Source organism: Malania oleifera, chromosome 7, assembly GCF_029873635.1.
Source record: "Malania oleifera isolate guangnan ecotype guangnan chromosome 7, ASM2987363v1, whole genome shotgun sequence".
Classification (NCBI taxonomy): domain Eukaryota; kingdom Viridiplantae; phylum Streptophyta; class Magnoliopsida; order Santalales; family Ximeniaceae; genus Malania; species Malania oleifera.
Window position 1 is genome coordinate 30,639,661 of NC_080423.1, and position 72,089 is coordinate 30,711,749.

Consider the following 72,089-nt stretch of genomic DNA (forward strand, 5'->3'; position numbering starts at 1 on the left):
TCAGCATCTACGTCCACGGTCAGGTCAGGCTGTGGTGCAGCGAAGAACATGTCGCTAAAGAAGCACTTGGATAGGAAAAAACAGTGGATTTAGATCGACATTCCTCTAGGATACACCGCCCCACTGAATGATTGGTACACCGCGTGGACAAGGGAGCTCGACATTATATGCCAACAGTATGCTCCAGTCACCGCATTCAACTGGCCGCAAGTGACTTAGGAGCAGCGCATGGTTCTTTACATGCGTATTTTGGTAAGTTCCCAAACCCTATAAAGTTGTTTTTAATTTAAATATTTTTTTTATTTTTAATATACTAGCCAATTAACAACTTCTTAACATTGTAATAGTATTACCTATATATGTAGGAGGAGTTTGATATGGACATCCTCGAGGATGACCATGGGAGGAGGGCAGTCGATGTCCAATTGTGTAATAAATTTAAGAGTTATCGCTCAAAAATGCGCTCTCATTTTCAAGCAATGGGAGATGAAGCAGCAGCACGACCGTACGATAAGATATCCCAAGAGGATTGGGAGGTGGTGTGTTGCCATTTCCGCGACCCACGCTATCAGGTGATGTGTTTGTATTATAATCACTAATTTTTCACAATGATGTCACTAATAAGTCGTCATTACATCTTCCTTGTAGGCCATATGTGAAACAAATGCTGCGAACCACAGCAAACTCCCTACGACGCATTGCGATGGACCAAGGCTATTCGTAAATCATCGCCAGGTAATTACTATATATAAAATTATCTGACCATTACATGACATAATACTAATGATGTCTTATATGATAATGTAGCGTGATTCCGAAACTGGCGCAGAGGAGCCGCTGCCGGATCTGTATCAGAGAGCACACCAATGGCGATTGGGGGAGTGGTGCAAGGGTGCGCAGGACAGACATATAAGCGAAACAAAAGATTTAGTTTATTACTTTATTCAAAACATCAAAGTTTTAGTCTTACTTATTCCCTTTTATCATTTTCATGACTGAAATTAGGCATGGATGGTTGAGTTGACGTATGCACCTGTTTCAAAGGGAAGTCAGCACATAACAGATTTCGAGATCACTTCCCAAGTGCTTGGGCAACAAGTGGGGGGTTGGGTGAAAGGTCTTGGAAGTGGATACATCGCCCCAATAGCATCATCATCCATGGGTGCGGCAGCTCGTTTAAATATGGAACGACAGCATCGAGAGGCCGAGTATGATAAATTGGAGATGGCTCAACGGATGCAGATGATGGAAATGGAGAACGCGCAATTGAGAGACACGGTCTCCAGCTTTCAAGCCCAGATGCAAACCATGATGGATAGGAAAATGTAGTTAGAGGAAATGATGAGCCTATCTGGACCAGATGATGCGGGTGGCTCCTCTAATTAGAAATTATGTATGGTACTTATAACTTAACATAGTACTTGTGTAAAAGTATTTTATGATTTTGTTTGTATTATAATATAGCGAAATTTTCAATGATTAACGAATACATGTATTACTAGCTCCTTTGAAGAGTTTTATACGTTATTCTAATAGTGACACTAAAACCCATTAAGTTGAGTGTTAGGGGGTGACAGTAATGGGGTCCAATTTTTTTTTTTTTTTTTTTTTTTTTTGGAGGGGGGAGGGGAGATAGCATTACATGTCTTCTCTAGGAGAAGTACAAATTTAGGGAAGAACTAAAGTCTCATATTTGGGGCAATTTTTATATTATATAGTTATAAATAGTTTGCATGAATACTACAAAAAATTAATATTACAAACAGATATGACTTGAGAATAATACTATTTTTTAATCTTTCTTGTTTCAGAAAGTTCCATCAGTGTTGCACTTTTTGGATGCATTATCCTTGTGAAAGTTCCATCATTTTCGATGCGGCTTCCTTTTGAACGGACCGTCGTTTTGGATATGTGCTCCTAAATGCATCCTCCTTATGGATCCATCTTGCTTTTAGATGTTGTCATTTCTACTTACTTGATATGATTGCATAATGCGTACATGTTTTTATCTTTTTATTGTTATTATAGTTGTATATCTTATTCAGTTGGGAAATTTTCATATGATAGCTATTCATCTTGTACGGAAGATAGCTTTACTTGTTGGATTATATTCTGAATTTAATGGATACATATATTACTATCGTGAATTGTTGAATGCTACATGATTGCATACTAGTCTAGAATGTCTCCCGCATGGCGGATGCAGTTGATGTATATTGCATGTTGGTTGTGGATATAAGCTCTCGTGTGCCTTCAACTTCTTATAAATGATCTATTTGAACCTATCATGTGCAAGTTTTATAGGAAAACGTCCAATTTATAGACAGCATGCTGCTGAAATTTCGTTAAAATTTTCTCAAACAAAAAGAAAATATAGGCTTAGTTTAATGTTAAAATATTTTTGAAAGGATGAGTGAAACTTAGGAATTATAATAAATAAGGCAATATAGACTTAATTCATTTAGAACAGACATTCATTTATATATTTTTGGTCCAGTAAGTTTAAAGCAATCATTGCCGAGCCGAAATCATTGAAAATATTATAAACACTTGGCTAAGGATTTGAAAATTTGAAAAAGGTATAAGTTGAATATATATATAACTCAGAGGGAGCCTCATTTTCATAATAATTTAAATTAAATGCTTTTCTCATCTCATAACGTTCATGTCCAAATGCCTGAATGAATAACAATACTACACTGAACTCAATACTATCCATTGTTTTCTGCTATTTATATTCTGAATTTAATGGATACATGTATTACTGTCGTGAATTGTTGAATGCTACATGATTGAATGCTAGTCTAGACTGCCTCCTGCATGGCGGATGCAGTTGATGTGTATTGCATATTGGTAATGGATATAGGTTCTCGTGTGCCTTCAATTTCTTATAAATGATTTATTTGAACCTATCAAGTGCAGGTTTTATAGGAAAACGTCCAATTTACAAACGGCATGCTGCCAAAATTTTATTCAAATTTTTTCAAACAAAAAGAAAATATAGGCTTAGTTTAATGTTAAAATATTTTTGAAATGATGAGTGAAACTTAGGAATCATAATAAATGAGGCAATATAGACTTAGTTCATTTAGAACAGACATTCATTTATATGTTTTTGGTTTGATAAGCTTAAAGCATTCATTGCCGAGCAAAAATAATTGAAAATATTATAAACACTTGGCTAAGAATTTAAAATTTTGAAAAATGCATAAGTTGAATATATACATAACTCAGAGGGAGCATCATTTTCATAATTATTTAAATTAAATGCTCTCATCATCTCATAACGTTCATGTCCAAATGCCTGGATGAATAACAATACTACACTGAACTCAATACCATCCATTGTTCTCTGCTATTTATATTCTGAATTTAATGGATACATGTATTACTGTCATGAATTGTTGAATGCTACATGATTGCATGCTAGTCTAGAATGTCTCATGTATGGCGGATGCAGTTGATATGTATTGCATACTGGTAGTGGATATAGTTTCTTATGTGCCTTCAATTTCTTATGAATGATCTATTTGAATCTATCAAGTGCAGGTTTTATGGGAAAACGTCCAATTTACAGACGGCATGCTACCAAAATTTCGTTAAAATTTTTCCAAAAAAAAAAAGAAAATATATGTTTAGTTCAATGTTATGAAAGGATGACGAAAGTTAGGAATCATAATAAATGAGGCAATATAGACTTAGTTCATTTGAATAAGCATTCATTTATATGCTTTTGATCTGGTAAGCTTAAAGCATTCATTGCCGAGCCGAAATCATTGAAAATATTATAAACACTTGGCTAAGAATTTGAAATTTTGAAAAAGGCATAAGTTGAATATATACATAACTCAGAGGGAGCCTCATTTTCATAATAATTTAAATTAAATGCTTTTCTCATCTCATAACGTTCATATCCAAATGCCTGAATGAATAACAATACTACACTGAACTCAATACTATCCATTGTTTTCTGCTATTTATATTCTGAATTTAATGGATACATGTATTACTGTCGTGAATTGTTGAATGCTACATGATTGAATGCTAGTCTAGACTGCCTCCTGCATGGCGGATGCAGTTGATGTGTATTGCATGTTGGTAATGGATATAGGTTCTCGTGTGCCTTCAATTTCTTATAAATGATTTATTTGAACCTATCAAGTGCAGGTTTTATAGGAAAACGTCCAATTTACAAACGGCATGCTGCCAAAATTTTATTCAAATTTTTTCAAACAAAAAGAAAATATAGGCTTAGTTTAATGTTAAAATATTTTTGAAATGATGAGTGAAACTTAGGAATCATAATAAATAAGGCAATATAGACTTAGTTCATTTAGAACAGACATTCATTTATATGTTTTTGGTCCAATAAGCTTAAATCATTCATTGCCGAGCCGAAATCATTGAAAATATTATAAACACTTGGCTAAGGATTTGAAAATTTGAAAAAGGTATAAGTTGAATATATACATAACTCAGAGGGAGCATTATTTTCATAATTATTTAAATTAAATGCTCTCATCATCTCATAACGTTCATGTCCAAATGCCTGGATGAATAACAATACTACACTGAACTCAATACTATCCACTGTTCTCTACTATTTATATTCTGAATTTAATTGATGCATGTATTACTATCGTGAATTGTTGAATGCTACATGATTGCATGCTAGTCTAGACTGCCTCCTGCATGGCGGATGCAGTTGATGTGTATTACATGCTGGTAGTGGATAGAAGCTCTCATGTGCCTTCAACTTCATATAAATGATCTATTTGAACCTATCAAGTGCAGGTTTTATGGGAAAACGTCCAATTTACAGACGGCGTGCTGCTAAAATTTCGTTAAAATTTTTCCAAACAAAAAGAAAATATAGGCTTAGTTTAATGTTAAAATATTTTTGAAAGGATGAGTGAAACTTAGGAATCATAATAAATGAGGCAATATAGACTTAGTTCATTTAGAACGGACATTCATTTATATGTTTTTGGTTCATTAAGCTTAAAGCATTCATTGCCGAGCCGAAATCATTGAAAATATTATAAACACTTGGCTAAGGATTTGAAAATTTGAAAAAGACATAAGTTGAATATATACATAACTTAGAGGGAGCATCATTTCTATAATTATTTAAATTAAATGCTCTCATCATCTCATAACGTTTATGTCCAAATGTCTAGATGAATAACAATACTACACTGAACTCAATACTATTCACTGTTCGCTACTATTTATATTCTGAATTTAATGGATACATGTATTATTGTCGTGAATTGTTGAATGCTACATGATTGCATGCTAGTCTAGAATGCCTCTTGTTTGGCGGATGTAGTTGATGTGTATTATATGCTGGTAGTGGATAGAAGCTCTCGTGTGCCTTCGACTTATTATAAATGATCTATTTGAACCTATCAGGTGCAGGTTTTATGGGAAAACGTCCAATTTACAGACGACATGCTACCGAAATTTTGTTAAAATTTTTTCAAAAAAAAAAAAAGAAAAACCATGAACACCGATAATTATGATAAAATGAATGTTAAAATAATAACGATTGGATTGACATCTCCATCAGTCCTAATTAAAATATTGCGCAGATAAAGTCAAATTCTAAGTTGGATTCGTCTAACAAGTGGATAGGTAAATGTAAATATTGTTTGCGTAGCCACATTTACCCTCCCTCCATCTATGCTTCAAATTTTTAGTTTTGAAAATCCGTAAGAATGCCAAGATGTGACACAAATTAGGGATTCGTATGGACATATGGATTGTAATGTCACTGTAGAAAAGAACAAAAAAAAGTGGAAAAAAATGATCCATGCACGAGATCACCGATGAAAGCGCCTAGGGCATATTACCATGATTTTCTCAGCTACCAAACAAATGACCAATTTCATGTCCATTTGACTGGCATATTTCACTTAGTTCTAATATTTTCTCATTACGAATTGAAAAGATACACACTTGCTCATGCCAGTTCATGACTTTTTTCTCCATGAATTTTCTCATTTCCCTCCTCTGCAAACCCTACAATCACTGTTTAGAGTTTTATTTCAAGTAGAGTAATAATGTTTGTCTACGAAACAGTAAAGCATGCTAATGGATACGTGTCCCCGGCTGGATTTATTCGCTGCATCCCCTTACCCACGCAATGCTAATACCTCATTGAATCATTGTACAAGTCCCCCATAAACTAATCTCATGCTGTGTTCTAGAGCATGCATTTTACATCTTAAATTTAGATTTAAATAGACTTTAATAAATTTCAATATAATTTTATGCTCCTCGTGTTTGGAGACACTTTGGACTTAAATTTACATTGAATTTAAATAAAACATAATATCAAATTGTATTAAATTTTGTCCAAATCCATTCAAAATGTTCAAAATCTATGCTCTCGAATGCAACGTTACATTTTTCATTATTGACATTACTACCGTACAAATTATGTAATATGCATGATTATGAAATCTTTACAAATTTATTATATCATATAATTATTTTTCCTGATTATACTGAGCGTCAACTCCCCTCGATTTGATATACTAAATTTTTTTTAATGACTCTTAATTTGTAGGATTCGTGACTATCATAACATCAGCATGATACCATGCATGCATGCACTACAGTCGTTAAATGCAACTTTTGACTTTTTTTTATAATTTTAATTATTATTTGAACAAATGGAGTTTTTGTATTTTAATTTGAATTTGTACTAGTATTTATATTTGAATTTTGAATATTTTTAAATAATTTTTGTTATCTGAACATATGTTATTTCTTCATTTTAATTGAATTTGTATTTAAATTCAAAATTTTGAATGATTTACGAATTTTGTAATAATTATAGTTTCATTTTATGTATTCGAAAATGTAATTATAGATTTTTATATAAGAATTGATGATTAAAAAAATTAGTATTAAAGGTTTTTTTATTTTTCTAATTATTAGTAAAGGAATCAAATTTGTCACTAATACCCTACTATTAGTGACGAATTTGAATCCTTTACAAATAACTTACTTTTAGTGACGAATTTCTAATTCATCACTAATACTATTCTTGTATTGACGAATTTCTAATTCGTCACTAATACCCCTTCTATTAGGGACGAATTTGAATCATTCATAAATACCTTACTTTTAGTGACGAATTTCTAATTCGTCACTAATACCTCTACTATTAGTGACAAATTTGAGTTGAGTCGTTTTATACTATATAGTGACGATATTGGGGTTTTAGTGATGGTTATAATCCGTCACTAATACTCTATTATTAGTGATGAAAGTTTGAATTCGTTACTAAAAGTTAGTAGTAACGACATATATAGCAACTATTTTAAAACCGTCACTAATACCCTAATTTTTTGTAGTGGTAAGAGCTTAGTGAGTGTGTTTGTAATTGATAGATAGTGCTAAAACTCTCATTTGTTTAATTGATTATTGATATTGTTTTTGAAGAGTTAGGCTAAGTTTTATCCTACTAATTTCATATTATAAATCTTTTATTGGGATAGACTAGCAAACTTAGGGGTCTTTGCACATTGTTGCAAGATTTTCATAGTTTTAATTTTTATTGTGCAAAATGTTTTTAACAAATTATATTATTCTTTCAAACAACTCTTGAGTATATTTCATTGAAGAAAATATTTTTAAATTGATTTAAAGATTGTCGCAGCATCTTTAAAACTCTGATTCATTATTGAGATTTGATATAACTTGTTTTAAAGAAATAGCTTAATTAGAACACTCTTGAGCATTCTTACGATCATATCTTGTTAAGTTTTGCTTGCACAAAAATACACATCACTGAGCTTACATTTACCTATATAGTTGATGTACATTTGACTGATTTGTATTGGTACATATCCACTTATCGGAGAAATATTATATTGCATACAATTTGTATTGTAATTCAATTATATTCCAAATGTGGCCTAAGGGAGCGATAATCTAGCCCGTAAAGATTGTTAGGACATTCTCCGCCCCGCAAGAAGAATTTATAAAGATTGAGATCAGTTATGTACTAATTAACCTGATTGTATTAAGTATCACTCTACCTGTTAAATGAGCATTAGTGAAATCCTCGAACTTGCAAACTAGAGACGAAGACGCAAGCACAGTTAGCTGAACCCTAATAACATATCGTGCATGTTCTTTATATTTTCGCAAATTTATTTTCCAGCACATATGTTTGATTCATTATATGTAGCACATATATTAATTAAGTTTATAACTAAATAAAAAGACCCTAAGTTTGTATAATGCTACTGCTAGATTAGTTGAACTAAAGACAAATTTTTTAAATGCATACAGCAAAGCCAACATATGTATATATATATAATGATTCCGACTCTGAAAGCATAAATATCAAATCTTGAATTTAAATTTTCATAAATTTAAATAAAATTTTAAATTACTTTTTTGTCCAAATTCACCCGAACCCATATTCAAAACCTATTTCAAATACAGGATTAATAGTACAATATTTTAAGAATTTAATTTGTGCTTGCCATCATTTCTCACCTGGACCAAATTCCAAAGCTACCAATTTTTCAAACTGAAACATTAATGACCTCATCCAAGGAGAGAAATGTGCGAAGATGAAATTGGGGGCTGAATTGAAAATGAGCTCAGCTAATTCTTCTGCACAATTAACAGAGAGCAGGGCGCGGTGCATAAGAAACAGTACAGGATTAGCACCAGCTCATGACATTCGTTGTTCCTTCTCATAAATCTAAAAAAACATATCCCAACTACAAACATTAAACACTGGAATAGGCATTACACCTTCACATGTCCATTGCTTGTAACTCTCTCTTTTGGTTCCTCCAGAGGCAGTTAAAAACTAGAAGGGTAAGAAAAAAAATTAACATATATCAATATCAATTTGCCGATCTGCAAAATGTGAAAAAGGAGGAAGAGGGAGATCATTTTCCACAAACATTCCATTACACCCGCAGACGATTAGAGGCTTCGTTGCATGCATCCTACTGTCCCACCAGGCCCCCCTAATCGCATGCATCATCATCCGGTACTCACTGACCATGTGCAACGGTAGCAACCTCAACAAAATTCCTAACAATAAATTCATGGCATCAAATCACTTTCTGGTCTCACATCAATCCCTTATGCTGCTAATGTCTCAGTGACAGTCAATGTTTTGGAAAAATAAAAATAAAAATACTCATGCAGTGATGCCATGCCACCACGCTTGAAAACCAGATCTGATTTGACTATCCCAAGTAAGTTGGTGCATACCTGTGGATTAAGGAAGACCAACCATCCAGCTACTCACACTTGATGGACCTGTATATGTGACGAACAAAGAACAGCGAGGCACGGAAACCAACACTCCCAAGCATGAGAAAGAAACCATAGCAGATGCAAGCCATGTAGCCGAAGAAGAACGAAGTTTGCATAAAACCCGACATATCAGATCGTGCATAGTAGTAATACAGGCAGTAGCCGTAGATGAACAAGCCAGTTGATCCACCACAGAGGAAAGACCTGGTGATATTATGATCAAAAGCCAATGCGAGTCAATACCAGGGTTATGCATACAAAACATATGAAATTTCAAAGCTGTGGACTACAGACCTCCACAAAAATCAAAATTTTGTGGATTTTTCTCTCATTATTTTGAATTTCAATTTCTAAAACTCCCGCTGTTTGAACGAACCCCCTTCATTTGAAATTTTCACCATTTAGATTAGAGTATGTAAATCCACAATTAAGGAATCAGTAAGGTGGTGTGACAATAACCAGGAAAACAGCAAAGTGGCAGTGGAGATTGATGTATTAAAAACTAAAAGGCAAAAGCTGATGCACATCAAACCCAAAGGCAGGGACTATGCATCAAGATGTTGAGGCATAAGCCTTTTTATTTTTATTTTTTTATATAAAATATACACATACATTATATATATGTATTGAAAAAAAAATTGAGAAAATCAGTAAACATTCAAACAAAATTGGAAAAAAAATTATTTGCAAACAATCTTTACATATAATTTTAAATGTAAACAGTGCTAAGAGATATTATAAATTATAAAGCTCAAACTGTGTTAATGATCAAAGATGCAACACCTAATTGTTTTGGGAAGGTTTAAGAGTTGACTCTCTTAGATTATAGCACTCCTTGAGCCTTTAATATTTACATCTCATTAGATTTTGCTAACCCAAACTCACTGAAGTCTGCATTCAAATTGAGAAATCCAGGTGCCCTTTTGTGCAAAGGTGCAAGACTAACTCTATTATTTCATTCTCTAAAAAAAATATACCTTTTGACTATGCTTAAAAGAGTAGCAGGCAAGTCTTTTATTGAGACGGCCCTCGCATGAGCCCCAGTTATGCCATTTAAAAACATTGGCAATGATTGTCATGGTTATAGATGGCCACAGCAATGTGGTGGGGATCATGGTAATGGAAGCATGGTGCCAGGAGCAGTATAGTGGACTGGTGGTAGAGTTGGTGATGATGATTGTGGTGGTATGGACATGGAAGTAAAAAGGTGATGGCTGCGGCAGTGACGGTGGTAGTAAGAATGGAGCAGAGTGATGGTGATCTCATAGTGAACCAATTTGTCACGAGTAATGATTTTGAAGTTCCATCTCCTTCAGTTAAGTTTAAAGAGGGGATTTTGAGCTCCAAATTTCCATTTCAATCATAGAATTTTAAAATTTCCTTTAGCATCCCAATATTGAGAAAAGGGAAAAAAAATAAACAAACAAATAAATAGTTTCAAATGCACCCTTGAACTCCCCTATTGCACCCGTAATCCTCCCTCTTTTAATTTGTCAAATCAAATCCTATTTCCTTGTACTGTAACATTAAAGTCTACAGCTTTAATAGTTTATCTTTGCAGGACATTGGGGATTTCTACGAAATGAGCTATTTAAAAGGATGCAGATGTGCAGAAGGCTTGTCCTATTATGAAGAACCAAGCTTACAGCAGCTTGGCAAATTTTGTATATATTGGTCAGATTAACCCAATTTTGTCAGTATCTTTCCCTCTTTTTGAGAAGGGAGATTAAATGCAATTTTTACAGGAATTACCTACAACAGAAAAGAAATTTTTCATATCATTATTTCTTAAAAAAAAAAAAACTCGCAGCACAAATTCAAAGTAAATGTTCTGATATAACGACAAAACAGGCGGAAAAAAAAAAAATCAAACTTATAAACAAAAAGTCAAGCCACCCTTTTATTACTATGGACTGCCGAGTATCTACATGATTGAAAAATAAGAACATAGAAGAAAACATATGAGGCCCCAAATTTCGCACCTTTATTAATTACTCGCAAAATCACACCATTTACCATTATGGTATATTTTCACATTTTCTTTATCGTTCTAAAGTATACATTTAAAAAAAAAAAAGTAAGAAACTCAAAAGTAAATAGCATATTCTATTGAAAACAACTTGATATACAATTCAGTAAATCAATTGTGCTTCTACATTTAATAAATTCAATTAAAAGAAGTAAAAAATGAACACACAGAAGTCCAAAGTCAGAACCTGCGACTTCTTGGCACCCAAAACATCTATATCTTTTAAGTTTCCAAAAGATAGTAAATTTTGAGGATTAAGTCAATATATAAATCCTTTGGTTCGGGTTCCAGTCTACTAATGATCAATATTCATACTAACAAAATATAATGTCAACATATACTCCTACCCAAGTGGATAATTCTAACCATCAGTTATGGGTCTCCAACACAAACTTAAATTTGCACTGGTACCAACACAAAGCCCTCTCATGCCTACAATGCAACAAGTCCACAACAATTCTTAGGAACCAGAGTCTTATCTAACAAAAACAGCCACATCTCAAAATTCCAGCCTTAAAAGCATCCACCAAACACCAAACACACTGATGGAGATAGTTTGGATTCACACTTAACATAATGACAGGCAAGCACAAGTCTAGTAGCAATAAAAGAGCCAAGATTCAGCTTTGAAAGAACAGTGTTCACCTAAAAGAAACACTACTGGCTGTGCATGGATGTGAGGCATCAGGTAGACTACATCACTTGACTAACATTTTGTGCTGCACTGAACATGTCCCTCAAAGTACATACTTTTTACGTTCTACTAAGAGATGGCACACCTTGATACAATGGCAAGAGTGTCACCCAAACCAGAAGGGTATATGTTCCATGTCATGAATACAGCCTCTCCAAATGTGGAGGTAAGGCAGGGAGACATTATACACTCCCCAGAAGCCTTCTGTGCTGGCTGTTGCATTTTACCTCACAAAAAGAAACCATCATCCCTCCATGAAACATATCTGACTAGCTATAATCATTCATACTCCCTCATCACTTCATGCATACACAATTGATCTAGCTCAGTTTGCCAAACAAGTAATCAAAATAATAAATAAAAATAAAAGGCACCCAAACTAGTTATTTAAATGACACAACGTCCAAACATGACCAAAGCCACCATTCAAATCATTGCAATCAATCGTATCATCCTTCGTTAATATTATTCATATACATTTAGTGCAGAAACATCCAGAGTTCATTGATAATATGTATACATATTGATAAAACATCTAAAGCATGTGCCCACATTGTTCTCTAATACTACAAATTAATCGAACATTGGATTAGTCAAAGCATGTGCCTACACAAATAAAATGTATTTTTGTACCTATGCAATATCATCAGTACTAGGAGTTTGATCAGGCATCAATCCTATTAATCAAACACAATAATACTAAATATAAGTTTCAACTCACAATAGACAAAAATTTGTGTTGATCAAATTGTTATCAATAGATATAAGCAGTAGTCTATATATATTATCACTCAGGTGCACAGCATGTCAAGGTATTTGAATTGATAGACAACACAATCTGAATCAACTTGTTCGTATAGTACAATAAATTATCACGTAACTGCCTTATGATGCAAACAATTTAGAAACAAACATTATATAACATGACCCATGACACCTAGAGCAATTAAACTCACAGCTTTATGTTGCCACAATCTTGAAGCAAATGAACAATTAACATTTGTATTACAAAAATAAAGTAAAAAAATAAAATCATCCAAAAAAAATAGTTATAAGAGGATTTTACAAATTAAAAGAGAACATCGTCAAATGAAACAGAAGGATAACAACTAAAGAATGCAACATCACATGTAATATAGCACAGATCTACTTTGAATGGATGATTAAGAAAATAAAAGCAACATTTCAAAAACTGGTTAACATTAAATATACCTCCACCACCATTCATGGTCTTCGGCAGCAAGTTGAAAGTATGTCAGCGCCACAGTGATGAAAGCAGTGACAATCAAGAGAATGATGAAGACAATGAAAAGGATACTGTATATTGTATAAATCCTGTGACCCCACACACTGGCAAATATGTAGTATAGTTCAATATATATAGCACTGAAAGGCAAAAACCCTGCCATTGCCATCTGGGGAAGAGTTCCTCGGTACCAAGGCAATGGTGGGATCTCTCGGGGATATTTTGTAGTGCGACAAGGAGCTTGAAATTCAGCCTTGCTATTCTTTCCCGCAATCCCACCCAATACTAGTAAAGGAGATGTCACCAGAGTCCATATAAGAACAATAACCACAATTGTACCAAAAGGCAGAGCTGCAGTGGCACTGTAGGCAATTGCAACAGTATTGAGGAAGCAGAATGTGAGAAACAAAGGTCCACAAAACAAGCTCCCAGTCAATAATAGGTTCCTCACCTGTCAAATCACACAATAAAAAAACCAATTAGTCCAACAAAATTTCTCTGTTACAAGCACATAAAATGTTCATTTCTTAAGACATCGCCTTTTGGACAGGACCATCAGAAATTTTTTTTTTTTTAAATGTCATTTATCTTTGAAAATTTTATGGAATTTGATTCAATTACATACCAGTTATCCCACATTTTAGACAATTTTGGTTGTGTGAATGATCTTTGAAAAAAATGGGATAGATCCAGCCAAAAAGTTGGAAAGGCCTTTTAGACTTGAGTAAGTGGCAGTTGTTCTCGAAGTGTCTAATGGGGAGACCGCACTACATCCAAATCACTTTACTATGGCCATTTGAATAACACTTTTATGACCTTGATTCCAAAGAAATGTGGGGATTTAAACAATTTTCAACCTATAGGTTGGTCGGCATCATCCATGAGCTTTTACCAAGAGTGGTGGGGGAGGTGGTGGGGGAGGTGGTGGGACCTTTCAGCATGCTCTTGTGGAGAGAATACAAATCACCTTATTTGCTAATGATGTAGCTGATCAAAAGAGGGTACAAGGATTATTTCCAAGATAGAAATGGAGAGAGCTTGGGACCACGTCCGTTGGAATTTTCAATTTTCTCATTCATGTTATGGAGAAAATAGGATGCAGGTGCTGTTGGAGGATTTGGATAAAGGAATGTATCTCTACACTAACGTTTATGATCTTTCATTATTTTAGCAGCCTTAAGCAAGGGGATCCTCTCCCCCCACTCTTTATTTTGGTTATGGAGGTGCCGAGCAAAAAGCTTTTCAATGTAGTGAGAGTGCTCTTATCACAGGTTTAAGAAGAGAAATAGGCAAGTCAGATGGTGAGTTGTTTCTTATTCGCTCTTGGTGGATCTAATGGAAATTTAGATAGTATTTTGCTTTGTTTTGAAGGCAGTTCCCTGTTGATGGTTAACTTGGGGAAGAGTAAATTAATTAATTCCTCTCAGAGAGAAGCGAAAGGGGGCTGTGAGTCGAAAACCACTCCAGCTTCAAAAGGGCTATGTTGGATAAATGGCTTTGTAAGGTTATGGTGAAGAAAAAAGAGCCGCGAAGGGGGTGATAGGGGGAAAGTACAAGCAGATACCAAAAAAGGAAGGCAATGAGCAACATGGAGCAGATTTGTGGAAAAATGTATGGCTGGCAGGGAGTGTTTCTTTGATCATTTGGTCTTTGAAGTAGGAAATCAAGAGTTGGAATCTTTTGACATAATCTGGAAAGCATCAATATGGAACACAGATATAACACAATACAGACACGACGATACAGATGTAAAAATAAGGATATGACATGGCTGGATGTGTCAGTTATTATAATATTATATATATATATATATATATATATATATATATATATTGAGACATGTTTTTCTTTTCAAATGAAAAGTGTTAAGGTAATTTTAATTTAAAATGAAATAGCAATCATCCATGCTCAATTATGAATTGAGTAGTCTCGGTTATTTCCGAATAAAAATCCTTCTTGTGCTTGGGCACTTCAATCAGATCCTGCAAACAAGTAAAAAAACAGGTAAGGAGATGGAGAGGAGGCAGAGGAGGAGGGAAGAAGCGACTCATGTAGAGCAAAGATGAGGCTTCAAGCCTTCAATAGAGGAGGCTTCAAGGCTTCGAGCCTTCGAGAGAGAGACAGCTTCAACTCTTCAACAAACTGAAAAGAGGGCTGGTAGGCTGAGATGAGATGTCCAGAAAAAAGGGCCGAGATGTCTGGTGAAATAGGGCTGAGATGCCCAGCAAACAGTGTGAACCGGCAAAGAAGGCTGGGAGGTTGGCTCAACGGTAAGGATAGGAGAGGACAGGGTCGTGTGTCATGCGGGGGCTCCAATGAAGCTCCTGCTCATCTCTTTTTTTTCTTTTTTTTTTTCTCTCTCAATTTTGTATAAAGTGGCCAAAGAGAGGAAGCAAAACACAGCGTTTGAGGTGTCCCAGCATGCCTTCGCCTTGTTTGGGTGTGTCCAAAAATAAAAAACAACAAAATTAATTTCCAACATGTGTCAGATACTTACGCTCTGGCCCTTTTGCAGTGCCATGTTTTGTATGACATAATAATTTGTGTGGAGGCTGTCCTTGAGAAACAAAGTTTCTGATTGAGGCTTATTTTTACTGGCTAGAGACAAAAATGCCTTGCTGAACTCTTCTTTACATTTTCAGAACGAGGGAGAGTTGGGGGATGTTTCTATTTTGAGACGGGCTCTGGGAATTGGAAATGTTCTATAATTTCTTTGAGTGCTTGCTTATGAAATGGGTGACTGGGCAATGGAGTGAGATGGAAGAATAGGGGAAGTGACTATTTTGAAGTGAAATCTTCCAACAAACTCACACAGATGGATGGAAACCGAGAGGAGGTTTACAAATTGTTTCTTTCAAGGGCATTTGGAGAACAAAAGCCCAAGTGGCTATTTCGAAGCAAAATCTTTCTACAAACTTACAGATTAAGGATACTGAGAAGACATTACAGACTATTTCTTTTTTAGGGCATTAGGAAAACAAAAGCCCCCATAAAAATGGGTGTTTTGCTTGGGAAGCTGTCTGGACAAAATCCTTCATATTTCTTTTTGAGGGCATTAGGAGAACAAAAACCCCCATAAAAATGGGTTTTTTTTGCTTGGGAAGCTGTCTGGACAAAATCCTTGCACATGTGAAATTGCAAGAGGGGACATGCTGCTGGCATATAGATGCTTTCATTTCAGGATCCTAGAGAACACTGTAAATCACCTTTTGGTAGGATGTAGGTGGATAAGAAATCTTTTGGATATGCTTGGCTGTCATGGGAACTCAATGGGTGGCAAAAGGTTCAGTTTAGGGATCTATGGGTCTAGAAGGGCATCAGCACTGATTAGAGAGTGAAAAAAATATATAACCCCACTAACAATTTCTCGGATAATTTGGAGTGAAGGGAATTGTAGGGTTTTGGATGGTACTTATAGCTCTCTTAACATTGTAAAGTGTATATGGATGCTTAAGAAGGCAACAATCTGTTTATGGTAAGGCTGCCAGAGACTTCATTGATGACTTCTCTTTTGTACTATGCATTCTGGTCTTCAGTATGCACCTCCTTGGTTCTCTTAATAGTGTTCTTCTCTTGACTCTTGGTTTACTAGGGGAGAAAAATAAAAAATAACAGATATCTACCAATTAGAGTGAATATGTGCATGAAGAACCTGATTCACATCATAGTTGCTCAAATCAACCTGTGCACAGGCAACAACAACAAAAAAAAAAAAACACACACACACACACAGAAAGAGGTTGAACCTTAATCAGCAAACAACTCATTTCTGGTGGCACAAATATTGTGGAAGTATTTTCTTCATTTCTAATATTTGAACCAGGTTGGACCAGCACATTCACTCTTACTAGTGAGGATGAGAGAGAGTGGGAGGGGATTTCTCAGGTGAATTTGTTTCTAAATCTTTTTATCTCACCTTTTGAAACCCATAGCCCTAACCCTTCTTCTTGGAACCGCTTACTTTGGAGGGCTAAGGATTAAGGTGCCTGGGAAAATTCGGGCTTTTGTGATCCTGGAAAAGATCAACATGCATGAGCTTCAAAGGAGAAGACCATATATGGCTCCTAGTCCTGATATGTGCTTCATTTGTGGTGAAAATAATGAGTCAAATGCCCATCTCTTTGTGCATTGCAAGGTGGCATCACAGCTTTGGAATGCCCTTTTCTCTCTGGCAGGGGAAGAGTGGTGGCTCCAAGAAAGGTGAAAGATTTGCTATTGGTTAATTTCAGGGGTTTGGAAAGAATAGGAATGGCAGAGATCTGTGGTGCGTGACTGTTTTTCACATCCTTTGGACTGTGTGGATTGAAACGAACTAGGATTTTCAAGTCAATCCACCTGCTCATGGCTTTTGTGGGATAGAGCAACCTTCCTACTCTCCTTGTCAATGCACTCATTGGGTTTCTTTAGGGTCTTCCACAGTCGGACCTTACTAGAGATTAGTTAACAGCCCTCCCATAATGGGGTTCTGGATTGTATTTTGTTTTCTCCTATTTTTGAGTTTTCCAGCCTTTCCAGTTGGTTGAGGAGGACTCGTTATCCTCCAACCTTGTCTTCCATTTCTCAGATTTAATGAAATTGTATTCTTCAATTAAAAAAAATAGCCCATGGTGGCGTGGCCTCATAACTATATCCAAGGCGCACAACAAATAATTTAAAAAAAATATTTTTAAAAAAAACTAATACCAAAAGTACAATTCTGCATTATGAATTAAAAAAAAATAAAAAAAACATGAATTACTTGTTAATTATTAAATTGAAAATTTTCAATTAAATATCAAATATAGCTATGAAGTTTTAAACCTTACAATTATTATTCACTCAGGTAGCTTTCAAATAAATTAAATAATACACAATTACACAAAAGCCCCAACAAACCAAGATTCAAGAGTATATTTAGGCTTGATCTACTGTTATTATAAAACAGTAGATAATACTTGAGTATTAGATGCCCAAGGCCCAAATCCAAATTACATCTACATGTTTACACACAGAGGTGGATTAATGACAACTGTCTGATCTGCAAGAATCTGGAAATATATAAGGGTTAGCAAGATAATGCTAGCAGTCCCTCAGGCAGGCAAGACCCATGCCAATGAACCCTCCCTATCTCCCCATTTTGTGTATGGGCATGGGTTGGAATAAGTAAAATATAACATATAAATGAGTTAGAGGGTAATGCTCATCTACATGATCATGTAAAAATAAATGTGAACAGGATTGTTAGTTCTATTCTTCTGGATGTTCATTCTAAACTCCATGGGAATTGTGGATTGTAGTCCATAGTCTTTGGTTTGCTGATTGTATACTGATTTTTCTCTCTTTTCCCTGTACTGTCTCTCTTCTTCTTGTATTGTTGCTCGTCCCCACACTCGTGCAAATATATATATATATATATATATATATACACGCGCGCATATGCTTACCTTCTTCCAAAAAAAAATATAAGTTAAGACCATAGAGTTTAGAAGAAGCCTCAATACCCAAATCTATGAGGGCTTCATCTTACTCCTAGGCCACCTGAGAAAGAACGAGGCTGCACCACTGCGCCCTCTGTTGGCTGTGGGAGGAGGAGATTGCACCGCTGTACCACGCCACAGCCTGCATGTAAAGTGTTGGCCATGGGATGGAGGGGAGGGCAGACTGGCAGAAAATGCAAAATCACGAAATGTAAACTAAGGGCTCCATATTTTTTTTGTAATCCTTTTCATACCCATGTTCTTTTTTTTTTTTTCCTGGTTCAAAATCAGGCCAGGTTAACCAAGCACCGACCCCAGTTTGGGCTAGTTCATGCCAGGTTCAACCAGTTCGGAATCAGGTCAGCATAATTCCAGTTTTCATCCTTCACCTGGTCTGAACAGGTGACTGGTTCCAGTCAAACATGGTCATGGCGGCACCAGGTCTGGGTTTTAAAACTATGATTTGAACTCTAGATCTCTCCCACCTCACCCACTCTTTACCACATGCACTCGGCCTGAGGAGAAATTAGTGGAACATACTTCCAATTTAATGGCAGCAAAACTGGGCATATTGAGGCATGCTTCCTATAGAACCCAGAATCTAGCACCAAAGTGCAAGTATATGAGATATTTTTCCAAATGATGAGGCAAAAGTAACCTCTGTAATATATGTTGTCATGTAATTTATCTAGCATTAACCAAGCTAAATTAAAAGTAAGTGAAACTGTAAGAGGAAGATGTCTCTTCAGACATCTCATAAAACACAGAAGATTAGCCTGGTCCCTGCATGAATCAAGAAACAGTCCAAATTTTCACTTAGAGAGAGAGAGAGAAAGAGGAAGCCATGACCACATACCCAGTTTGATCCTTCCAGCTGGCAATAGAAGGATGTTGCAGTGTATCCAGCGATCCCAGATGTAAGAGCATATATGACAACCAGTGCAGTGAACAGAGCTCCACGATTGTATGGGTAAAATACACCAACAAGTGCGAGTATGAAAATAAAAATTGTACTGGAAAAATACACATAAACAAGGTCATGAAACTGAAAACAAATTGAGTAACCTTCTTGACCAAATAGTTTCCAAAACACTTACAGAGTAAACAACTGGGTGCCAGATCCAAGGGCTGCGGCAAACAAAGACTTTTGCTTTGGATACCTGAAAACATCACCATGGATGTACTTCCACCCAGTCTCTTCTTGATCATCAGCCGTTTCTTCATCATGGGCGTACCTTTCAGAAAATTAAAAGCTGACAAGTGAACACAGGAAATTTTGCACCACATGTACACATATCAACATATGAGAATTGGTTCTTACTTCACAAAATCATTCTTGAGGACTCGCATGAGAATAGTGGCCAGAAAACCAGTTAAGAGGAGAACTGTCACACACGAATTAATTATTGAGAACCAATGGATTTCCAAGTGATGGGGCAGCGAGGACGACTGTGAGTATTTCTCCATCCTCTTATCAAATGGAGTACTTGTTTCCTTCCACTTGACACTGTACATAAATTCTACATCAACTTCTTTATCCTCAGTGAGATCCACAAGAGCATTTGGATCAGTTCGCACATTAATCTCAATGACACGATCCTTGTTGTACAGGATATCAAAATGAATGTGCTTAAAGAGGAAATATTTGTACTCGCTGGGATCAGTTTTGCCTTCCTTGTCAACCTTTCCCAAGAAGCCCCAAATGGGCAAGTCATCATAGTACATTTGGAAGTAGTAGTCCTTTGTCACTGCAGCACGGAACTTGACTACTTCTTCCTTTGACAGCTTCTTTTTGCAGACAGTTTCAGATTCCTTGTCATCAAGGAACTTGAGTTTGTAGGGAGCACTAACTAATCGATCTCCATTAAGCACTTCACCAAGTGCTTCTTTTTTCTCTTTAATAATATGATCTGCCATTGAAATGCACTCAACAAGGTAACCTCCAAACAAAAAAGACAAGCTTTCAAAAGAAAAATATTTTGGGGGGGGGGGGGGGGGAATGATCGAATGCAAACCTGGTGAACAGAACGGGAGATCAAAATAGCGGTATGTTTCACTGGAATTGAAAGCACATAAATTTATTAGCATACAATAGAAATTTTCAAAAATTCAGCATTGAACAATGATAATTTTGATAATTAGCTAGCAATAATCAATTAGAATATCCCATTTGATGGATCAAATATCAAACCCTACACAAGTGCTGTTAATTTAGTACAATGAACTACTAGCCTCGTACCAAATTCAGGTGCTCTCTCTCTCTCTCTCTCACTCTCTCTCTCTCTCATCGTTGAAGGCTAATTTCAGAAAAATTGGATTAAGGAATTGCAGGGGGCTGAACCCCATTGATGTAGGAGCAATTAATTAGGTATAATTATGTAGGTTTTGTTTTTAATTGGTGTCTCAGGGGTTCATAATGAACAGTAAGGGGTTTAGTTGTAATGTTATTTCTCTTACTCTCTCTCTCTCTCTCTCTCTCTCTCTCTCTCTGTATAGCACGTCAAATTGTCGTCAGCAGTTTTCAAAGAATTGACATATGAATGTTACCTTGCTTTTTGATGACCAAGGCATGGCTATGAAATCTGGGCCCTCTCTCTTTTTTTCTGTGTTTGTTTATTTTACATATATGTAAATCATTTGCAACTGATTTTTAAAATTAGTGCTGAATCTTACAACTCAATATAATTTTTGTTGTCAGTTCTACATATATACATGTAACAACTGCTTTTAAGAATTTGCAGTGAGCTTTGCAATTCCATTGGATTCTCAAATGATCTAAAAAATAAGGGTTCGCTTAGTTGTGGAAAAGTTTTCATTCTTAACTTCCAACTTCTCAAAGAATTCCAAAAATGTCACAATTTTTTTTTTTTTTTTTGGTTTTCCAACAATTATATGGAGAACTTGAAAAACAATAAATATATATATATATATATATGTTCCTAGTTTCCAGTACATAAAGGGCGTCCAAGGACGACAAGGCTACCCACTTCACGAGGGTAAGGGAAGGGTCGTCATAGTGTACGCAGCCTTACCCCTACTCTTATGTAGAAAGGCTGTTTCCTTGGACTCAAACCCATGACCAACTTAGTTTCCATTACATATGTTAGAAAATTGAAAACAAGGTATCAATTTTAGTAATTCCTTGAAAAACTAGAAATAGAAAAGGAAAATTGTTACCCACAGGCCACAACTGAACAGGCCCCAATATTATGATTCACAATTCACATCTCAATTTGACAACTGTGATCCCAGTCATAAACTGTTTTTTTCTTTTTTTGGTAACTTACAATCATAAAACTAGTTATTAAAATCAAGAGCAAAACTAAAAAGTCAACTCAAATTGGGAAAAGGCTAATGGAGAGTTTGGGGAAAGGATCATGGATAGTTTCCTCAACATTTCTCCTGTTTCTGTGGGATATGACAAACACCAGGATGAAATGATAATTTTTGGTCTAGCTTGGTCAGACAAATAATAAGTAGGAAGTTGGAGATCGCACTCTAATAACAACACTTAAGGGTATGCTTCCGCACAAGAGCAACCCAATTATGAGAAATGGTGGGAAGTCCCAACAAACATATCCTTTCAGAATTTTAAAATGAATGAACACAAAGAAGAGTCAAATTTTTAGATACTGTATGCTATCTTCTCTATCTACATTTAATAACCAAGTCAACTCAGGCAAAATTCCAAAGAAATATTCCATTTTCAAAACATACAAATGTCATCAATTGGGCTCGCGCAAAAAACATTCTCAACAACTGACACTACATGTTCTCACATAAAAATAGGTTTCCCCCAGCCTAAAGGAATTAGATCCAACACTAACAGAGAAACAGAGCCTCATCCTCAAACAAACCAGGATAGTATTACTCAAAATACATCTAATTACATAAAATTGAAACCCTAAAATTACACTAAGTCGATCGCAAAGAGATCGAAGAAATAATCAGCACAGCGAGAATGAGAATTAAAACAGAATCAACACCAATATATGAGTGGAATCTGAGGGCAGGAGGATTACCTGGGATTGTGAAAAGGCCCAACCTTGTTGGCATAGAGAGGCACCTGATCTCCAATTTTGTAGCGATGATCAGACGCATCTGATCTCACTTGAGTCGCGCAGCTAAAGACCAGAACCACCGCGACCAACCACGCCATCACCTTCTCCATAGTCAATCTCAGAGAGAGAGAGAGAGAGAGAGAGAGAGAGAGATCGAGAGATCTGAGAGTGGCTCTCAAGGCCCTAGAGACCGCAGTGAAAATGGAGGAAGCATTTTAAGGTAAGAGGAGGCCTCTTTGGCCAGGTGCGAAAGGGGGGCCGGGGGTGGGAATGCACGAGCCTGATCCGTGAAGGTAACCTCACATGGCGGTGATCTACGTACGTCCCCGCCCAATGAGAAATCGGTTTGACCGACTGACCGCAAGAGGGAAGGGCAAAAACGTAAACTGGTGCGGAAAATCTGTCCAACAAAATGCGTCGTGACACGTCGAGTCTGCTCGCGAGTGACGCAATCATTGCTTCGGAAAGGATCCTCTGGTAGCAAAGTGCGTGGGTCGTTGGTCATTACTGGGGTTACACGTTTCTTATATTACTATTTTATATTTAATTAATAAATTTATATGTGTGAATGTTGAGGGTGCAGATGCAGTTGACCATGGGGATGGGCTGTGGGGCATTTGGTTTGTTTCCTTCTCAAGGGTGTGGGCTTGGCGGTGGTTGCTTGAAGAAGATGGACTGCCAAATGTATAGATCTGAGATTGAGAATCTTGCCTTGGGAATGTAAATGTATATTCTTTATTTTGTGATTATTCATCTTGATTTTCAAAGCATTCTACTTATTTCGCAATTTTAAAATTCTCAACTAAATTCCTCCATGCTAAAAATATTGTTTCTTAAATTTTATAGGTCATTACATTTTAGACGTGTTTATAATAATAACAGTAATAATAATATCTAAAAGATGAATTTCTTTTCATAAGAGATTTATAGGTGCTCTCTTTGGTCCTTATTCTAATAAATATTTTTTAAGCTATATTTTTCTAGAAGAAATATCCTGTTCATAATAGATGTGTCGTTTAAGACATGTTCTTGTTTCATAAAAGGGTGTTTTAATCTATTTACTTTATAAAAAGCGTCAAACTTTAAGTGTCTTTTAAGAGTTATCTCATTCCATAAGAGTTACTTATCCTCTCTCGCTCTCTATAGTTACTTTTTCTAATAAGTAACTTTTAAGTCCTAATTCTTATATAAGAGATCACATAGTTATAGTAGCACCTATAAAAGATGCATCATTTCATTAAAGGATGTATATGACTCTATATAAGGAAATATGTTTACACATTTAATATAAAAAGCAAAATAATAACATCTTCTCTTTTTAGGAAATATCTCATTTCATTAAAGAGTGTCTGCATCTCTGATGAGGGAAATATGTTTACACATTTACCATAAAAGAGCAAAATAATAACATCATCATCCTCTCTCTCTCTCTCTCTCGATTTTATAAAAATTCCAAAACCTTTCAAAATTGTCTTCTTTTTTTTCTTCTTTTTTTTTTTAAGAAGTGCGGCACCTCCATTTATTTATTGATAAACCCTCACTTTTGACGAAGGAATACCGTGATTACAAGACAATTAATGTGAGAAATAAAAGACAAAACTTTAAAGGTCTCCCAAAAAACAACCAGTCAAAACAGGATTACAAGTCCAAAGAAAACAAAACAAAATAAGGACCTACAAAATAAATCTCACACAACAAACAAACAAAAGATAAACAACATAAAACGTAAACCAAAACCAACAGGAAATCAGTTAAACATACCTCATATAAGTCGTACACATCTTCTCCAGTTTATACAATCCATTGATAACTCTAGAGAGTTGACTACTATTTGTAAACAAATCATTCCTCCTCATAACACCTTGACGAGCCAAGGCATCTGCCACTTTGTTCCCTTCTCTTTATCAATGCTTTATCGAAAAGTCTACTCCCTCCAATAAACCAATCAGCTGCTCTCAAAAATCCCACAAATACCATAAGGAGCACCTACTGGATCTTATCCAATTTACAACAATATTCAACTCACATTCAATATCAATACTAGTATGGCCCAAATGTTTGCAAATTTTTATTCTCTCTAACACAGCTCTCAATCTAGCTTCATTATTTGAACATGAACGAAAATATTTTGAAAAACCAAAAACAAAAGAACATGTATGGTCTCTAAGGATGCCACCACCACCCGTCAGCCCTGAGTTCCCCAAACTGCTCTCGTACAAATTTAGTTTTAACCTCTCTAGCTCCGGTTTTAGTCATCTCACACATTGCATAGTTTCAATTCTTTTATTCACAATTTGCATTTCCAGATTCTGCAATATCCGAAAATCAGCATCCTTTAACTGAGTCATTCCTGTCATGTTCCTGCTCAAAACCCCCACCCAATACTTAATGGACAGTCACACATCTGCAATACTCTCCAATTTTCCCTCCATTCTAGCCGCACATCTCCTTCTCCACAACCTCAAAACTACTAAATAAGGAATCAAACTCATCAATGATCCCAATTGAGAAAATCTAGAAGCCTTATTAAACCACATTTGGACTCTTTCTTTCCAACTTTGTTGCTTAAGGAAAGGAACACCTACCTCCACCAAAACCTTCCTCCAAACCTCAGTAGCAATGTCTCCCTTATTTAACACATGCTCCATATCTTCTGGTTGCCTCATCGCACAACAATTACACGTTGAAGCTAGCGAAACCCCCACCCTTCTCACCTTTTCATCAACACTTAAGCACTCAAAAGCGGCATTCCACATGCAGGTAGCAATTTTCTTCGGTAACCATTTATTCCAAACCCACTTTGCCCAATCAAACTTTGGAGTTCTAACTCTGATAACATCTCATGCGGACTTTATATTAAAGCAACCATCCTTTTCCGGGAGCCATAGCAGTAGGTCTGAAGAGTTTCTAAGATTTTTCACCTTTTCCATCACTTTTTCCACTTTATTATACCCCAGAATCGTCTGCAAATTTTTCACATCCCACACATTATTGATAACCAAATCTTTTAATCTGATATGTGAATGTGCACCATCTGGACACTCTGCAAACAAAGGTCCTGAATCTAGAAACTTATTATACCACAATTTTACATCTCCTTCTCTAACCTTCCACTTAGATTTACTTAACAGTTCAGGCATACCCTGCAGAACTTTCCTCCAAAAGGAAGAATCTGATCCATGAGGTCTGCAAATAGCAATATGTCCTCCTTTCACATATTTAGCTTTAAAATATCAAGCCCATAAAGAATTTTGAGTTAATAAATGCCAACCAAACTTCATGAATAAAGACCGTTGTACTTCCGAAATGTCCCTCACTCTTATGCCCCCCTCCTCCACAGGAACACACATTTTTTTCCAAACCCTCTATTTCATTTTTTCTTTTCTATCCTTAAATCCCCAGAAAAAAGAAGCAAGCATACCTTGTATCTTTTTTATCACTAGTTTCGGGACGTTTAGAACGGCTAATAGATGCAATGACATACTCGAAAACACATGTCTCAACAAAACTAGACGACCTCCTTGAGACAACAGTCTACTTTTCCAGCTCTCAACTCGCCTACTTACTTTTTGAATTAAAAGGTCAAAATGACAGCCCTTCAATTTACCATCTACTATCGGCACACCTAAATACGTAAAAGGAAATTTACCTTCACTAAAACCAGTTTCTTGAAGAATTTCTCCCTTCCTCTGAACACCTAACTTCTTTGAGAAAAAATAGTTGATTTATCTTTATTCACCTTTTGGTCAGTCTAGTTTTCATACTCCTTAATCACCTCCATTATCTGTCTAACTGATTTTTTTCCAACATTAGCAAATATAACAACATCATCCGCGTACATTAAATGCGATATAATAGGTGCACCACCTGAATGTGCAAACGGTAAGATCCGCTTCTCAGACAGCTTTTTTTGAATTAATTTAGAAAAAACTTCTTCCATGATGATGAAAATATATGGCGACAATGGATCCCCTTGCCTCAAGCCCCTTTTTGACTTTAAGAAACCTTTATAAGTGTCATGCATCATGACAAAAAACCATTGAGTAGAAATACAATTCCAAATCAACTTACAAAACCAATCTAGAAAACCAAGAGTATGGAAAATCTGATCTACAACCTGTCACTCCACTTGATCATATGCTTTCCTCATATCAAGCTTTAACATTATATTACCTCCTCTCGCCCGCCTATGTAATAATTTTGTCATCTCTTGAGCAAGCGTTTTATTTTCAAAAATACTCCTCCCTTTCACAAAAATACCTTGTTTTAAATATATTAAATCACCCATCACCAACGAAAGCTTACCAACAAGGATTTTGGAGAAAATTTTATAGATTACGTTACAAAGGCTTATCGGCCGAAATTTATCAAAAGACTGAGAATCCTTTACTTTAGGAATAAGCACTATGTAAGAGGAACAAAAATACCGAGGCAACATATCACCTCTAAAGAATTCTCTTACCGCATCCATCACATCATTTTTAATAATCTTCCAATAGGTAATATAGAAAGAAAACCCAAAGTCATCCGATCACGGGCTACTATTCACGGAAATATAAGAAATAACTTCAAAAACCTCCTCCTTAGTCAGTTCTTCCCTCAACCGACCTATAGACTCCTCAGAAACCACCAAATGTGTAATACCGTCCAGATTTGACCTTTGCACAGAACTATTTTGCCTCAAAAAATTCCTCAAAGTAATTCACAACCTCATCATGGACCATCTGCATATTTTCCAACACCGAACCGTCAGGAAGTACCATTGACTTTACACAAGAGTTACATCTTTTTTGCATAATTACAGCATGAAAAAAATTTGAATTCTAATCACCATCAATCAATCATTTCATCTTTGCTTGCTACACCAACCTAGCCTCTTCCCTTCTATACCATACCTCCAATTCAGCCTTAGAAACAAGGAACTCTTCTTTAACTGATTCTGAGTACTTTATCTGTAGTAAATTCTCATATTTTACCATCCTTTCCTCCAACTCTTGAATAAAACCACCAACACGACCAAAAGTCTGTTTGTTCCATACCCTGAGCCTTTGTTTTAACCTTTTCAATTTACCCACCAATTTACATAATCCAGAATTCGCCACAATGTGTTCTCTCCAAGATGATTCAACCATTTCCAAAAAATCCTCATGCGGCGTCCACATGTTCTGAAACCTAAAAGGCGTTGGTCCATTCCTCTCTATACTCACACACAACTATAAAATGATAGGAGAATGATCTGAAGTATTTCTTTTCAACAAAGATATCTTAGTTTCATTATATTTTATAGAAAAAACATTATTAATCAGCACCCTGTCCAATTTCGCCCAACTTCTCATCAAACCTTGTTAGCCGTTACACCATGAAAAATGACTTCCTTCGAATTTGAGATCCAATAATCCACATCTATTAATACAACCATTAAATTCAGCCATAGACAAACCCAAGCGAGGTCTACCTCCTACCCTTTCCCCATCTAACCAAATAACATTAAAATCCCCCATAACAACCCAAGCCACATCAAAACTCGACAGCCCCTGAAGTTGTTCCTATAAATCTCTTCTCTCAATATGATAACATCTAGCATATATAAAAGTAAGTAGCAAAGAGCCTCTATCCTCTGTTAACAAAACTATCACACATTGATTTGAGGCACCCAGCCAATCCACTTGAACGTTATCTTTCTAGAATAGCCAAATCTTTCCACCTTCCTCTACATTACAGCAAAAGTTAGTAAATTGCAAATACGTCATCCACCTTCTTATCTTTTCTATATCTTGAAAAGGTTCTAAAACTGCCAAAATCGAAACTTTTTTATCTTTCACAGTTTGTTTCAATCTTCTCTTCGACGTGCCCAACCCTCTTATATTTTAAAATATAATTTTGTCAATCATAAGTTCAATTTTTGAGGCGCTGCCTTAGCCCTCTTAGGCTTTCTCACTTGACCATCATCTTTATTTATTCCTTCTGACTCACCCACTGTCACATTACCTGGATCCGAGTGATATTCTTTTTGAGTATCAATGCAAACCTCCATATCTTCCTCAAACAACACATCATAATTATCCCTACACACTACACCCTCCACATCCCCCTCTCTCTCATCCATCTCCTCCACCAAAATCACCTCCCCATCCTTGTCCTTTTCAACTTTTCCCCTCCCCCCATCATACACAACTCCGATTTCCTAGGAAGACCTAGAACAACCTCCCAGTTCTACTTGCACCCCTACCACCCCTGACTTTTGGTCTTGACAACGATCGGTTTTCTCTCCACTATTATTCTCTACAAAATTAACTTCATCCACTTTTTAAGTACCCACATTATTAACCTCATTCATAATTTCTTTATTTTTCTCAATCCCATTCGATGGACCCTAATTTAATTTAACAATTTTATCTTTACTATCTAAAAGGTATGTGAATTACGGTGTTATCCCAAGAAGGGGGATGAATTGGATATTTTAACAACTAGATCCTTTAGGTTCTAATTTTGTAAATGATAATTTCAAACTTGCAAGCTGCCAATTACTATTTCAATCAATTTTATTAATCGACCTAATACATAATTTTAAGTGTCTTTATCAAGCATATAATGTTACCCAATTATTCAACCATACACCAATTGATCAACACATACACAATATGTGTAACGCCCCAACCTAGGTCTGCCAGGGAGCACTATGTCTCTCCTCCTCCACCTGGACCAGACAATAGGGGACGGGCCATATCGGATTAATGACTAGCCCCACAGACCAACACGTGTCTTTTTCAGTGTGTTTTGTCCTCACTCACACACTTCCTAAGAAAACTTTACAAAAGGTCACTCATCCCAAGATTACTCCAAACCAAGCACGCTTAATTGTGGAGTTCTTATGGGAAGGCTCCTGAAAAGAAAGGTGCACATTGTTTATATGGGTAGTAACATCAATCCATTTTAAGCCTTTCTTCCACGGGGTATCACATTCTCTCCCACTTATGGAACGCAACGTCCTCGCGAACCCACATTTCCAAACCTAGGCAATGTGAATCTCATCTCACTTCCGGCTAGCTAATTGCTCTGATACCATTTTGTATCTTGTAAATCACGGCCCTTACGCTAATATAGCATGTCATATAAAACCCACGGCCCTTACGCCAGCATATTATATAAAACCACGGCCCTCACTCCAACATGTCATGTAAAATTTTGGCCCTTATGCCGACATATCATATAAAACCTCGGCCCTTACGCCGGCATATCATATAAAATTCATAGTTTGAAATCCCTGTACCATTTTTAATATCTTCCTGAAAATAGTAATAACATGCTTATTCTGAAAATATAATATTCTGATATTACATAAAATCATAGAATTTCATACTCATGCCTCACAAAAGTGAATATTGTCTCATTCATAAAGTTTACACAAAATCATAATCCCTATTGAACTGTGTTAAAATCGTTTTCCTGTTAACGATAGCATTTCCAAACTCAGTTCTATAATATACATAATTTCCTTAAAAATAAAAGCTGAAAATTAATAAATAATTTCATGAAAATACTGACTTAGTTTATCCCTTTACTTGGATTTTTGGGAAGCCCATAAAACGCCCAAAATCACACTAGTCTGGTCCCCAGCTCAACACCTTTGAAATTGATATTTTCCCAACAAAACTTTAGTATTATCTTCCCTAACATATTCTCCTCAGTCCAGAAACACCAAAAACCTAATAAAACTGAATTTAAAACTAACTTACCCAAATTTGGGGTGGTTCCCAAGTTGGTCTAACCTACATATCACTCCAACATATGTGAAGAGAATCTTCCAGGAGTGACGTGGCAGCTTTGGATCGTCGAACCGACGAAGAACCAACCCAGAATCCTAGAGAGAAGGGATGGATACCGAAGTAAGAGAAAGAGAGAGAGAGAGAGAGAGAGAGAGAGAGAGAGAGAGAGAGAGAGAGAGAGAGAGAGAGAGAGAGAGAGAGAGAGAGAGAGGAGGGATTTGCATGTTGTCTCGCTGAAAATCTAAATTAGTGTTATTTATACACCTGCCTTCGTCAACAACAAGGCCAAGTAGAGAGTTTGTTGACAAACACTTATTCATCGTCGATGAACTTCAGGCCCTGCAAAATAGCCTCTCGGTAATTTCCCGTCGATGAGACACGTGTTGTAATGGCCTGCTTAACTAATCATATAATAGAATATAGTAAATAAAATAGTCAACCCGAACCCGTGGGTAGCGGGGGCACCTATTATATATAGCGGAACCTAGGCAGTAGTAGTAAATGTAAATCATCAACCTCAATATCACAAAATACATAATACCAGAGTTAACTATAATTCGAAAACACTATGTTTATATACAATCTCTCAAAACACAAAAATATCTTTAGGATCCCAAATCAGAATTTCCTAATCCTAGTTCAAACTTACCCTTCTAACGGGGTAGTACTACTAACTCAACAGCAATCATGCTCCACTGGTCCTTCTAGGTTTCCTGAAAATCTTTTAATGTTCGGGGGTGAGACACCTCTCAGTAAGGGAAAATAAACTAAATACAGTTGTGGCGCAACATGAATATTTAATGATAATATAGATATACAGTACATTTTCCATATTAGAAAACATTAATCATTTAATAACTGCATAAACGTATACCTTCATATTTTTAATAAATCATATTAATCATAACTGCCTAGTATAGCAAATAATACTGAAAACATACCTAGGATGAATAGCTAGCTACTGTCATGTATTACCCCCCATGACGAGTTGTGCAACCCGAAGGCGGGACCCGACAATAGTTGGTCGACTACTGTCGAGTCAAAAATGTCTGTAAGTACGATGGGCCCGCCACACCATGGTCTGAACTATCAGGTGGACGTCTACAACTCTACACTGAAAGTCACATAGACTATCCATCTCCCACCCCCTCGTGGGGTGGTTAGCACCAATCTGAACATAGATATCTAATCTATATAGCTACGGTATCATGTAGCAACCTCAATTTATTAACATAAAATGTAACATAATAAATATAATGGTCAACCCGAACCCGTGGGTAACGGGGACACCTGTCAATCATAGCGGAAACCTAAATAGCAGCAAACATAAAATCTAAATCATTCATCCATAAAGCATAATACCAGAGTTTACTACAATATCATAAAACTATATTTTTATACATCCTCATAAACATCAAAATAACTCTAGGGTCAAACACAAAATAATTCTGACCCTAGTACAAAAATCTTACCCTCCTAATGGGGTAATATCCCTAACTCAACGGCAGCCACGACCAGCCGGTCACTTAGGGTCTCTTGAAAAATTAATTAATGTCAGGGGTGAGACACATCTCAGTAAGGGAAAATAAACTAAATAAAACTGTGTGACAGCATGAACATTTAATGCAATTATACATATACAGTACATTTCATACTTTCGTAAATGTTCATCATATCATACTGAATAATCACATGCTTTCATATTTTCTAGTAAGTCGTACCGTACATAAAACATCTGTTATACTGATAATACTGAAAACATACCCAGAATGAATAACTAGCTAATGTCATGTATTACCCTCCATGACAGGTTATGCAGCCCGAAGGCGGGACCCGATAATGGCTGGCCGACCACTGCTGAATCAAATATGTCTGTAACGATGAGCCCGCCATACCCTGGTCCAGACTGCTAGGTGGACATCCACACTCTACTGAAAGTCACATCTACTATCCATCTCCCACCCCCTCGTGAGGTGGTTAGCACTAATCTGAACATAGATATCTGATCTATATAGCTACGGTAACGAGCTCCTGAACTGAACTAAACTAACATCCGGGTTCTGATAACATATAATACATGATTATATAGTATCTTTCATAATTACGGCCTCGTGGGGAGCTGCATACTCTCTGAGCACAGTTTGATGGTACCCACACACTATCTGAGATATGTGGCTGCACTCTATTTATATATAGCAACGGTACCGTGCTTTATATTCTTTATCTGTATCTGTCTATAATCATTCTTCAGGGATCTAATACTATATATATACATATGTACTCTTTTACTATTTTCATCATGTTTCCAAAATTACCATAATGTTATCTTTTTGTACTGTAAATTCTGTAATCTCTATATTTAGTATCTGTAGCATCTTGATGCTATCTCTGTATATTTGTCTGTGTACTCTATCTATATACTCTATCTGTATACTTTGAATGTTATGGTAATAGGAAACATGGCATATTGTAAATATTGTTTGTACTATTCTAAATAAAGCTGTAATATACTGATCTGAGTAAAATTGTAATATACTATTCTGGATAAATATCTGTGATATACTGATCTGTATAAAACTATAACATACTGATCTGAGTAAAACTGTAATATACCATTCTCGATAAATATTTGTGATATACTGATCTATATAAAACTATAACTTACTGATCTAAGTAAAACTGTAGCATACAGTCTATATCTGTGTATTCTGTATAGTATGATATACTGTAAAAATTATATAAGTTCTTCATCACATAAATATCTACTAAGACCACACAAGCATTTAAAACTTATATTTCGTAAAACTGGCTAATAAGCTGGTATATACATATGTGTAAAATCTCTAATAACATTATAAAAATTCCTAGCATAGCATATTTCCCTTACTTAGTTTCTGAAAAGCCCCTTCCTGAACTCTAGCACTACACCCGCAGGGTTTTCCACTCAACACCCTAAAAACGACATCCCCCAGAACAAAACATCAATATTTTTCTGCATATAACATTTCTTATAATTGTAGGAAAAGTATATTTTGAATAAAATGCCTTACACTGAGTTTGGGATGAATTCCAAACCAACTTCTCCAATGATCAGTTCTGGCAGACTTGCAGAAAACTTTGCTAGGAGCGTCGTGGTAGCCTCAAATCTTCAATCCGGCAAGAAACAGAGCCGAGATCGAAAAAAGAAGGAGAGGGGTGCGATTTAGAGAGAGAAAGGGAGAGTTTGCGTTGAAAATTCATCCAAAAATCTGGGTTTTCACTATTTATAGAGCTAGATTCGTCGACAAGACACATCATCTGGTTGATGAGTCCTTAAGTAATTTCGTCGACGAACCCTACCTCCTCGTAGACGAAATTTAGACTGCCCAAAAGCCCTCTCGATATCTTCTCATCGACGAGGCGTGGCTTCGTCGACGAGGCCCTGTGTAAAAATCTTTCGAGTTATTATTCTCCAAAAAGCAATGTCACCGACGAATGTGAAGCATTTGTCGACGAAGCCTGCTACCTCCTTCTGTTTCTATTTCCATATCCTTCCCTCTTTATTATTTAAATACCATTATTCTTTGGGTCATTACATTCTCCCCTCCTTATAAAATTTCGTCCTCGAAATTTACTATTCGTATAACTCATCATTCTTTAAAGGCAAAATGGTCTACTTATTTTATTACCTGCCCTCACTTATGGCGGAGGAATACCGTGGTTACATTTTATGTTTTGGGAGATTACACAAATAAAATTAAAAACTACTTACTAACTAAATAGTACATGTGCCTACAAAAGAAACATTACCTAATTACTCTTGGAACAAATGTGGGTATTTCTTTTTAATTTCATCCTCGAGTTCTCATGAGGCTTCTTCCATAGCAAGGTTCCTCCACAAAATCTTCACTAGCTAAATTTCTTTAGTACGCAGTTCTTGTGTCTTTCTGTCTAAAATATGTACTGTCGTCTCTTCATAAGCTAGTGAATCCTTGAGTTCTATCTCTACATAGCTGATTATGTGGGATGGGTCTAGAACGTATTTGCTTAACATAGCAACATGAAACACGTCATGAATTCGAGCCAAAGTAGGCAGCAAAGCTAGCCTATAGGCAACTGACCCTATTCTCTCTAGTATCTCAAAAGGGCCAATATACCTAGGGCTCAACTTGCCCTTCTTTCCAAACCTCATAACTCCTTTCAAAGGAGCTATCTTAAAAAATACTCGATCTCCACATCAAATTCTAACTCTCGGCAGCAAGTGTCTGCGTAGCTTTTCTGCCGACTCTATGCTATACTAATTCTTTCTCTAATTAATCGGACCTTGTCGGACACCTGCTGTATAATCTCTAGACACAAAACTCGTCTTTTGCCTACTTCATCCTAGAAAAGAGGAGAACGGCATCTCCTACCATACAATGCCTTGTGGGGTGCCATGCCGATGCAAGCCTGATAGCTGTTATTGTAAGCAAACTCGACTAACGACATAAACTAAATCCAATTGCCTCCAAAATCAAGCGCACAAGCGCGAAGCATATCCTCTAGTTTCTGAATCGTCCTCTTAGTCTAACCATCTGTCTGGGGATGGAAAGTAGTGCTAAATGTTAACTATGTACCCATAGCCTCTTGAAAACTTTTCCAGAATCGTGAAATAAACCAAGGATCTCGATCGGAGACTATGGATATCGGCACACCATAGATGCGAACTATCTCCTGAACGTATATTTCTGCCAATATGTCCATGGAATAACCGACTTTAATCAGAATGAAATGAGCAGTCTTCCTCAAACGATCTACAACCACCCAAATCGCATTCAACCCCTATCGCGCTGGTGGTAACACCGTAACAAAATCCATAGAAATGTGGTCCCACTTCCACTCTAGAATAAATAATGGCTGCAACCACCCTGCTGGTCTCTGGTACTCAACTTTAACCTACTGACACATCAAGCACTGCTGTACAAATTCAACATCTCTCTCTTCATTCCACTCCACTAGAAGTACTCCTGCAGATCCCGATACATTTTAGTGTTACCTGGATGTACGGTGTATAGGGATCTGTGAGCCTCCTCTAACATAGTTCTCCTGTTCTCGGTATCTGCAGGAACACAGAGCCTAGCACAGAATTGTAGGGCTCCATCATCTGATATGATGAACTCCTCTCCCTGACCATCCCGCACTCTAGCCATTACTTTTGCCTACTCTGCATCATCACCCTGAGCTGCTTTAATCCTTTGGTATAGTGTAGGCTGAACCACTAGACCGGCAATGACTGCTTGAGGATTTCCTTCTATTAACTCTATGTTGAGCCTCTCCAAATCCATTAGAATCTAGTGTTGAATCTCCATGGCTACTAACATCGGACCCACTGATTTCCTGCTCAAAGCATCAGCAACCACATTTGCTTTCCCCAGGTGGTAACTAATGGTGCAGTCATAATCTTTAATGAGTTCTAGCCACCTTCTTTGTCTCATATTTAGCTCTTTCTGGGTGAAGAAATATTTCAGACTCTTGTGATCCGTGAAAATCTCGTACTTCCCACCATATAAATAATGCCTCCAGATCTAGATAGCATACACCACCGCAGCAAGCTCTAAATCATGGAATTCTTCTCATATTCTTTAAGCTGTCTAGACGCATATGCAATAACCCTACCGTGCTGCATCAACACACATCCAAGCCCCTTCAAAAAGGCATCACTGTATATTACGAACACATCCTCCCCTGAAGGAGTAGCTAGTACTGGAGCTGAAACTAATCGCCCCTTTAACTCCTGAAAACTCTATTCACAGTCGTCTGTCCAGTCAAACTTTAAATTTTTCCTTGTAAGTTGTGTTAATGGACCTGATAACCTAGAGAAACCACCCACAAAGCACCAATAATAACCTTCTAATCCTAGAAAACTCCTAACTTCCTAAACATTTCCTGGCCTTTCCCAACTTACCACTGCCTCTATTTTACTTGGATCAACTGATACACCTGCTTCAGAGATCATATGGCTGAGAAAAGTAACATGTTTTAACCATAACTCACACTTCTTGAATTTTATGTAAAATTTTCTTTCCCTTAATATATGCAATACTAGCCTCAAATAATGTTCATGCTCCTCAAAACTCCTCGAGTAGACTAGTATATCATCAATAAACACAACCACAAACTGGTCCAAATACTGATGGAACACCCGATTCATTAGATCCATAAATATTTCTGGTGTATTAGTCAACCCAAATGGCATTACTAAAAACTCGTAATGCCCATATCTAGTACGAAATGCAGTCTTCGAAATATCTTCTACTCTAACTTTCACCCGATGGTAGTTGCAGATCAATTTTAAAGTAAACCTGGGTCTCTTGACGCTGATCAAATAAATCATCGATCCTAGGGAGAGGGTATTTATTTTTGATTGTCAATTTATTTATCTCCCTATAATCGATGCACAATCTCATGGTTCCATCTTTCTTTTTCACGAATAAAACTGGGGCTCCTCAAGGTGACACACTAGGCCTGATAAAACCCTTATCTAGTAATTCCTGTAACTGATCTTTCAATTCTTTCAACTCGACTGGAGCCATACGGTACGGTGCTTTAGATACTAGCGTAGATCCCGGTAATAGGTCTATAGTGAACTCAATCTCATGATCAGGTGGCAAACCAGGTAATTCTTCTGGAAATACATTTGGAAACTCTCTCACTATTGGTATGTCAGCTTGTTTCAATTCTTCTTTTGGAAATTCTTTTAGGTATGCGACATACCCTTGGCAACCTCCTGTAGCAACCTCTTCACCTGAATAGTCGACACCAACTGTGGCGAGGCACATACGCATAATCCTACGAATCTGTACTCTTGCTCACCCGGGGGTCTAAAAATTACTTCTTTCTGATGACAATCAATACTAGCGTGATAAGTTATTAGCCAATCCATGCCTAATATCACATCAAACCCTTGCATATCTAGGACCACGAGATCCATGGGTAGAACTCTCTCTTGAACACTCACTGGGAAATTCCAAAACACTTTCCTGCATCTTATTATAGATCCCATCGACGTACCCACAGATAATTCTACGTCTAACGGCTGTGTCTCTACTCCATTCATTTTTATATAAGTCGTCGATATAAAAGAGTGAGTGGCACCTGTATCAAACAAAACAACAATTTTATATGGTAAAGCAATAATGATACTTGTGACCACGTCTCCAGCTATCTCAGCGTCTCCCGGCGTTAATGCATAGACCCTCCCCGGCGCAGTATTCCTCTGCTGACCTCCACGAAGTGCCTGATATCCACCTCGAAACGGTCTGGGAGCCGATGCATAATTCGATGGCATCCAACACGATTGAGCCATATAGCCGAGCCTCCAGCAATGATAACAGACATTCTCCTCTAGTCGGCACTCACTAAGATGTCTCCGTCCACATCTCGGACAAATAGCAGGAAGTTGTCCACCCTGAAATCCCCCATGCTCTACCATCTGCCTCTGGCCTCTGCCAAATCTACCTCCTCTCCAAGGGCCTCGGCTGAAACCCGCCTGAAAACTCGAGGGCGTAGTCCTCTTTCTCCAATTCCATGTCTCCGTCTCTCCAGATAGACTCTCCTCCGCTATAGTGGCCCTGTCAACCAACTTTGCAAAATATTGGATCCTCAATACCACCACCTTCTTGTAAATATCTCGCCTCAAGTTCCTCTCGAACATTTTGGCCTTCTTTACTTCATCGGGGACAATATATGGGCAGAAACGTGAGAGCTCGATAAATCTCGCTGCATACTGCTAGACAGTCAATGATCAATGGGACAGGCTTAAAAACTCCTGTACTTGAGCCTCTCTTACTGAGGCAGGGTAATATCTATCAAAGAACACGTCCTTAAATCAAGCCTAGGTCATCGGCACTGGTATAGCCCTCTGCTCCTCCAAGAGTCTGGTGGATGACCACCATCTCTTGGCCTCCCCCGCCAGCCTATACGTAGCATATAAAACTCTCTGCTCGTCGGTGCAATGAAGTATTGTCAAAATCTTCTCTACCTCTTGCACCTAGTTCTTTGCAACTGAAGGGTCAATCACTCTAGAAAATGCTGGCGGATTCATCTTTATAAATTTCTCTATGGTACATCCCTGAACCGAAGATGGACCTTCCTGCTTTTTAGAGGTCCATGCAATCTCAATCATAACTTGTTGAGCCACACTACGTAGCACAACATGCCTGCTGCACCAGAAGGACTAGCACCATCGTCCCCACTAGCGTGAACGCTATTGCCTCCTGGGTCCATCCTGCAAACACATAGGACACCATTTTAGAATTCTATTTCCCTACAGACCCAACTTATTCAAATAAAACTCCAAATTCTATATTAACCATCCCTTCTGATTCTAATCCCAAATCACATCCCAAAACCTAAACACATAACACGTCAATAGTTTACTATGGCTTTCCTGAAGTCGTCACCTCAGGAAAACACAGAAACCAGCACAAAAATCCTATATCCAGATCACAGAATAAAACCTCAAATTCTTTTCCTATATTCTAGTATTGTTTCCCGCTGCACTCTAGAGTCTATAGAACCTAACAACCTAGGCGCTGATACCAAACTGTAATGACCTTAAAATTATGACATTTTTTTTCCGCATAAATTGCTTTGATAACCCTGCTATGAAATCTCATACCCTAAAGGACACTGGGGTATTCCTGTATACAATAAACATACTTACACAGCGGAAACATAAATCATATAACGATATATACTATACAATACCAGAATCCAGAATTTACAGAGCATTGCCATACAAAATAATTTCCTCCAGTACCATCTACCCCAAAAATACAAAACTCTATCAAAAACTCACCCTACAACCAGAGTAATCAAATAAACTCCTTATTCGCAAGCTTGATCTGCTCGCCTAACTAGCTCACCTGAAAAATGATAAAGTAATGGGGTGAGTCAATGCTCAGTAAGTGGAAATATACTATTACTAGTGTGTGGCGACTAAGTTGCATACTGTTAAAATAACAACTGAACTGTAATAAAATAGTAAATCTGTAAAGCATGTCTTTTATTTTCACAATTTAAAATGTAATTGTATCATCTGTATTTTCTACTTTTCATATTGCTAATATCATACTATACTCATCATATACTGTAAAACTGTATACATATACATAACTATGCTTTATCCCTGAAACTCTGTATGTCATGATTTGACCCCTCATGACAGGGTTGTTCGGCCCGTAGGCGGGACTTAATATGGTCAACCCTCTAGATAAGTCAATATACTCTACACTATCTCAGCCCAACCAAACTGCATACTCTCCTAGGTGCGGGACTGGCTGCTACCTTGTCAAACTAGCCCCCTCAACCCAGTGAACTGGGGAGCTGCATACTCTCCGAGCACAGTTTGACGGTACCCACACACTATATAAGATATGTGGTTGCACTCTATTTGTATATAGCAATGGTACCGTGCTTTGTATTCTTTATCTGTGTCTATCTATAATCATTTCTAAGGGATCTGATACTATATATATACAAATATACTCTTTTACTGTTTTCATCTTGTTTCTAAAATTACCATAACGCTATCTTTCTGTACTATAAATTTTGTAATCTCTGTATTCTGTATCTGTAGCATCTTGATGCTATCTTTGTATATCTATCTATGTACTCTGTCTATATACTCTATCTGTATACTCTGAATGTTTTGGTAATAGGAAACATGGCATACTGTAAATATTGTTTATATTGTTTTGAATAAAGCTATAATATACTGATCTGAGTAAAACTGTAATATATTATTCTGGATAAATATCTGTGATATACTGATCTGTATAAAACTATAACATACTGATATGAGTAAAACTATAATATACTATTCTGGATAAATATCTGTGATATACTGATCTGTGTAAAACTATAACATACTAATCTGAGTAAAATTGTAACATACTGTCTATATCTATGTATTCTATATAGTATGATATATTGTAAAAACTATATGAGTTCTTCATCATATAAATATCTACTCAAGCCACACAAGCATTTAAAACTCATATTCCGTAAAACTGGGTAATAAGCTGGTATATACATATGTGTAAAATCTCTAATAACATTATAAAAATTCCTAACATAGCATATTTCCCTTACTTAGTTTTTGAAAAGCCCCTTGCTGAACTCTAGCCCTACACCCGCAGGGCTCTCTACTCAACACCCTGAAAACGACATCCCCCAGAACAAAACATCAATATTTTTCTGCATATAACATTTCTTATAATTGTGGGAAAAGCATATTTTGAATAAAATGTCTTACCCTGAGTTTAGGATGAGTTCCAATCCAACTTCTCCAACGATCAACTCCAGAAGACTTGCAGAGAACTTTGTCAGGAGCATCGTGGTAGCCTCAGATCTTCAATCCGGCAAGAAACAGAGTCGAGATCGAAGAGAGAAGGAGAGGGGTGCGTTTTAGAGAGATAAAGGGAGAGTTTGCACTGAAAATTCATCCAAAAATTCAGGTTTTCATTATTTATAGAGTTGGATTCATCGACGAGACACATAATCTCGTAAACAAGTGCTTAAGTAATTTCGTCGAAGAACCCTACCTCCTCGTCGACGAAATTCAGACTGCCCAAAAACCCCTCTTGGTATCTTCTCGTCAACGAGGGGTGGCTTTGTCGATGAGGCCTACGTATGCGCTCGTCGACGAACTCCCTGTGTTCGTCGACGAGGCCCTATGTAAAAAATCTTTCAAGTTATTATTCTCCAAAAAGCAATGTCGTCGACGAATGCAAAGTGTTCATCGATGAAGCCTGCTGCCTCCTTCTATTTTTGTTTCCATATCCCTTCCTCTTTATTATTTAAATACCATTATTCTTCGGGTCATTACATCTTGAGTTGAATATCACAATATAATCCTCACACTATTTCCTCTTTTTCAATGGAGTGTAAACAAGATCAAGAGCAAGAGGGCAAGTGATTGCACAATGAAACCCTAGAGTAAATGCACAATGAATGATTTCTACAACTAATCAGCTTCACACTTTGAAGTTAATGCAAAGGACCTATTTTAAACACCAAAGGGGTAAGCTGGGCTTTGGAGAGCCGTTGGGCATTTATTGATATGAGACAAGGTGAAAACTAGCCATTTTGGCGCATTAAATGAGGTCTGCAGCTCGACATTCATCGACGAGGTCTCGCCTTTGTTGACAAAGCCCTATGTTCATCGACGAGTTACTAGTTCTTAATTTAGGTAGGTCTCGATTTCTTTTCGTCGACGAGTACCTTGTGTACATCGACGAAAAGTGCACAAGCTTCGTCGCCGAATCCCCTATATTCATCGACGAAGGTGCTCTGAACTTTTAAGTACTCTCGGTATATTCTCGTTGATGAGTACCCTATGTACGTCAATGAGGGTCTGTGTTGTTCTCGTTGACGAAGCCCTGTGTTTGTCGACGAGGCCCCTTTTACTACTTTAAAATTTTCTTTAAGTTCGAAGTAAAAAAGTCCTTATCCTTTTTTGAGAAGTGATCACTGATCTACTATAAGATGTCTTAGGTTTAATAAAACATGTTCGAGGGTTTTTAGACATCTTATGCGGTTTTACTTGTCTTGTTGTATGTGTGTGGGACTGTGCTTGTGTTCTAGTGATGTGCATGTGATATGCCCATTTCTTGCTTGTTCTTTTGAGTCACTCCATACACAAAAAATTATAAAAACAATCTCTCTAACTCTTAAACTCAACTTTAGAACATGTGCTTGTTGTGTAAAGTCCATGAGTGCTTTGGTTTACGTGGCTAAGTTCTGATCATGTCATATGTTGCTTTTGGTTGGCTTGAAACTTGCTTGTTTTGGAGCTGTTCCGCACAACTGAGATGGACTAGAGAAAAAGGTTAGTAATCTTAAAGAACTGCTAATGAGTTGTTGTCATCAAAACACAGTTGGAATGAAAGACCCTTAACCACTTGGTCTAACAATATCATATTTTCATGTCTTTGGCTATAAATGTTTTGTGCTTAGAGATAATGAACATTTATGAAATTTTGATGTGAAATCAGATGAAGGTATATTCCTAGGGTATGCCTTAGATAGTAAAGCCTACAAAGTATATAATAAATGAACATTAACCTTTATAGAATCCATTCATGTAGTATTCGATGAGTCAAATCCCTTCTCTAAAAGGACTGATGAAGATGAAATTGAGATAAACAAGGAAGTTGAAGAACTGTCTATTGAAAATGATTCATAAAAGAGAAATGAGATTAAGGAACCATCTGCTGAAACTAATCAAATTGAAAATGACGTTAATGAACCACCTAGAGAATGGAAGTACATAAAGAGTCATCCCATTGATCAAATAATAGGTGAACCATTATGTGTAGAGTAGTCACACGATCCTCACTTAGGAATATGATTAATCATTTTGCTTTTCAGTCTCAAGAAGAACCTAGGAATGTGAGTGAAGCAATTGAGGATGAATCTTGGGTGATGTCCATGCAAGAAGAGTTAAACCAGTTTGAGAGATATAAAGTATGGACATTAGTTCCTAGACCTGAGGATAAGACAATTATTGGAACAAAATGGATATATAAGAACAAGTAAGATGAACATGGGATAGTTGTTAGAAATAAGGCAAGACTAGTAGCTCAAGAATATAACCAGGAAGAAGGAATAGATTTTGAAGAAACCTTTGCCCCTATAGCTAGAATGGAAGCCATTCAAATGCTTTTAGCCTTTGCTGCTTTTAAGGATTTCAAGTTGTATCAAATGGATGTCAAAAGTGCATTTTTAAATGACTACATAAGTGAAGAAGTTTATGTAAAACAACCCCTAGGTTTTGAAAATCATAAGAATCCAGATCATGTTTATAGACTAACTAAAGCCTTGTACGGTTTAAAACAAGATCCTAAAGCTTAGTATGAAAGACTAAGCGGTTTTCTACTAGATAATGGATTTATCAGAGGGAGGATAGACACAACACTTTTCATAAAGTCTAAGAAATATGACATGCTCCTAGTTCAAGTATACATAGATGATATCATATTTGGAGCAACAAATAAATACTTGTGCAATGAGTTTGCAAGCACTATGCAAAATGAATTTGAGATGAGCATGATGGGTGAATTAAATTTTTTCCTAGGACTTTAGATCAAACAAGCAGAACATAGAATTTTTATAAATCAATCGAAATACATTAAAGATCTGCTAAAAAAAGTTTAATATGGAAGATGGAAAAATACTAGGGATACCTATGAGCTCTTTGTTGAAATTAGACAAAAGTGAACAAGGTATACCATTAGATTTCAAGCTCTATCGTGGAATGATTGGTAGCTCAATATATCTAACTGCCAGTAGACCTAACATAATGTTCAATGTATGTTTGTGCGCAAGATTTCAAGCTGCACTAAAAGAGTCACATTTGTTAGCTACCAAACGAATACTTAGATTGTAACGACCTGCTTAATTTTCACATATTTTTTTTCCATAATATAATAAAGCCAATATCACAAAACTTAGCAAATCATAATCCACGTGTACCCAAAGGTACCAGGGATATAACAGTAACATAATGCGGAATCCTAAGCAGCAGGAAACATAGAATCATAATACCATAAACACAAAATCATCCCTCTCAATACCAAAGTTACTACATCCATTGCTAATATATTTACAACCCAAAACGAGACCTAGGGTCATTCCCACAAAAAATCATCTGACCCTATCACAAAATACATACCCATCAAAAGGGACAAGTCAACCGTATCTACCTCAGTGGAGCTTTATCCGCTCTCTTATCAGGGGCTCCTGAAAAGTTCATGAAATTTCGAGGTGAGACGCCTCAGTAAGGGAAATAAACTAACACTAGTGTGTGGCAACACGAGCATTTCTATGAAATATATATATATATATATTTCTGAGAAAAACATGTATAATCATAACATGATAGAAATACTGAATTCTCATCGCATAAATCATCTCATATAATAATAATATGAAAACAATCCTAGTAGGTTAGCTGATTGTTGTCATATATTACCCACATGACTGGGTTGTGTGGCCCGAAGGTGGGACCAGACAATGGTTGGACGACCACTGCCAAGCCAAAAGTATAGCTTATAAGTCCGAAAGATCTGCCAGACCTAGTCCGTACACCAGGGGCACTCACACTTCTTGAAACCACATCGACCATCCAATCTCACACCACTCCGTACAGCGGGGTTAACACAAATATCATGATGAATCATGAACACATAGCATCAGTACCATGCAAGTGCTAGCCTAGACCAAGCCAACTAGGTTTTGATAACATATAACGTATAATGAAACTGTGATACATGGATATTTCATACCATTAATTACCAAATCAATATCATCATATCGTTTTGCATATATACGTATATCATGAAAATCATCGGCCCGTACGTCGATATTTCACATTTTACCATAACTCGGCTCGTACGCCGCAAATCATATCCATAGCTCGGCTCATACACCGACAAATCATACCCATAGCACGCCCGTAAGCCAGCAAAACATATCCATAGCTCGGTCTGTACGGTGGCAAATCATATCCATAACTCAACCGTATGCCGACAAATCACATACATAACTCGGCTCTTACGCCGACAAATCATATAAAAATCTTGGCCCGTACGCTAGTTTTTCACATTATAAAAATCTATATCTTTATCATATTCTCAGAAAACAGTATTTCATTATAATTTCTACTCATGCCACACGAAATAGGTTTTTCGTATATTTAAACATACCATCATTTTCAATAGTATTTCCCAAACATAAAGTATATATACGTATATTTATTTTCCTAAAATTAGATGTTGTAATAACATACATATATTTTCATAAAATAACTAGCTTAGTTTATCCTCTTACCTGATTCTTGAAAAGTCCCTAAGAAAATATGTCATGCACCCGCAGGATTTCCCGTTCAATACCTTGAAGACAACATTTCCCATAACTAAAGTTCAGTATTTCTACACGTACTATGCTTTCTACAACTATCAAATAGCCAAATACTAAGTAGAAAGTCTTACCCTGAATGTAGGATGAATTCCAAACTTGTCCCACCAACGATCCGCTCCAGCAAACCTGCAGAGAACTTTCCTAGGAGCGTCGTGGTGGCTTCGGATCGTTGATCCGGCAAGAATCCAATCGGAGATCGTAGAGTGAAGGGAGGAGGGGCGTAAAGGAGAGAGAAGGAGGAGTATTTGGGCCAGAAATGGCCAAAAATGAAGGTTGGCTCTATTTATTCACTGGGATTCGTCGACGAGCCACGTCATCTCGTCGACGAGGCCAAGAAGAAGACTTGTCAATGAACTTTGTAGTGACTCGAAGAATAATAGCATTTTAATAATAAGAGGGAGAGAAAATAGAAACAGAAACAGAAGGAGGCCATAGACTTCGTCGACGAGAAAATACCGAGAGACAGTTCGGGCTGCTCTGAATTTCGTCAACGAACACAGAGTCTCGTCAACGAATTTTGTGAAGGGCTCGTCGACAAGGTGACGTGTCTCATCGATGAACCTGGCCCTATAAATAGTGGAAACCTGGGATTTTTACCATTTTTCACCTAGCTTTCTTTCTCTCTCTCTCCTCTCCCTCTCTCTCTCTACGTCTCCCTCTCCCTTCTCTCTTCGATTCCGACCCCACCAGTCGCCGGATTGACGATCCGAAGCTACCACGACACTCCTGGCGGAGTTCTCTACGAATCTGCCGGAGTGAATCGTCAGGAAAGTAAAGTTGGATTTCATCCCAAATTCAGGGTAAGGATTTTTATCCAGTTTTTGACTTCCTTGTAGTTATAGGAAATGATGTAGGCAGAAAAATATTGATGTTTAGTTCTGACAAATATCGTTTTCAGGGTGTTGTATAGGAGGCCATGTGGGTATCAGGCTAAAGTATAGTAGGGGCTTTTCAAAGTTAAGGTAAGGGAAATATGCTATGTTAGGAAAATTCTAAATATTATGTAGTGTATTTATTTACGAAAATAATGTATTAAAGTATGGTGTGATTTGTGAATATGTATGTAGTACAGGGATATGTTTTACGAATTGTAGTTTCATGATTTTTATGAATTTCAGTACCGTGATTTTACGGACTTAAGTACTATGATTATGTGAACTTCAGTACCATGATTTTACGGATTTCAGTACCATGATTATACGAATTCCAGTATTACGAATATGCAATTCCATGTTATGATTGTTCAGGTTTCAGTACGTTATGCAGTATCATGGTTAATATGATTACTTCAGAATCATGGTAAATCAGATAGATATGTATAGAAAAGTATTATATGATATCAGACCCTATTGGACTTATAGCTACAGAGCACGGTACCGTTGCTACAGATACTATGTTACTTTATGAGTGCAACCGCCTATTCAGATAATACGTGGTACGGTCAACCATCTAGGCCCTGGAAGAGGTTAGGCTCCCCATCCAGATATGGGTTGAGGTGGGCAGGTCGATTGACAGAGTTCAATGATTTATTCCTGGTTGGCCAGCTAGGGTAAATCCAGCCTACGGGCCGCACAACCTCATCATGAGGGGCATGTCATGACACAGATAGCCACAGGGAACAGTTTCAGTTACTATTACTTATGTATTGATTTACAGAAATGCGGATCCTACTTATATACATTAGAAGTATTTTGAATTATAACCATAATACTGATATGTCAAGCAATAGGGAAAAGGGGTGGTGTACTTTATTATTTGTGCTGTACTGTTGTACTCAGTTATTCATGTTTATATGAAACAAATTTCATGATATATATATATATATATATATATATATATATAGTAGCTCATTTGTCACACACTAGTAATAACATATTTCTTCTTACTGAGCGTTGGCTCATCCCAGTGTTGAAATATTTTTCAGGTGATCTCGGTAGGCGAACAGACCAGGCTCGCAAATAGAGGGGCGTCTGTAGTGCCCTGTCAGAGAGTGAGTATCATTTTGGGAACATTTTTGTAAACCCTAGCTAGTTGAGGGTATTTTTGGAAAACAAATACATGTACATATTTTGGAAACATGTAGTACTCTGGTATTATGTGGTATTGTATATAATGGTTTATGGTTGTGTTTGTATGATTTCTGCTTCCCGCTGCTTAGGTTAATACTATGGTATCAAAGTATGTTATTTTCTATTATGAAAAAAAAATCAATTTAATAAGCAGGTCGTTACAAACTCTCTCCTCGTCGATGAAATTCAGAATCACCTAAAACCCTTTCTCGATATTTTCTTTAGTCTCTTGGTTTTCCAAGAAGCAGAATTTAGTTGCTCTTTCAACAGCTAAGGTAGAATACATAGTGGCTGGAAGTTGTTGTACTCAAATGTTATTCATGAAGCAACAACTGACGGATTTTGGATTAAGCTATGACACAATTTGTAGTGACCCGAAGAATAATAGTATTTAAATAATAATGAGGGAGAGAAATGGAAACAGTAACAGAAAGGAGGCAGTCGACTTCGTTGACGAATGCTGCGCGTTCGTCAACAACATTGCATTTTGGAGGTAAAATTTCCAAGAAAATTTTCTAGGCCTCGTTGACGAGGGTACTTCAAGATCTTGTCGGCGAGGTCCCGCCTCGCCAACGAGAAGATACCTAGAAAGATTTTTAAGAAGTCTGAAATTCATCGACAAAGGTGCAGGTTCGCCAACGAACTTCCTACAGGACTCGTCGACGAGGTGACGTGGCTCGTCGACGAATCCCACAGTATAAATAGTGCTTAAACTCAGTTTTTATGCAGAATTTCAGCACAGACTTTCTTTCTCTCTTCTCTCCTACAACCTTTCCCTTTTCTCTCTTTGATTCCGGCCCCGTCGTTCACTGGATCTACAATCCGAGGCCACTACGACGCTCCTAGCGGAGTTCTCTTCAAGTCTACTAAAGCGGATCATCGATGGAACGAAGTTGAAATTCATCCCAAATCCAAGGTAAGGTCTTTTATTCAGAATTTGAGTTTCCAGCAGTTGTAAGAAATGTAATAAATGTGGAAATAGTAATGATTTGTTTTGGGATTTATGGTTTTTAGGTTGTTGAGTGGAGAATCCTGCGAGTGTTGGACCCGTTATAGTAGGAGATTTTTAATAGGAAACAGGTAAGGGAAATATGCTATGCTAAGTTATTTGAGTATGATTTTAGTATAAAATTATAAATGTTCTGCCAGAGTATTATTCACAGTAGAGATTTATACAGTTTATCAAGTATGCTTAATATGTTTTAGAATTATTGTGTGGCTTGAGAATATAGATATAGTACATGATATGTTTTACAGTATTTTCCTGAGTTATGTTTTACAGAATATACAGATAGCGAATATATTTTACATCAATTACAGAAATACCATGATTATACAGTTTTACAGTACCATGATATATAGATTTACAGTTAATTACAGAAACACAGTTGATATAGATACAATCTTCTACAACGTCATGGTTTATATAGTTATTACAGAATCATGGTAAAACAGATAGTTGTATATAGAAATGTATTATATAGTATCAAACCCTATTGGACCATACAGTTTACAGAGCACTGTACCACAGTTATATACAATATATAGAATGCAACCACCTATTCAGATAATACGTGGTATAAAGGTCGATCGTATAGAGCCCACGAGTGGACAAACTCCCCATCAGATATGGGTTGAGGAGGGCTAATCAGACTTATAAAGTATAGTGATCTATTCCTGGTTGGCCAGCTTGGGTAGATCTCGCCTACGGGCCGCACAACCCTGTCATGAGGGATTAAATCATGACACACAGTTATCCACAGGAAAGATTTTAGTTATTACTATGTTTATACAGATTTACAGAGACAGAAAATATAAATATATTTATTAGAAGTATTTTGAGTAGAAGCCTAAAGTATAGAAATGTTACGCAACAGATAAAAGATGATGATTTATATTACTGATATTGTACTTTATATATTTAGTGATACATGATTATATAGTAGTAGATTTTCACAGTATTGTAACTAATTTGCCACACACTAGCAATAGCATATTTTGTCTTATTGAGTGTTGGCTCATCCCGTTACTTTAACATTTTTCAAGTGATCCAGGTAGGCGAGCAGACCAGACTCGCAAATAGAGGGGCCATAGTACTGCCTTGTCAGTAGAGAGTGAGTATATTTTTGGGAGTATTTTTGTATAGCCCTCACCAGTTGAGAATATTTAAGGAACAGTCATATATGTATATTTTGGGAAACCTGTTAATACTCTGGTATTGTATATAATTCTATATGGATATGTTTATTTGATTTCCGCTTCTCGCTGCTTAGGTTGATGGTTGGGTTTAATCCAGTTTGGTATCAGAGTATTATAAAATGTTATAGTATATAAAAAAAAAAAAAAAAAAACCCCAAGTTAAATAGCAAGTCGTTACACAATTTCTATAAGGTGCGACAATACAAGTGCAATAAACATTTCAATGAATCATATATTACATTCACGAACTAAACATATAAAAATTAGACATCATTTTCTTCGTGATCATTTGCAAAAAGGAGATGTGACACTTAAGTTTGTATGCACAGATGAACAATGGGCAGACATATTCACGAAACCACTTGCGTAGGATAGGTTTATCCAAACTAGACGTGAATTAGGCCTGATGCATAGTTGAGAAGTTGCCTAAAATTATTATAGATGACATAATTTAGGGGGAGCAACATCACTTAATATTCACAATTGGTTAAAAATTTCAAACTTGGCTCATTTGTTCCCATTTGGTATCACATTTGTTCACATTTGGTATTAAAATCATATCATGATGAGTGCATGTTAACTGACACAAGTTAATCCTCACATAACCTTTGAATTTTAGTGACTGCTTTTGCTTATCCATGTCTATGAAATTTGATACACCGTGTATGTTCATATTGCAATTTAATTCAACAGCACAGTCTTTTTTTTTTTTTGCATTAGCAAGGGGGAGAAATAAATTGAATTAACATAAATAGACATATTTCACAGTACAATTTTGAAATCTGAAGGTTGCATATTTAAAAAAAAAAAAGTGAGATTTAATTATGTCCAAACATTTTTGTTGATGTCAAAAGGGGGAGAAGAATATAAGGTTATAACAAAAATAGTTGGCAAAAGTACATAAGTACATGAGTTATACATGCAAAACTATTGCCTATTTTCAATTGTGTAGGACCATATTTCATATTGCTAAATATTTGATTGTGCGTTATTTAAGGGGGAGCCTTGTAGGCGTAACCCAATTTATATTCATTTTCTATTTTTTCTCATGTATTTATCATCATAAAAAAGGGGGAGATTGTTGACTCTATGAGTGTCACACCTCGAACCTCGAAATGGGACACAAGGGTGAAAATATAATCTAACATGTCCCTGTATCTAATAAACATCCAAAGATACAGTACAATGGATGAGGGTCCGAACCCGTGGGGTTCCCAAGCACCCTAAACACATCAGATCACAATTATATATGCAGCAGAAAAAGGTCATTCTATAACAACATATACAATACCATACCAGAGTCTATACAAAAGTAGAACATGACTCTATCAAAACGTACAAACGGGTGCCCAAATACATCTCAAAATGGCAACCCATCAAAAATACAGTCCTAACGCTTACCCAAGCGCTAAACGTAGTACACCGGCCACTACGCTCCCCTACACCAGGATGCTAGTTCCGGTTACTCGAAGGACTTGTAAAAATATACATACAACAGGAGTGAGACACCTCTTAGTAAGGAAGAACGCAGGTTATATCAGTGTGTGACATTTGATTGTTATTATGATACACTAACATGCATGGATCAATAGTCAAAACAATCAAAACAGTTCCAGTATTTTCACAAACAAAGCAATACAATCTGGTGTCGTCACACCCTTCGGCTCGAAGCTAGACTATCTGGTGGTATTTCACACCCTTCAGTAAAAATCGGTGATCTGGTGGTTTTTCACACCTTTCGGCCAACGCCAGCAGTCTGGTGATATTTCACACCCTTCAGAAAATGTCGGTTCCCTCGGTAACCTAGCATAGCATCAGCGTTGAATCGGTGCAGATCTGGTGTTCGCACACCCTTCGGCTCGAAAGCCAGCCAATCTAGTGGTATTGCGCACTCTTCGGAAAAAAGCTAGATTTTCAAATTTTGGAACAATTCGGAACCCCGTTCCTATTTCACCAAGATACAACATATGCATGCTCATATAACCAAACAAACCACACCCATTTGGTAATCTAAATCATGGTTTTCCAAACAAATACAGTTTAAACAAGTCAAGGCACGGCCATTCCAATACACAGTATAAATCAACATATACCCACGGTTTTCAACAAAACCAAAGATGCAGCCCATCGCCCCCTTTTTCCAAAAACTGTAATAATGAAAAACCCATAGTTTTCCCCTGTTAGATCCCCCCAAATGAGTAGCCAAAACACACACAGGATCGTGAACCACAGTTCCACCGAGTTCGATTTAAAAAATAACCGATATAAACACAGTTCCCCTTACCTTTTCCTCGAATAGCAAATCCCAAATTCCAAGGCCCCTAAACAATGAACCGAGTTCCAAAACCTACAAGTCACAGTACAGAATATACTCACAAGATAGTTACCTACAAAAACTACCGAATCAGAAATGAAAACCGAGCCTTATCTCAATTTTTTTCCAAAATCCAAAAATCTCTGAAACGAGATTCTGATCCATAGAAGTTGTACAGAATCCTTCCACGATCCTCGTGGTAACTTCAGATTTCCAATTCCATCAACGATCGACGAAGAAATCTAAAGAGAGAGAGTGTAGGGAGAGTTTTAGAGAGAGAGAGAGAGTGTAGGGAGAGTTCTAGAAAGAGAGAGAGATAGGATTGAAGTTTCTTAGCTTGGAAGTAAAGAATATACTATTTATAGCCCTTTTGACCCGACCCAATTCATCGATGAAATGGTGTTCTCGTTGACGAATCTTTCACTGACTTCGTCGATGAATCGGTGGCCTCGTCGACGAATATGAGATTACCAATTTTTTCGAGACTCCTCGGCTTCTCCTTGTCAATGAGTCTCTGAATTTTGTCGACGAGAAAAACAAAGGCTTCGTCAACGAAATCTAACTTCGTCGACGAAATATGCCAAATTCCCAATTTGCCCATCTCGTATTTATTTAAACCTAGTTATCACGGTTCGGGTTCTTACAATCTCCCCTCCTTACAAAAATTTCATCCTCGAAATTTGCCATCTCTCATTCACAAACTTGTACATACAATCAAACACATATATACCACTCTCGAGAAAAGAAAAAAGAAAGAAAAAAAAAAAAACTGGCGACCACTACAACTTAGTCCCATCATACCCATACATATACATACCCTCACTTATGACGGAGGAATATCGTGGTTACATATACAACGGTCCCAGGAGTTCACAATACACATACTCCCAACAACTAACCACCTATCCCAACCCATAGTAGGATCATGTACAAGTGCTCAAAACAACTGTGGATACTTCCGGCGTATTTCCGTTTCTAGTTCCCAAGAAGCTTCCTCAACCTTGTGGTTCCGCCACAATACCTTCACTAACAGTATCTCTTTGGTACAAAGCCTCTGAACTTTATGGTCCAGAACCTGAACATGTATCTCCTCATACGCTAAAATATCCCCAATTTCCAACTCATCGTAACTAATAACATGTGAAGGATCCAACACGTACCTCCTCAACATAGATACGTGAAACACATTGTGGACCCTTGAAAGTGTTGGAAGTAATGCAATCCTGTAGGCTACCGGACCCACTCGCTCAAATACCTCGAATGGTTTGATATACCTCGGGCTCAACTTGCCCTTCCTTCCAAATCTCATCACCCCTTTCATCGGAGCGATACGCAGAAATACCTTACCTCCCACTTCAAACTCTAACTCACGACGGCGAACATTTGCATAACTCTTTTGCCAACTCTGAGCTGATCTAATCCTCTCCGGGATCAAACCCACCTTCTCAGACGCCTGCTGCACAAGTTCAGGTCCTAACACCTGACATTCACCAAACTCATCCCAACACAAAGGAGATCGACACCTCCTACCATACAAAGCCTCGAACAATGCCATCACGATATTAGACTGGAAGCTGTTGTTATAAGCGAACTCTACAAGTGGCATAAACTGTATCCAGCTACCACCAAAGTCTAACACACACGCTCGCAACATATCTTCCAATATCTATATCATCCTCTCCAACTGTCCATCAGTCTGGGGGTGGAACACTGTACTAAAAGTAAGCTTCATCCCCAGTGCCTCCTGTAAACTCATCTAGAATCGAGCAGTAAACCTCAGATCCCGATCCAATACTATGGACACTGGTACTCCGTGCATTCTTACAATCTCATGTACATACAAATCTGCTAACCTACTCAAAGGATATCCAACCTTCATCGGTATGAAATGAGCAGATTTCGTCAATCTATCCACGATTACCCAAATAGCATTCTGCCTGTGAAGCGCCGGTGGCAAACTGATCATAAAATCCATGGAAATATGCTCCCATTTTCACACCGGAATAGGCAAAGGCTGCAATGGCCCTACCGGCCTCTGATGTTCAATTTTCACCTGTTGACACGTCAAACACTGCTCCATGAACTAAGTAATCTGCCTCTTCATACCAAACCACCAAAAGGTCTCGCGCAAGTCCCGATACATCTTCGTACAACCAGGATGTACCGTATACATAGAACGATCCGCCTCCTTTAGAATCATCCTTCTAATCTCATCATCGTTCGGAACACACAGTTTGGTCCCAAACCTCAATACACCTCCCTCAGAGATATTAAACTCTATAGCCAGTCCCTGCTGTACCTTTTCCCTAACCTTTGCCAACTCTGCATCACTAGCCTGCGCGGCTTTTATACGCTCAAACAAGGTCGATTGGACTACCAAACCAATAAGATAAGTCTGATGATCACCAACCACCAACTCTATACCTAAGCTTTACAAATCCCGTCTGATGCGACACTGATTTACAATTGCAGATATAGTCGTAGGCCCTGATTTCTGAATCAACGCATTAGCTACCACATTAGCCTTCCCCGGGTGATAATTAATCATGCAATCATAGTCCTTAATCAACTCTAGCCAACGCCTCTGCCTCATGTTCAACTCCTTCTATGTGAAGAAATACTTGAGGCTCTTATGGTCAATGAAGATCTCACACTGAACCCTGTACAGATAATGTCGCCAGATCTTCAGTGCATATACCACAGCAGCCAATTCCAGATCGTGCGTAGGGTAATTCTTCTTATACTCTTTCAATTGCCGAGAGGCATACAGTACTACCTTACCCTGCTGCATAATCACTGGACGACCACTCAAACTACACTCCTTTCCTGGTCAATCGTGTCAAAGGTCCAGACAGTGTAGAGAAACCCTCTACGAACCGACGATAGTAACCCGCTAGTCCTAGAAAACTCCGAACTTCCTGCACATTCTTCGACCTTACCTAGTCGACCACAACTTCAATCTTGCTAGGATCAACTGATATACCATCCCCAGTAACCACATGGCCTAAGAACGCAATCTGACTCAACCAGAACTCACACTTCTTCAGCTCAGCATACAACTTCTTCTCCTACAGAATCTGTAACACTAACCTCAAATGTTCCACGTGCTCTTCCGTACTCCTCGAGTATACCAGAATGTCATCAATGAACACCACCACGAATTGATCCAGGTACTAATGGAAAACCCTATTCATTAGATCCATGAACACTACCGGAGCATTTGTTAACCCAAAAGGCATGACTAAGAACTCATAGTGGCCATTTCTAGTCCGGAAAGCAGTCTTCGCTACATCCTCCGCTCTAACCCTCACCTGATGATATCCTGACCGCAATTCGATCTTTAAAAAGACTCGTGTCCCCTGCAACTGGTCAAAGAGATCATCTATACGAGGCAAAGGATAGCGATTCTTCACAATTACCTTGTTAATCTCACGGTAATCAATGCACATCCGCATCGACTCGTCCTTCTTCTTCACAAACAGTACTGTAGCTCCCTAGGGCGAAACATTAGGTTGAATGAATCTCCGGTCCTGTAATTCCTACAACTACTCCTTCAACTCCTTAAGTTTTGCTGGAGCCATCCGGTACGGAGCTTTGGAGGTCGATGCCTTACCAGGCAGCAACTTTATCGCAAACTCCACCTCACAATCCGGAGGTAAACCGGGTAAATCATCTGGAAACACATCCGGGAACTCGCTGACTACCCGAATGTACTCGAGTCTCAACTCATCTCGCGGCAGTTCCTTCACACAAGCTAGGTACCCTTGACATCCGTCCAAGAGTAGCCTCCTCGCCTGTAGTGCTGACGAAATCTGTGGCGCTGGACGCACACACGATCCCACGAATTCGTACTCCTACTCCCCAGGAGGTTTGAAAACTACCTCCTTCCTACGACAGTCGATCACAGCATAACTGGAGAACAACCAATCCATCCCCAGAATGACATCAAACCCCAACATGTTGTATACCATAAGATTCACCGGTAGCAGCTTCTCCTGAATTTCCACTGGGCAGTCTACCAACATCTTCCTACAGAAAGATACACTCCCAGATGGCGTAGTAACAGATAGCACCTCATTCATGTCTTGGGTCTCAACCCCACACCGTCCCACAAAATTCATAAACACAAAGGAATGGGTTGCACTCGAATCAAACAGAACAAAAGCTTTATTCAAAAGCAATAATAAGCTACCTGTCACCATGTTACCTACATGCTCAGCGTCTGCTGGAGTAAGAGAGTATACTCTGGCCGGAGCTGTATTCGCCTGAACAGTTCCCCGAGGTGTTTGGTTGCTCCCTTGGCTCCCACTGATTGCAGGCACATCTCGCTTCGATGCACGACAATCATGAAACATGTGACCTGGCTAGCCACAATTATAGTAGTTACCTCCAAATGACTGGCACTCACCCTCATGCCATTTGTGGCATCTGGAACAACGTCCACGAGTCTGGCTCCCCTGAGAATCCTGGCGCTTTGTATTATGGCGATAACCCGAGCCCTTGCTCCTCTTCTTCCACGATCCCTGATGAGATCCTGTCTGAGAACCAGAAGGTACTGTTCTCTTCCTCGATTCCTGCTCTGCCTCGTCTTCTCAAATACCAGTCTTGATCACTGTGGCTTTATCCACCAACACTGAGAACTCGCGGATCTGAAGCATACCCACCAATCTACGGATATCCTTCCTCAAACCCTTCTCGAACCTCTGAATCTTCTCATACTCGCTCGAGATCAAACATGGTGCAAAGCGAGACAACTCTATGTATCGAGCCGCATACCCCTGCACCGTCAAACTTCCTTGAGTCAACGTAGAAAACTCATCTGCCTTCGTATCACATACAGAAGCCGAGAAGTATCCGTCGAAGAATACCTCCTTGAAATGGATCCATGTCACCTCTAAACCGGCTCTCTGCTTCTCCAGCAAACTCACCGCAGTCCACCATCGACCCACCTCCCCAGAGAGCTGGAAAGTAGCATAGAGGACTCGCTGCCTATCCGTGCAATACAGGATTTCCAAAATCCTCTCAGTTTTCTCCATCTAGTCCTCTGCTGTCGTTGGGTCAAGTCCTCTAGAGAACGTCGGAGGATGCATGCGTGTGAACCTCTCAATGGTGCACCCCACAGCAGTAGGAGAGCGCTCGCGTCTCCTCACGCTCCGCCCAATCTCTTGTAACACCTGCCTCGTCAAACCTCGAGGCATAGAAGGAGACTCATCACTCACAGTCTCCTCAGAGCCACTTCATAGGTCATTATCCTTGGGCTCCATTCTGTAACACAATAGGAATCTCTCAGTATCCCTACCACACATATAGTTAACACAATGATCTATACTAATCGTGTTAACTACTCCCTGCCAAGTCTAGGTCTGTCCTATCACACCGACACGAAAATCATCAATGATCTGCCCTACTTTTATTGGAATTGTCATCCCAGGAAAAACATGGAATACCGTTGATAAATCCTGGTCTAGCAACCGAACAACCCTCAACCAACTCTACCCATATCCACATCCTATACTTTGCTATGTACTCACAACTAAGCCTAACCAAGTCTACAAGATCTAGTAACCTGGTTAGCTCTAATACCAAGTTGTCAAGCCCCGAACCCAAAAATGGGACTCAAGGGTGAAAATATAATCTAACCTGTCCATGTATCTGATAAAACAACCAAAGATACAGTACAATGTATAAGGGTCCAACCCCGTGGGGTTCCCAGGCACCCTAAACACATCCAATCACAATCATATACGCAGCGGAAAAAGGTCATTCTATAACAACATATACAGTACCATACCAGAGTCTATACAAGAGTAGAACATGACTCTATCAAAACGTACAAACGGGTGCCCAAATACATCTCAAAATGGCAACCCATCAAAAATACAGTCCTAGCACTTACCTAAGTGCTAAACGTAGTACACCGGAAGTACACCGGCCACTACGCTTTCCTACACCAGGACGCTAGTTACAGTTACTCGAAGGACCTATAAAAATGCATGTACAGCGAGGGTGAGACATCTTTCAGTAAGGAAGAACACAGGTTGTATCGGTGTGTGGCATTTGAGTGTTATCATGATACACTAACATGCATGGATCAATAGTCAAAACAATTAAAACAGTTTCAGTATTTTCACAAACTAAGCAATACAATCTGGTGTCGTCACACCCTTCGGCTCGAAGCTGGACTGTCTGGTGGTATTTCACACCCTTTGGTAAAAATCGGTGATCTGGTGGTATTTCACACCCTTCGGCCAACGCCGGTAGTCTGGTGATATTTCACACCCTTCAGCAAACGCCGGTGCCCCCGGTAACCTGACATAGCATTAGCGTTGAACCGGTGCAGATCTGGTGTTCACACACCCTTCGGCTCGAAAGCCGGCCAATCTAGTGGTATTGCGCACTCTTCGGCAAAAGCCGAATTTTCAAACCTGGAACAATTCGGAACCCCGTTCCTATTTCACCAAGATACAACATATGCATGCTCATATAACCAAACAAACCACACCTATTTGGTAATCTAAATCATGGTTTTCCAAACAAATACAGTTTAAACAAGTCAAGGCACGACCATCCCAATATCACAGTATAAATAAACATATACCCATGGTTTTCAACAAAACCAGGGATGCAGCTTGTCGCCCCCTTTTTCCCAAAACTGTAATAATGAAAAACCAATAGTTTTTTTTCCTATTAGATCCCCTCAAATGAGTAGCCAAAACACACAAAGGATCGTGAACCACAGTTCCACCGAGTCTGATTTAAAAAATAACCGATATAAACACAGTTCTCCTTACCTTTTCCTCAAATGGCAAATCCTGAACTCCAAGGCCCCTAAACAGCGAACCAAGTTCCAAAACCCACAAGTCACAGTACATAATATACTCACAAGACAGTCACCTACAAAAACTACCAGATCAGAAATGAAAACCGAGCCTTTCCTTGATTATTCACCAAAACCCGAAAATCTCCGAAACGAGATTTCGATCCGTAGAAGTTGTAGAGAATCCTTCCATGATCCTCGTGGTAACTTCATATTTCCGATTCCGTCAACGATTGGCGAAGAAATCTAGAGAAAGAGAGAGTGTAGGGAGAGTTCTAGAGAGAGAGAGAGATAGGATTGAAGTTTCTTAGCTTGGAAGTAAAGAATATATTATTTATAACCCTTTTGACCCGGCCCCATTCGTCGACGAAATGGTGTTCTCGTCGACGAATCTTTCACTGACTTTGTCGATGAATCGGTGGCCTCGTCGATGAATTTGAGATTATCGATTTTTTCGAGAATCCTCGGCTTCTCCTCGTCGACGAGTCTCTGAATTTCGTCGACAAGAAGAACAAAGGCTTCATCGACGAAATATGCCAAATTCCCAATTTGCCCCTCTCTTATTTATTTAAACCCAGTTATCACAGTTTGGGTTCTTACAATGAGTCTAATCCTGTTTTGATAATGACAAATCACTCGGTATTTGAACTGTGCATTAAGATTGTGAATAGGAACAATATTTAGCATGCACTGAAGGTTAGGAAGTCATGGAAGCCATGGAACTAAAAGAGTAGAAGAATGAAGATGTAAGCATCAAGTTCAAGATCGTCATGGGAATGGGTATTTAAAACTGAATGTATATGCATGTTTTATATGTTATAGCTAGAAGCTCAAAATATATACACATGCATCTCACGAACACCTTCTTGGGTTAAATATGGACTTAGAAGACTCTATTTAAAACCCCAAAAAATGTTTTATGAAGAAGCAAAGCAAGAAAGCAATAATAATAATAATAATAATAATAATAATAATAATAATAATAATAATAATAATAATAAAACAACTGAAGTTGGACTACCCAGACGACTGAGGATTACCCTTAGATGTCTGAAGAATTTCCTCAGAAGACTGAAGAATTAGTTTAGTCATCTAAAGAATTAATTGCTGAAACTCAGAACAAGCAGAACACCTTCAGATGTCAGAACCTTCAGTTCAGTCATTTGAAGCAGGGACTTCAGAAGTCTGAACCTCAAGTTTGGTCATCTGACCCTGTGTCCAGTACAATTTTTCAAAGCTTTAAGGAACATTAGACGTCTAAACCTGAGACTTCAGTCGTCTCAACTTACGGAAACTTTAAAATTTTGATTTTTAGCAAGAGAACACGTGGGTTTTACACTTGATTAAACTGATCCAACGGTCAGGACTTATCCTAAGGCCGAGATTACCTATACAATCAACCTATAAACCCTAGTGCTTAAGCTTTGACATGAGATTGAGTGTCTTGAACGTTTAGCACAACTTGGGAGAGCATTGAACACACTGCTGAATACTTGCTTGGGATTTCAAAGCATATAAGTCAAATATGAGCTAAGGCTACATTGATTTTCAAAAGACATTCTAATGATTGTTGTGCATTCAACTTGGTATTGAGGTTAGGTAAATCGATCTATTTGTTACTACTTATTCTCAAAGAGTTTTTTCATATCAAAAATTTATCATTGAATATTATTTGAGAGATTGATCTTGAGTATACTTTTATATATATATATATATATAGATTATTTTGAAAAGATCACTACTTGAGAAAAGTTTTGCCAATGGTTGAATATTGTTGATACGAGGTGTTATTCATTAAAGACTCGAGTATTTCGATTATAACAAAACCACTGGTAAAATATCCCCCTGTAAGAGCTCATAACTATACATATTATTGCGGGATTATTTTCTGAAAAATATTCTATTAGGGTAGATCATTTGGAACACATATTATATATAAACTAATGTCATATACAAAGATATATGTTGTTTGGCTATTGGAGGGTAAAAACTAATCAATCGAGATTTTTGAAGCAACAACTGAATTAACATACTTGTATATTGAGGAGTCATTGGGTTGGAGTCATATTTGAAGCAGATATTCATGATTCTTTAAACCAGATTCTTTTAGGAGATTTTTTGATTACACACATACATCATTTGAGCTTCAAGTTTTATCAATGAATATGTTCCTAGGGGTGTTAGGAATTTCTATGGTATCACTAGCTTATGTGAAGCATTATGAGTGTTTGACAGAAACAGTATAGGGTAATCACAGTTCGGGTTGTGAACCAGGTGAGGAGGAAGTTGTACCTCTTGTAAGCAACGGATGTAAGGAAAGTTCCATCCCAGTTAAAGGAGCAGGGATTTCGTGGAATCCTTGAGTAGGTTTCTCAAGGCGAGGATGTGACGCCCTAATTTTCGTACAATTTTTTTTTACAATAATAAATAAATATTCACTCGTCATCCATAACATTCATAAATTGGCCACGTCAACCACCCTATTACCATTCATATGACCCGACCTGCATTGGGTACCGAGTTAAAAGTTATTTCATTATACAACCTAACAGCGGAAAACAGTATATATATATATATATATATATATATATATATATATATATATATCAATCAGAATACAATACCCAGAGTATCAACATAATAGATATAAATATCACCACCTATACATAAAAAACAAATCAAACTCTAGGGAATTACACCTCCCCTAGTCCAAAAACTCACCCCTGTGTGTTGAGGGTCTTAGCTCCCAAGGTCTCGGGGCTCGTCACCTGGCCGATACCAAGGTCCCTGAAAAAATTTAGATAATTTGGGGAGACACATTCGTAAGAAGGAATATAAAATTTACTGACAGTTTGTGTGGGCCATAGAGCAAGTTATAATACACGTTACTGTTTCAAATCACCACCCATTTTCATCTCAGGAAAATATGTTGATATACACAATCTCCTAATATATGGATCTACAACACACGCTTTTATCAGCTTTTAAATACCATTACTCCAATTCAATGATTTCCAAACCGATTTACCGCGACGTTCTGCGGAATAGGGAAGCTTACTCGCCTATACTGGTCGCTTCCCTCTGCCTTAACACGTTATGCTGCCAGGTATGGCCAATCTGAACCTATCAGGGGCAAACTCACTTACTCAGGAAGCCTCAGCGGAGAGTTACTTGCATCATTATTTATATTAAGACATCTACAGAAGCATTTCTATTTACATTTCTCTATTTAGTTGCCCTATTATTCTCATGTCTCATTTAGCCTATTATTTATCACCCCCCCCCCCCCCTCTTTCACTTTCCGTTTCCATTTCACTATCCAGCTCAAGAGTATCATTGGTATCAAATACCAACATCATATCTATCACTCATGGCTACCCTGAGGATCTTTCTTTCCACGCCATGCTTCCCCCCATGGTCAAGGTTGTGTGGCCTAAAGGCTGGATCTAACCGCGGTTGGCCGACCCAGTTAGATCAAAATATTATATCCCATTTGTAGTACAATTGGCCAGCCTATAGCCCTGATCCGAACTTAGGGGGCCAACAACCCTATAAATGACTCAGTCAACTATCACGCCACACGCTCCAAGAGTCCGTGTGGTTGCACTATACCACCAGCAACGGTACTATGCTCAATATCATAACCATCCATCAGAGTTCACTACCACATACCCGCAATCATTATGTGGTACTAGCATTTCATCAATCATATTTCAATTCCATTAGAGCAGTATCATATTTCCATTTGCACATTGTATTCCATTCAATGTACATCATTATTCTCATATTCAGTATTTCTCAACTATCTGCAAAATAAAGTGCTTTCATCGTTTTGTGTGCACATTACATCATCTTCATAAGCGTGATATACCTGCTCACGGATTTCAACATTGTTCTCAAAAATATTCATTCAGTTAATTCGAAAAATCTCATTTTTCATGCATAATCATATACTCACATATAATATTATATTTCATATTTCGCTAATCACAACAATAATTCTTCATTTCAGGTTTTCTAGAAATTTCCTAACGTTATATTGACACCATTTTTAATATAAGTCATCACCACACCCAATTTTTCATCTAATATCACAAGTAATATTACTCAAATTGCACACAATTTATCTAATAAGTTATATCATCTCATTTTTAGGCAATAAATCCTCATATGTCATTTTCATTATATAAATTCAAACAGTAATTCTAAGCAACTACTACTATAATTTATCCCCTATACCTGCTTACTGAGAGTAAGAGTCTCGTTTAACACCCAATCCTACGTCTTGGCTCCCAATAACTCACATCCTGAATTGCATTGTCTCTGATTAATTAACGTCATTTTCCCCAAAAATAAGACTCATCGAACCTTCCTAGACTCTATAAATCCCAAATTAACATTTAAACTAATATTTATAGCACCCCACTTAATTGTCTGTAATTGCATGCGTGGGTCCCAAAATTACCACTGCGGCACTCGCTTGGGGAGGGCCCTACATTTTTTTCTTCTTTTTTTTTTTTTTTTTTGGGTTTCATTATCCTGATTTGCTGTTTTTTTCCTTTAATTTTCTCAAAAATCTACCTTCAACTTTAAATGTCAATATTTTAGCATTTTCTAAATTAATACTAATTAATAATAATAAGCCCTCTTAAGTAACCCCCTATCCCCAAATTTGGGGTTATTTAGGGTGGTTAGCTTAGACGACCCCACGAAGAATTCGCTTCGGTTAGAGTTGTAGAGAAATGCATCACCTAAATTACTCGTTGTGGGTTACGATCGTCGACTGGCTTCTGAATTGCAAGAAAGAGAAATATGAGGAGAAAAAGGGAAAATTAGTGAGCTACAACACTCAGTACACAATCCACTCCGGGTAGGTAGAAAATGACGGTAGCGGAGAATGGAATCCAGCGGTATCTTTCGATTTCCGATCGGGTAAGAATCCGTCATGGAACTGAGAAGAGTGGGAGAGAGAACGAGAAGAGAGAGAGTGTTTTGCGCGCAGAAGAAAACTTAACAGTAAAGGGGGGGCTCTGGAGAGAGAGGGAACAAGGTGGGTTACTGGAAAACTCCAGAAGATTCATTTGCTAGCGAGAAGCTTTGTTGTTAATTCTTTTGTTTTGTTTTTATAGATATCTATACTATATAGTGATATATGTTAATACACCTAACTTTTACTTATATATAATATATATCCAATTAATTATGATTCTTATTAATTAACTGAATTAGTTTTAGTTTATTTCTTGATTGATAATAATTGAATAATTTTTTGTTAATAATTTTTTAAAGATTTTATTTTATTTTATTTCAACTCCTATCACTTTCTGGGGCGGGTGACATGCTGCCCATCCTTATAAAAATATTCCGTTCTTGAAATTTGTCATTCATTTGACTTGCCTGGCACCTTGGAGCAAGGGACCCTGGGTAGCGAGATTTTATTAATTTACGCCCTGCGACTTGGCAGAGACTACGTTCGGTTACAAGGAGGGTTTCTGGGAGAGTGAGACAAGGTATTTGAGTGAATTTCCCAAAGCCATCATTTGTTCCAAAACTAAACCGCTCCATCTCCCTTATTTACACTATACAAATAAAGAATATACAGTATTATTTCTTTATTTTGACGACCTCAACTTAAATCCACTGAGTAAGGTTGGATATCTATGCGCCTCATATGATCCTCTAATTCCCAGGAGCCTCTTCATGAATGATTGCGCGGGTGGGCATTTGGATTACACTTTGTTACCCGTAGAATCTTTTTTTTGGGTTTTGGGTGTTAGTAGGTGTCATGTTCCTTCCAGGGTCTGGTAGAGATGTCTGGAGACAACTAGCACTTCCATCATAAGCTAAAACGTGTTCTCCCAACTCCAGTTGCTTCATAGCTAAATCCCGTGGGAAGGGTTTTGGGGGTTCTGAGATGTATTCCTTAGGCATCGACATTAGTGAGAGTGTACTATCATGGATGCCTAGACAGGACCGTGTGTTGGTAATGCCAACCGATAGGCAACTGGACCCACTCTCTACTAATCCCGAATGGTACAATATATGTTAGAGCTTCCGCTTTTTGTGCCCACTGGTGGCCAAAACCGCATAACTCCTTTCATCGATTGGGCCCACTTCAGGGGACTACGTGTCTCCTTTGTCGGTCAACACATCCAAAAATTTTTCGTCAGGCGAGTATAGTATTGCTTAAACTCTTGCGGGCTCTGTTACTGTCTGATATTTTTTTGTATCTAATGAAGTCTGACTTATATCTGAGTATGTAAATCAGCTCTGAGGGCCCATATTGTCTCTTCCCAATCTCATCATCAGTTATAACGAGGATAGGCACCTCTGCCCATACAAAGCCTCATTACTGGTTTTGCCATCCAATGGGTCTGTAGCTATGTTATACACAAACTGTACCCAAGCAAAATCGCATCCCAACGAACCTCCAAAGTCAAAACAGGAACAATGCTCGCAACATATCCTCCAGAAGTGGGGCGTGTATGAGTGTCTCGTCTGTCATTTGTCTGAGATGAAAAGTTGTGCCTGAATGACATGAGAACCCAGGGCCCATTGAGATCCTCCAAAAACGAAAGATGTGACCGTGGGTCTCTGTCATGAAACCATGGACCGGGGACGCGGTGGGTGTGGGAGCCTAACATCTCTGGATATATAACTAAGTCAATCTATATATGGAGTAGCTAATTCAGCGGCAAAAATTGGGGCATTCTTGTGTTAGTTATCCACCCATCCCCCGATATGGCGAGTTTCATGTGCTCATGCATGCCGATGGTTGACCTGTGGCGAATCCATCGCTCTAGCCTCCCCAATTCCACTCAGGAATATGGAGTGGCGGCAACGGATCCACCGATCTCTAATGGCTCAGCCTTGATAGGTGGCCACTGTCAAATTACTGACCACAAATTGGGCGATCTTCCTCGTTCAGTTGATCCACTAGAAGGATCTTGAATATCCCTGTACATTGTAGTGCGACTGAATGTATAGTATACAGGACCAAGGGCTTCCTCCGAATTAACCTTCTTGAGATCATCAGAGTCGGCCGAATGGAACCTGCTACAGAAGCTCAAGCTCCATCAATCTAAGTGTAAACTCTATTTCCTGTCATTTTTACTTCCATAGATAAGTTAGTTCTACATCATTCCTCTTGAGATACTTAATTTCTTTGTAAGGTGGCTGCAAAAACCAAGGCAATAATAATAAACGCCCGGTGAGTCACACTCTACAGCTCCACACCAAGCTTTCTGAGATCCATCTAGATCGGATGATAAATCTCCAAGTGCCAAAACATAGATGTAATCACTAATTTTTGACTCAAAAGCATCAACGACGCCAACATTAGCCTTTCCGGCAGGTGGTAGGTAGATCGTTGCACAGTCGTAATCCTTTATTAGCTCAACCATCTACTCTACCTATATTCAGGTTCGCCTTCTGCGTGACGAAAGGAAATGCTTTAAGCTTCTATTGGTTCAAAGTAAATATCCACCACCTACCCCATATAGATAGTGCATCCATGTCAGTGCGTGAAACACACCGCTTGCAATTCCAGGATCATGGGTAGGGTAGTTCTTCTTATATTCTTCAAGCTTGTGCAGCATGCGTAACACGCATCCGAGCCCTTATGGGACGCATCATGTAAATTCCGAAAGTCATCTTTCTCCTAAAGGAATCGTCAACACAGACGCATGAGGTGATGGCGCTGCTTTATTCTTGGAAGTTTTGTTCCCATTCATAGACACATCAAACTTCACACCGTCTAGTCATTGGTCAATAGGCCTGACAGCCTAGAGAAGTCCTTAACAAAACCACGCGTAGTTACCCATCCATCCTAGGAAACTCCAATCTCCTGAATAGTTCTTTGTTGTACCAGTGTACTTACCGCCTTAATCTTACTAAGATCAATTAGAAATACCAACAGAGATAACGTGTCCAAGAAGGTAACCTGTTCCAGCCAGAACTCATACTCATTGAGCTTTTCACAGAGCTTCTTCTCTCCAACACTGAAGCACTTTGTAACTCAAAGCTCCTCTACTCCTTTGGGCTCTTTGGTACAATTCGTATATCATCAATAAGCACTACACAAACTGATCCAAATATTGGTGAAAGGCCCTGTTCATCAAATCCATTAACACTGCAAGAGCATTCATCAACCCAAACGGCACAACTAGAAATTCATAGTGACTATACTATGTTCTAAATGTCGTCTTCGGAACATCTTCCACCCTGAATTTCACCTGATGGTACCCAGAGTGTAAGTTTATCTTTGAAAAGATCTCTATCCTCTGTAACTGGTCAAACAAATTATCGATATGCGGGAGCAGGTATTTATTCTTGATAGTTACTTTATTTATTTCCCTGCAGTCGATGCACAACCTCATTGACCCATCTTTTTTCCTCACAAATAAAACCGGTGCTCCCCAGGGTGACACACTAGGCCAAATAAACCCCTTATCTAAAAGTTCCTGCAATTATTCTTTCAATTCTTTTAGCTCTGCCGGTGCCATTCTATACGACGCCTTCGAAATCAGATTATCATCGGAAACAATCGATACGAACTCTACTCAACGATCAGGGGGTAGATCTCAGAAAAATACTTAAAAAATACATTAGGAAAATCCTTCACCACTAGAAATCTCCACGACCTCATGCTCCCTTTCTGATACTGTTCACAACAGGCTAAATATCCCTGATACGCCTTCTACTCAATAGCAATTAGTGCCAAAAAGAGATTAAGATTAGAACCTGAGGGTTGGAGTTAGGGTCGCGCACACGGTGATCCCTATGATCTGTACTCCTGTCCCTCTGGAGGTATAAAACAATACTTCTCTTGATGACAATCATGCTAGCATTAGTGGGCAGCTAGCCAATCTATTTCCCAAGATACCTCAAAACCAATGCATGTCTAATCCACAAGATTAGCTGACAAAAGACTCCCCGAATACCCAACTGGACAGCTATGAGTACCTTTCATATACCTAGAGCCACTAGTCGGAGTAGCAACAAACTAGGACTAATCTCTAAATGGCGAGGTTCAAAACCCACACAACTTCACCGATTCTCAGCCGATTAGAAAGGAATGAGTCGCCCAGAATCAAAACAAGACAGTTAGCTGTTAAATGATTAGTATTGAAACAGTACCTGTCACCACATTTCCTGCCGCCTCAGCATCTCCCGGCGTCAATGCATAAACTCGCGTCGAAGTAGTATTCCTCTACTGTCCACCTCGAGGTGCCTGATAGCCTCCTCTGTATGGTAGAGGAGCAGCCACTCCTGCTGGCAGTGCCTGACAGTTCCTCGCAATACGCTCAGGCTGGTGGCACTGGTAGCAGATAACCTCCCTCGCTCAGCACTCCCTTGGGTGCCTCCTCAAACATCGGGGATAATGAGGGGGCATCTATCTGCCCCGTACTGCTCGATCTTCTCCTTCCTGTTGCCGTCCCCCTCTGCTATCATATCTCCTCCGCGGCCCTTGACTAGACCTTGCCTGAAAATCAAAAGGCGTGGGCCTCTTCCTCTGGATCTGTGCTGCTGCGCCTCTCTGTAGGCCGCTTTCAATCACCGCAACCCTGTTCACTATCTTTGAGAAGGTATGAGCTTGAAAACCTACCACTTGTTTATACAGGTTTTGCCTCAACCCTCCTCGAACTTCCTTGCCTTCCTCTCCTCATCTGGCACCAGATACGAGGTGAACCGGGACAGCTTAACGAATCTCATTGCGTATTGCTGCACCATCAAAGACCCCTGTGTCAAATATAGAAACTCTGATGCGTTTGCACTCCGGACCGTAGCGGGAAGGTACTGCTCGAAGAAAATCTCCCTAAAGCAACTTCACGTCATCGCTATATTGTCTGGCCTCTACTCCTCCAATAACCTCACTGACCTCCACCAGCGCTTTGCTTCCCCGATCAATTTAAACGTGGCAAATAACACCCTCTGCTCGTCTGTACATAAGAGGACTGTCAGTATATCCTCTATGTCTTGAACCCAGTTCTTTACTACCAGTGGATCCGCTCCGCACAAAAGAAGGGTCCACATACGCATGACTGAACTGCTCGATCGTGTTAGCTACGGCCCCCGAACTCCTGGCCATCTCAGCCGTTCAATTGCTGAGGATGCTACGATAACACATCGAAACCAAACAACGCTATAAATTCATAAATTAATCGTTACAGACCATTTATCTCCACATCCCTAATCCCCATTCAGGATTCAGCCTTACCACTCAGAAACAAGACCCAGCGATAGTATCCATGGTTTTCTTGAAATCGTCACCCCAGGAAAAACACAGAAACAATCCCAATACTCCTATATTTAGGCCGTAGGAAACAACCCTAAATTTTCACCTTATCCTCTAACAATCACTAACTCACATTTCAATATACCCATTCCTATTATTCTTTAAAATCACTCCGTATACGATGCTATTGTATGATCCGCTGTTTATAACGTCTGCAGAACTGAGCAACTAGACTCTTATACAAAATGTAGTGACGCCTAGTTTTCGTACAATTTTTTTACCATAATAAATAAATATTCACTCGTCATCCATAACATTCAATTAAATTGGCCACGAACCACCATCATTACCATCATAGGACACGACCTGCAATTGGGGTACCGAGATAAAAGTTATTTCATTATACAACCTTATACGCGGAAGACAGTTAAACCTATCTAGGCAGAATTTCCAATACCAGAGTATCAACATAAATATAACAACATCACCACCCCATACTCAAAACAACTAAACTTTAAGGGAATACACCTCCCCTAAGTCCAAAAACTCACACTGCGTGTCAAGGGTTGAGCTGCCCTAATGGTCTCGAGCTCATAACCTAACCCGATCCAAGTTCCCTGAAAATCTTAATTTAATTGGAATGAGACACATCATCAGTAAGAAGAAAGAATTATTTACAGTGTGTGGCATAAGAGGTTAAGTTATAATTACCCACTTTAATTTTCAATCACCATTTATCTAAGAAAATTGGCGATCTACATCACTCTCTTAATCAGATAGAATACACAAAAGCTTGATAAGCTTTAAAAACCATTACTCAATTCAATCGATTTCCAACACATCTTACTATGAAATTCCTGAGAATAGGAAGATTACCGTCCATACAGGTAGTTCTTCCTCTACACTACAAGTTTTTGTAGCCGGATGATATGACACATTTGATACATCAGAGGCACTACCTTACTCAGTAAGTATCAGGCGGAGAGTTTCACTTCGCCTCATGATTGTATTCTTATTAACTCACATGAACATTTCTCACTTTTACATTCTTATTTCTCATGCCTTATTTCTTTTCCATTTCTCATTCTTAGCGCAGGAGATCAGTTTTTGCACTTTCCATTTCCATTTCACTATAGACTCTATACGCTCCGTGGTATCAAATACCAAACATTGAGTCTGTCAAACGCATGGTCATCTTAAAGGATCTTTCTTTTCACGCCATGCTTTCCCTATGGTCAAGGTTGTGCCGGCCCAAAGGGCTGGATTATAACGCGTGGTTGCCCAACGGTTTTGACCACAATATTATATCGAGTTTGTTAGTACGAATGGTCGGCCTATAGCCCTGCTCCGGACTCAGGGGCCCCCAACACCCATACAAAATGTACAGTCGAAATATCAAGCACATGATCAACAAGTACGTTGTCGGTTGCACTGCCACCCTAGCATACAGTACCGTGATTAATATCATAACCCTCCATTTAGGGGGGGTTTGTTGGTAACTACCACTTACCCCGCAAATCATATACGGTATGGCATTTCATCAATTATATTTCAATTCCATATACCGTATTCAGATTTACCATTTTCACAGTCAAATTCCTATACTATACATCATTTTCTACTATCGGTATTTCTCTAACTCATCTCAAAATAAAGTTATAACCTGTTTTTGTGCACATTTCACCATTCATAATAGTATATCGTGCTTCACGATTCAACATTTCTCAAAATATCATTTCAGGAATTCAAAAAGCCATTTTCATGCAAATCATTGTAATCACATATAAAATACCATATTCCATTATTTTTTGCTAATCTACAAAAATAATTTCATTTCAATATTTTCTCAGAACTACTCAAGTTATATTTCCACATTTTCAATATTAAATCATATACCATCAGGTTTTATCTAATATTCACAATTTCATATACTCCTAATGTACAAACAATTTATCGAATATTTAGGTCTAATCAGTTTTAGGAAAAATACCATATGCGTCATTCTAATACATTAATCAAACAGTTAATTCTAAAAATACTGTATAATATTCTACGCTGACTACTGAGGTTTTGTGTAACACAAGATCCTTTGCCTGCTCCTGAAAACCAAATCTTGAATTGATTGTTTTTTGTCAGATAATGTAAACTCATTGTCCCAAACAATACTCATCACCTTCCTAGGCTTCAATACACCCCAAATTAACATAAACTAATATCTAATACCCCCGGCTTTAATTTTTTGAATGATGGCGCGGGCCCAAAAGTAACATGGCACTCATCGGAGCTAAATTTTGAAAATCTTACTTCACTACAGATGCTCAATATTAGCATTCTAAATTAATACTTAATTAAATAATAAATAAGCTTTTTACTAACCCCCTTATCCAATTGGGGTTATTGCCTACGACGACCCACGAGAATTCTGCTCCGCTATAGAGTTATTTGATAGAACAACAACTAGATTTCGTGGTGTGTCTGATCGTTCGATGGGACTCAAATTTTGCAGAAATTGAGGGGAAAATGTGGAAGGAAAAAGGGGAAATTAGCTTACCCCATGAGATATGCCTATGCCGCTCCTACTACAAATCCGCTCAGGTAGAAATGACTACAGCGGAGAATGGAATCCAGCGGTATCTTATGATTTCCAATCAGGTGAGAATCCATCACAGAACTAAGGAGAGTGGGAGAGAGAATGAGAAGAGAGAGAGTGTCCTACGTGCGAAAGAAAACTTAATAGTAAGGGGGGGGGGGGGCTCTGGTGCAAGAAGAAGGGAACAAGAGGGGTTATCTGGAAAGCTTTAGGAAGCATCGTTTGCTTCAGGAAGCTTTGTTTCAATTTGTTTTGTTTATTATTGTTATTTAATTAATAATAATCATTATTTAATTAACTTAATTAATAGGTATTTTAATAAATATTTTTTTAATTTTTTTATTTAAAATTTTTATTTGTATTTTATT

At 38.0% G+C, this 72,089-nt stretch overlaps 1 protein-coding gene across 1 annotated transcript; it reads right to left on the minus strand.

The window, feature by feature from the left end:
- Positions 1–8,690: 8,690 nt before the first annotated feature.
- Positions 8,691–23,162, minus strand: LOC131159185 (transmembrane 9 superfamily member 3). Its single transcript, XM_058113897.1, has 8 exons — positions 22,748–23,162; positions 20,741–20,781; positions 20,047–20,635; positions 19,823–19,960; positions 19,582–19,738; positions 13,236–13,720; positions 9,256–9,504; positions 8,691–9,072 (listed from the first exon to the last, which is right to left on the minus strand). The coding sequence occupies exons 1-7, from the start codon at positions 22,894–22,896 to the stop codon at positions 9,285–9,287; spliced, it is 1,779 nt and encodes a 592-aa protein (XP_057969880.1). The 5' UTR covers positions 22,897–23,162; the 3' UTR covers positions 8,691–9,072; positions 9,256–9,284.
- Positions 23,163–72,089: the final 48,927 nt, after the last annotated feature.

Coding starts and splice junctions, on each gene's coding strand:
- LOC131159185 (XM_058113897.1), bottom strand. CDS start 22,896: ATGGAGAAGGTGATGGCGTGGTTGGTCGCGGTGGTTCTGGTCTTTAGC. Junction 20,636..20,740: donor TCTCCCGTTCTGTTCACCAG/GTTTGCATTCGA, acceptor TTTCAATGGCAG/ATCATATTATTAAAGAGAAA. Junction 19,739..19,822: donor GGCACCCAGTTGTTTACTCT/GTAAGTGTTTTG, acceptor GTATTTTTCCAG/TACAATTTTTATTTTCATAC.